The sequence below is a fragment of the Erpetoichthys calabaricus genome, chromosome 8 (assembly GCF_900747795.2).
Source record: "Erpetoichthys calabaricus chromosome 8, fErpCal1.3, whole genome shotgun sequence".
Taxonomy (NCBI): Eukaryota; Metazoa; Chordata; class Cladistia; order Polypteriformes; family Polypteridae; genus Erpetoichthys; species Erpetoichthys calabaricus.
Window position 1 is genome coordinate 28,523,589 of NC_041401.2, and position 72,089 is coordinate 28,595,677.

Here is a 72,089-nt window from a genome sequence, read left to right on the forward strand (position 1 = left end):
GTTTACTTCATATTCATTTATTTTTTTTATATATATATTCTGAAGCCCGAAGGCAGCAATTGACAGGCCGTGTTACAGGGCTATTTTAGTTAAGTAAGAAAATTATTATATAGCTTTACTTTTCACTCATGTGGTGACATATGTGTGTGCCCAAACCCCAAAATTTGGGAGATTCTTTCCTGATTGAAGCATTTAACATCTCAAGCTTGGCAACACGTGATTCTATTGCTGGGGACAGGAGAGATGTTGGTTGGAATTGGCTGGAGTAATTCTGTGGACATATAAAATGGCCCACAGTCACTAGAAGTGGTCCTTTTTCACCTTCTCATTCTAGAGACCTTCTGAAATCTCCATTGGAGGGACGTTAGAGCATGGCCTGTAGTTGAGACCTACAAATAACCCTTGTAAGTTTGGGAGTGGATGGACAGGCATTCTGGCTGGGTTGGTTGCTGGTACCTTTCCCGGTTGAGAGACCACAATGGAAGTACAGAAAGAGGCCCTTTCCCAGGGCCATGTATTCCCCCCTGTACAAAGAGTGGCAGCATCCCTCTGCTGGAACTCCCATTTTTAAGCCCACAGGGAATATAGGTAGGTGTAGTCCCAACAGGCACCCCTGATGAGGTACTTGTGTACTGCCAGGGAGAGCTGCAGGAAAGCACTATCCCTAGTTTGGGGAACGTCTATCTGGCCTGGAAACATGTCCAATGTCAGAAGTACTCCCAGATCCAGCATAAAAGATATCACCTCATCTGTACGAGAGAGTCACACTCAGGAGGAAGTGGACGACACTTGTGGAGGAGTGGTGGAAGGAGATTGAAGGTGACCGATTGTGCGTCATTAGTGAGCTGGACTGATTTAACCCTGTAAGGAAATGTTTGTATTTTAAACAACCTGTGTTTGTTTGAGTTGTGTTGGGTGATTGGGGCTGTGCAGCCCCCCCTGGTGGCCACACCTTATAAAGCGGTGGTAGATCCTGAGGTTGTGTGTTAAGATAACCATTGGATTATTTTCCTTGAATAGCTTTCAGGAAGGAAATAGAGTAAAGAATCAAATTGTCTTGTTTTTTCTCCTTGTACTTTTTGATTTTTTTTTGTATTTATTACATTTTTGCTGTTGTCATTGCACTTGAATATTTTTATTCATAATTAATTGTATTTTTTGCACTAGATGGAATCATTTTTTAAAATATTTTTCTTTGTCTTCTGTGTCCGTGTCTCTCTCTCTCTTTCTCTACCACCTTGGTCATGAATTACAAGATGCTGTAGGGTGTAATTGTGCTGGGGTTCAAGAAGCACAGGGCGGCACACATCACTGGCTTATTTCCCATCCTGAGTCAGACATGGTGTCCCAAGAGGGTCAGCCTTCTATCCATTATAAGTTGCAATTAGGAGGTGGAATTAGAAAAGAGAAAGCTACATTTCATGTATATAATGGAGACAGTTAGCCGTGTTCATCATTTAAACCAAATAATACCTCTGCAGTTACATTATCAATTAACCATCTTATTGATAGAATATAGTGTTTAATACAAAACAGAGGTTCATTCAGTGGATGGTAATTCAGTTCTTGGCAGTCCATTGTAGAGTCAGTTTGGAGTCATCTCATATGAATACACACATTAAAACTCCATGCAGATACAAGAAGAATGTGCAAACTCCGCAGGTTCAGAATTTGAAACCAAGCAGCTGGAGGTGTCAGGTGACAGTGATACGCTAACTCATATAAAACATGTAAACTGAAAGTCTTATATTGCTCAAGGTAATTTGTGTCTGCCAAGTTGATATTGTTGCAAGCTGAAAGAAACAATTGTATTGTGCTTGATGTATGTGCTGAATGCATAACAATTCAATTATTCTGCACATATTCTGAAGGTCTAAGTGGTTGCGCATTATGACCCCACACTGGCAAGAAGCTTGCCATTAATTCAGAAAGTCATATTTAACTGATTACTATAGTGCACATAAACTGAAATGAAAACATGTACTGTATGTGATTCTCTGAACAAGCTTTCCAAATCAGCTCAAATATGTTGGTACTTACTGTGTGTCATTTTCACAGCAAAGGTACGTGTGGTTTTTGCAGGTTCACAACCAAGGGTGGATAAGTGAAACATGTTCCAAATCAAAAACTAGATTAGTGCCCAGACTCCTACATTTTCTTCTTCAGCTAAAGCCAGGGAAGGATTGCAACCAATAATTGTCCAGGAACTTTTGGTGGGATTGGCCCACCACAGTCAGCCAAGAAACTTAACATCCTTGCGTCCCCCTTCAATGCACATTACATTCCTACTGATTTGTAAGTAAGGCAGTACGTGATAGTGACTGACATGTCCTCCTGACCATATCTCTGATACTCCTGCAGCTGCTTTGCCCCCCTGCCTCTCATCAGCTTCTGTATGCTCTATTGCTCAGCAGATGCTGCACAACTCTTAGAAAAAATGAAGAATGTGTGAGGGTATAACACTCAAAGTTACACTTCAGCCCTAAATAAACTTCTATTCACTGCCTACTAGTTTATATTACCTCCACACCATGTGTTTGAAAGTTGGCATCCTTGTAAAATAAAACATGACACGGTTTAGATCCCTGGCCACATTAAACAAGATGAAATGTTGTTAGCTATGACATTGCCTCATTTAACAACAAAAAATAACTTCATTTTCCTGAACTGACTCTTCACCATTGTGATCACTGCTTAAAATACCATTAAAAAACGTCCACTCTTTTCAGTGGTCTGATAAGCTGTCTTGGCTTGCATGGCATTGTCACCAGTCTCAGTAAACAGGTTGCAGAGCTGACCACTTCTATACCCCTTCAGCCCTCAGAAATCACTAGTTTTCCTACATGATGCTGCACCTTGTTGAAGTGGTTGATTTTGTTTCCATCTCTTCCTGTTCCATTTTCTCGGTCTCTTATTTTTGTTCCACCCTTTTTCTATTCTTCGTGCTGCTTAGACAGTTAGGTTATAGCAGTGGGAAATGGCCCTGAGGTTAGTAGGATCTTGAAGTTGGAGAGCTGAACTGAGGATGGATGCTCACATTGCCTGTCACTGTCACTTTGTCTCTTTTTCTTTCTCTTTCTTGCTCATTTGCTTGTTTAATCTGGCTCAGTGTTTCTGGGCAAATAGCACAGCCAAGACAGAGAAGCCCACCAGGAACTGTCCCATTAGTCCTGAAGGGGTCCATTCTTATGGACCTAAAGTGGAATAAGTGAGCTTGAGAATATTATTGTAGTGATGCACATTGCTTGCTACCACTGGCCCAGTGTATCCTTTCCCTTTTAGGATCTCACTATACATAGAGCTCCTGCAGGTCCAGCAAGGATAAGCCTTAAAAATAAACCTAAATGTCCCAATAAAATAACAAAAGCTCCACAAGAGGAGGGATGACTGTAAACTCTCAGCTTGTATAAAAAGGGCAAACGAAGAATCTTTATTAGAAAGACTACTCGCTTTAGCCACACTAGAATGGAGATCATGCAACTGTGGCCATCCTGTGTACTATTTATTATTTATTTGAATAACGGAATGCAAACGTATACCGCTATGACCAATGTCATCTTCTGCTGATGCAGGAGTCAGTGCTGTTACATTATGTTATGTTTTTTAATGCAGTTGTTACTCCAAAACAGCCATGTACCAATTTCTGAAATGCTCCCATCTTGGATAAAGCCCACCAGGCAGGTATCTTAAAACTGTTAAATGAAACACTTGAATATGACTGCAGTTTGTTTCATAATGATCCCAAATACATTTGATGGCTACAATGATAAGGCAATATCCCTCACAGTCTGGAGGAAGATTAGCTGCAGTTTGACACACACACGTCTTTCTCAATGCACATATTGATAACATTTCGATTCATAATGGCCAGGCATAGTTTTAAACATGTACAATGGATTCAGAAAGTATTCAGATCCCCTCTCTTTTGGCGCACTTAATTGTGTTTCAATTTTAATTTTAAATAAATAAATTTGCCATTTTAGCTCTTTAATCTATACTCAGTAACCCTTAATGACAAAAGCTAAAGCTAAGCATGTTCATTCCTGGCCAGTACTTGGATGGGAGACCCTCTAGGAAAAGTTTGGGTTGCTCCTGGAAGATGTGTTAGTGATGCCAGCAAAGGGTGCTTACCCTGTGGTCTGTATGGGGATCTCAGTGTCACAGTGTGGTGATGTGCCCTCCTTCAGATGAGACATAAAAGCAAGGTCCTGACTTTCTTCAGTCATAAAAGATCCCAGGGCATTGTTCGTAAAGAGCAGGGTGCATCCTGATGTCCAGGCTATATTGCCATCCATGGTCTAGTTATTCGGGACCCATAATCGTCCATTGTCTCTAATCGGTTATGTCTCCCACCACTTCACCACCTAACAGCAATTGTGTGGTGAGTGTACTGGAGCGTAAAGACTATTTCCGTGTGGGTTTAATATAGTGTACCAAACACCGAAAAATGGCTGCTGTTGCATCAGATGGAGGCTGCCCATTGGTCATGGTTGAAGTGGGTTGCCCACTCTCTATGTTATTATTATTATTATTAATAATAATAATATTATTCTTATACTGTATTTTCAGAAAGGTTTAATGAGAAGTCAAGCAAAATGACACTTTTTGTTGGTATGCAAGCTTTCAAGGCAACTCAGGCCCATTCTTGAGGCAAGATGTAATCATGATTAAATTCTGCCTGAAGAAGGGGCCTGATCTACTTCAAAAGCTTGCATATTGTAATCTTTTTAGTTAGCCAATAAAATGTGTTATTTTGCTTGACTTCTCACTACATCCACAATGGCTAACACAGTACAACACCCTACTACCACAGAAAGTTTTAAAAAATGTATTAAAAATCAAAAGCTGAAATCTCATATTCATAGAAGTTTTTTAAATGATGGGGCTGATAAAAGGAGATATTTACTTGTGATAAGTGGGCACACTTCTTAAGACACAGAGTAAATAATGAAGAAAGGTGTTAATGGTAACAGGATCTCTCTGAGAAGTGCAGGTACGCAACAAAACATCATGAAAAACTGAGAAAAAACAGACAGTAAACCTACAATTTGCAGAAAAGGCAGGAGAGCAACTTTCAGGGCTAGATTGAGAGGAAAAAATAATCAAGCACTGTAGGATAAAATAGAAAATTCTGCCTTATTGTTTTGGGAGTGTGCTGGAGAGGACAGTAGAGCACAAGATTCTGCAGACCTATCTAAATAAAGTGTATATAAAAAAAACAAAAAAACAATTACTTCTGTAACAAAAGAGTCTAGAACTCACCACATCACAAGCACATTGTATGAGCTGCCAGGGACTGTGTATTCCTAAGGCTTTATAGGATTGAGGGCAAGTCGTCCCACCTCTTGGGGACCACACACAAATCACACAGAACATAACAGATTACACATTGACACATGAAAACTAAACAATCGACAATGTTAGGATAAAAAATGAACAAAAAGGAGAGAAATGAGACATTTGAACCTCAGCTTTCTGGCTGAAACGCAACATTAGGTTCCTTATAATGTGCAGGTTTTATTGCTGTTTTTATAATTTGTAATTAGACTTTTTCACATTTGTATGTGTGTATTTTCTGTTATAATCATTTACTGTCCTTTTAAAGTTACATCCATTTCTTATTCATTGTGGGTGAAGCCCAAGGAAGCAAGGCCACCCTGACATCACCAATCCTGAACCCTTCCCTTTGGCTATTTAAGCCAAAAGAAAAAGAGCTCAGGTAGGTTATTTGGGGTCAATTTGGGAGTGCTGCCTTTTTTTTCCATATTTGTGCCACTGTTTTTGGATTTTTGTCTTCTGGATTAAAGTTTTGTTTTAGTTTGTGCCTTTTTAGGCACCTCACTTTCTGGGGGGTATTTTTCGTACATGGATTACTCGTTTAGCCGGATGTAATTGCTGACGATTTGGCGTGATCCTGGATCTGTCGGTTTTTCGAAACTCTTGATGGAAGTGTTGTCATAGCAACACATCCAAATCCTCAAACCTGCTCAGAGCAGGTTTGTTCTAAGTAAACAAGGATTAGCTCACACACTTAATCAGTGTCCGTGCGTGGAATTCATTTAGTCATGGCTTCACCGTTCATGAATGAGTGACCAATTAATATCGGTACGCAAATTACAAGAAGAGAATTTCATATAGAGAGGGTTTTGCGCGATCAGCAAGATCCTTTATTGCTCCCGGAGGAAATTCTTTTCGAAAGATACCACTTTAGCCGAGAGGGAATATTGTATCTCAAAAATTTATTAGGACCTTATATTCGAAGTCAAACTCGGCGAACTCAGGCTCTCGCAACCACACAGACAGTAGGCATTGCTTTGAGGTTTTTTGCAAGTAGCACTTTTTTTATATTCTGTCCACGATGCGGAAAATCTATCTAAAAGTGCAGTTTGCCAGGCAATTTGTAAAGTCTGTTTGGCTCTGAAAAATTTCCTTCGGGTTTTCATAGTGTTTCCTGGACACCTGCATTTGCAGACAATAAAAGAGGCGTTTCATGCCATTGCAGGTAGGTAATACACAGGCAAAAACACCCACAGTTCCATAAAGAATCTCACAATCAGCCTAACATTCTCATTACCAGGATTTCCAAATGTGATTGGGGCACATGGGACTGATCAGAGTGGAGTTTGATCAAACATTATTTGGAAAATGTACCTCTCTTCCTGATGAATAATCAGACATAGTGTCTTCATCAAATATTTGACCTTCGTCAATATCTCGTTGGTCAGACACAGGTTCTAGGGATATGACATTCCCTGCAACTGACCCAAAAAAAAAAGAGGGCTATATGGAACATACATATGGCACACATTGAGGACAAATATATGCAATGACCATCCTTTACCTGAAATGAATTGACTACTGCATCCTGCCACTTCTTCTGAGGAGGAGCTTCCCCCTGGAATGCCCTCAGAAACAGGGCGATGGGCATTTTGCTGGAGAGCCAACTCTTCTGCAGGGGTTAGGTCTGGACCGCGTGGACCTCCACCTGTTTTTTGCTTGTCTGCCTTCTTATTAGCTTTAAAATTAATGTTCTTTACATTATATATGATTCTTTATGTCAACAATTCTTTAAATAATTATATACAATATTTACCAGTTTGAAGTATATTCTTGTACTTCACTTTAACCTATTCCCGTGTTCTCTTTGTGCTCATGTTTGATCTGGAATTATGACATATTAAATAATAATTAATCTGACACATAGGAAATGAAACGCTGCTTTCAGTAAGTACAATGCACACGCGTTTAATTTGTCGTCCACTTTTTGTCAGCCGTCTTTTCTGGTTTGGGCTGCTTTTGCAGTGTTACCCTTTGTGCATATTAAATCTTGAAATTCTTCATGTCCTTCGAATAAAAGGTCTTGCTCCACTTGTGTGAAAAAAAAATGCGCTTGTTCTTTCGTCATTTTGTTACAGCCTATCAAAGACTTGCTGATCATGTTTTCTAGACTCAATATATATGGGCTTTTCAATCAGCGCGGACGCGCGCATTCATCTCGGATGATTAGATCCAGCTAAACTAATCTACTACACGGCTGCGTTTGAAAAATCGACCTATCCCGGATGAGTTTTACCAGCATTAACTCATCCAAGATGAGGCATCTGATCTCGGATGATTTAAGCGATGTATGGAAAATACCCCCCTGCTCTTTTGAACTTTTGTTGTTATTTCTTTGTTTATAAATAAATATTTGCCTTTTTGATGATAAGCTTGAATTTTACTGAGATTCTCTGTCTTGTGAGGCACTTTGGATTCTTCTTATTATTATTATTATGTTAACTTTAATCCAATTTTCCCAATTTTTGGGGCCTAATCATCCCCAAGCATTGATTGGTAGTAATGGGCCCAACGTGTGACCAGAAAACTTTCCCCATACCATTACACTACCATCCCACCATCTTGGACTATTGACACAAGACAGGTTGGGTGCCTGGATTCACGACCCTACCAACTTTGTGCCTCAGCAGAAACTGAGATTCATCAGACAAGGCCACGTTTTTCCATTCTTCAACTGTCCAGCTGTGGTGAGCCCACTTGCAGACTCTGCTTTCTCTTTTTGTCTGACAGGAGTAGAACCTGACATGGTCTTCTGTTGTTGTGGACCCTCCACCTCAAGGTTTGATGTGTTGTGCTTTATGAGATGCTTTCCTGTTCACCATAGTTGTACAGAGTGGGTATCTGAGTAGCCTTTTTTTTTCAGCTCAAACCATTCTGGCCATTCTCTTCTGAGCTCTCTCATCAATAAGACACTTCCGTCTACAGTACTGCCATTCACTGGATGTTTTTTGTTTAACACAGCTGTAATGAAATAAATTCACTCGGAAAAACATCACAAAGAGTTGGGGAATTATAATGTCCATCAGATGTTGTGAAAATCTGAATGAAAAATGATCAAAAAAAAAAAACAAAGCATTTCACAAAATACAGAGTTGACATGAGGATTTATATAAAAAATGGTGACAGGAAATGAGTTGGCAGGAAATGACAACAATACAGAGAGACTGGAAGTGATGTCATTATGGCAGGACCGGAAGTGAGGTTATCAGTAGGAAGCCAGAAGTGACATCATCACGTTGGGACCAGAAAGTGATGTCATCCTTGGGAGACGGAAGTGGGATTGTTGTTGAGCAACCCTTCATCTTGTGGTATATCACTCACCTTAAGGCTTGTTGGCCGCCTCCTAAGCGCATGTGTGTGACACAGCATTCTGAGTAAATTCTAGAGACTGTTGTTCGTGACATATACAGGAGATCAGCAGTTGCTGAAATACTCAAAGCAGCCCATCTGGTACCAACAATCATGCCACGGTTGAAATCACTGAGATTACATTTTTTTCCCCATTCTGGCGTTTGATGTGAACATGAACTGACGTTCCTGACGTTATCTGCATGATTGTATGCATTGTACTGCTTCCATATGATTGGCTGGTTAGATAACTGCATGGATAAGCAGGTGTTCCTAATAATTTGGCTCAGTGAGTGTATAATGAACCAGTTTAGAGTCATGAGTCAACATAACTGGTTGAGAACGTCACACATGTATCCACCAGGCTAAAGGTCAGCCATGCTAACCACTGTGCTACCTTGTTACATCAATTTTTTTCAAAATGAATCAAAATTAAGGATTCTAGTTTTTACAAATGCTGTAAAATTTAGTTTTCCAGTCAAGTCAAATAAGACAACACAAGGCTTATCAGGCTTGCTTATGGAATTGCTTTTCCTTGTGTATTTGGTAACAAAAGCTGTGTGACAGCAGCAATAAGTACATTTTTCCTTTAAATAATTAATTAGCCAATATATTTTAAAACAAAACCAAAAGGACTATGGTATCTCAGTGACAACAAATGTATGCTCTGCTTATCTGTATTGGCAGTGAAAAAGACTTACAGTAGAAATGCTGGCAAGTGGATTATTTACAGTTAGATCCACACTCCCCGAGGTCCTTCAAGCACAGAACATCCTTGAGCCGTCAGTTATCTTGATCCTGCTTACTTTTAAGACAGCAAGCACCTCTTTCTTTTGCAGGGTTTTTGTGAGGCACAGAAGTGGCTGCTGCAAATAATTTATCATGGAAATGAGAATATTAATACAGCAAAATAGTGAGTAAATATTCTTAGTGTTTAGTTTTCAATCTCAGCCTCAGTTCTCTATGAGCAGCTTAGTAAGAATTGGGAAACTATACAGATCATCAGATTTCACAGTTAAAGGGAGACTTGCAAATGCAAAAAGAAAAACAAGAAGAAGGGGGTTTAAGTTAATGTAATTGTTAGATTCCTGGAAAATAAAAAGCACAGCATTTTTAATAGAGAGCATGACAAATAATAATAATAAGGGCATGCAATGAATTATCAAAGGAAATAAAGCCTGAATGCTGAGTTATCTTCTAAGTCAAATAAATCAACCATATGCATATAAAGAAAGAAATAAAAAATAATAAAAAAAAAAACACACAGGCACTGGAGTTCAGAACAGCCCACGCAAACCAGATAAATGTATGTATTGAATTGGTGGTGCATGCTAAACTTTGCCTCCAACCAGTTTGGCTAAGGAATAATTAGATGGCCGCTGGACAAAGCTTTTGAGACTTGCATTGTTTTGTTGTCAGTTAAACCAAGGGCATAGCAACCAGCACATATGGAAAGAAATTAGCATAAAGACAGTCAGGTTACAGCAAAACCTAAAGCTGCAATTACGAAGGCTTCATAGGATGTTTTAAAATCTGTCCTTCCTTCCTCCCAGAAATGAACTTACAAAGTCTAACCATAATTGGCACGATGCAGAATAAGTTCAAACAATATGCAGATTAAAATATTTATATTGTAGAAAAAAAAAATTGACTTTTTTTTTTGTTTTGTTTTGCAAATAGTTCAGAGTGAGGCTCTCAATTCCCATACCTTGGAAAGAATAACAGGATCACAACATTTCTTTGCAGTTTTCTTTACTATGTATGCAATAAAGAAGATTTAGCCCAATATCTCTTATTCAGGACCATGGGGACAGCAGAAAGGGCATCTAGGTTATATGCATAAATAGGTGTAATATTGCATTGTGATTTATACTGTATTATGTTATATGCTAGAGGCATTGATTTTGGTGACTGTCTTTGTTTTTATTATCAACACAATGCCATTTTGGTTACCCATCATCACATTGCCAAACTTGTTATCTTGGGATTCATATCAGTGATGTCACCAGTACTTATAGTATAAATATGGCAGAATGCAGGGTGTCTTGTATCCCCGGTGGATACTTAATACAACAAATCTCTAATGTTAGTTAGCTTATCTTTCTAAGTAGGCCATAGCGTTTTGACCACCGTTCATAGCCAGTTTTGACCACTGCTTCATTTCTGGCTTAACCTCTCAGTTTTTTGATCTTCTCCTGGTTCTACCTACTTGATCACAATAACTTTTTAGGAACCTTAGAAATGCCCTTGGAAGTGTTTGTTAAGTGTTTTTAACAAAGACTGTGGTAGTTAAACCCCAGTTCAAGAAAAATAATCCTGTCCTTCAGCTTTAGACCTATTTCTAACATTTCCTTTTTAAGTAAAATTCTACAAAACACTGTTTTTCAGAAATTAGATTATTTCTTGAATAAGCATTATATTCTTGATACGTTTCAGGTATTAGACTAAATCATGTTACAGAAACTGTTTTTGTTAAAGTAGGAAATGACTTGTGGACTAGTGCTGAAACACTTCATATATCTGTTCTTGTTCTGTTAGATTTGAGTTCAGCATTTAAAAACATAGATTACAATATTCTTAAAAAATCTCTTGTAGACAATGAATGGATCCTGTGGTGGGTTGGCACTCTTGGTTCCTGCCTTGTGCCCTGTGTTGGCTGGGATTGGCTCCAGCAGACCCCCGTGACCCTGTGTTCGGATTCAGCGGGTTGGAAAATGGATGGATGGACAATGAATGGATCTCGCGGCCAGTGTCTTAAATTGGTTTAAGTCTTATTTAACAGGTAAATAATTTTTTGCTATTTGTGGTAATTGTAGTTCGGAGGTCCATGGTATTGTATCCAGTGTACCACAAGGATCTGTTCTAGGTCTGCTGTTATTTTTAATCTACATGGTCAGATTATGCCAGATTTCTGAAAAGACTAGGTGAAGTACTACAGCTATGCAGATGACACACAGCTTTACTTATCTGTAGCACCTGATGACTCCTCAGGTTGAATCATTGACATTTATTTCTGAATGGATGAGTAGTAATTTTCTCAAGCTAAATAAGAAAAAAAAACACATCTTAACCATTGGTAAAATAGAAATAATGAGGGTATTAGAATGAAACTTGATCCCTTAGCATTAAAAGTCAAGGAAGAAGTAAATAATTGAGGTGTATTAATGGACTCCGATCTAACCTTTAACACTAGAATTCCTGAAGGCTGCGAAAAAACTTGTAATTCCGGGCCATCTTAAATTCCTTCGCACCTTTCCATCAGCATCTTTTGTTTTGTAAATGTGTCGATCAGCACAAGCAGCCTGCTGTCCCATCCCCCTACCGCAGCACCTCAACTTGGGCAAAAAGTTCTCCCAGCTCTGTAAGCCCAGAACCCTTATCCTCAACTGAGTTCACCTCTGTTATAGCACATCTTTACTTGAAAACAGTAGATCGGGGGAGCGTGAATGCGACTGAGAGAATAAAACTGAATAAAAAAAATTTAAAAAACGCTAACCTTTGCAAGTACCATAAATTTACACTGGCTGTTACAGACTCAAACCAAATGCATGTTTTTATACTATAAATAGTAACAATAAGAGTAGCTCACTACTCAAAACGGTAATTCTGGGAAGCAGGAAGACTCAAACTTACGAACTCCTGATTATGAGTGAGCAGCTCTTACTGTTGCACCACCCAAGCAGCCATGTCAGTATCATACCCTAACCCAATTTCTTTTTCTTCGGTTATATTTTTAAATAAAACAGCACTTGTTTTGTTACAAATGTACCTTTTGTGAAAGTGTTTATTTGACATTTGGACGTCAGCCTTCACACAGTATACACTTCATGTCAAAAGTTTGTCATTAGTACTGTAACATGAATAAAGTTTCTTTTAGGTATTTGTTCAACATTTCTTGCATTTCTCACATATCCTGTCATCCTACACTTACACAGATCATTGTAGACACGGAACACACATGAAATGCATGTGTTCCAAATAATGATATATTATTTACCCTATACAACTCCTGGCACCTCACACTGAGATAAACAAGACTTGAGCTGGGAGTTTGCCTGAGTTGAGCTGTGGGGTTGGGGGGATAGCAGGCTGCTTGTGCTGATCGACACATTTACAAAACAAAAGATGCTGATGAAGAAGGGAGGGGATTTAAGGTGGGCTTCAGGGATTCTAGTGTTAAATGTAACCTTTTTAACATTGCAAGATGATAAGAAATGAATTTGTGCATTTGTTTTTAGTCCACTGGATTACTGTAATTCACTCATAACAGGAATACCTAAGAAAGACATCAATTGATTGCAAATAGTGCAGAATGCAGCAGCAATAGTCTTAAGCAGAAAAAGAAAATTTGAGCACATCTCACTAAACTCTAAAACTTTTAGTCTAAAACACTAAACATAAAACTGTAACTAATCTTACTTCTTTCTATAATGTGGAATATCTGTCCCCTACATTCCAAGTTGTAACCTTAGACCCTTTAATAGTAATCTGCTTATTATTCCACGAGCTAAGTAAAAAAGAAGTGGTAAGTTGGCCTTTTGCTAGAATACTCCAAAAAACCTGAAATACTTTACCAATAGAGAGAATGGGAAAGGTGCTATATGAATAAAATGTATTATCATCATCATCATCATCATTATTATTGTTATTATTATTATTATATCCCAGGCTAACACTGTGGAACATTCAAACAAAATGTTTGAATCCACTTTTTATTTTTTTTTTATAGATGCATCTTAGTTATACTTCTAATAAACTACAAACATATAAATATCATATTCTTCAGGCATTCACAACCATTACTAACCTCTGTTTTTGTCAGCTTTCTTCTCCAATTTTTCTGTGGTGACATTTTGATTAAAGTACTGTGCAGCCACTTGTAATGTTGGGACAAACAATATTCCAACTGCAAACAAGAGCCACTGTATTGAATCCTCTAGGATAAAGCCTAAAAAAACAATAAGGAACTACGTAAAAAAATTACGTTAGGTAGAAAGCCCAGTGAGAGCTGGGTGGTCTTTTGGTCTTCGAACCCCTGCAGATTTTGTATTTTATTCTAAAAAATAAATTTTTAGAATTATTTTTTTATCCTCACTTGCCATCTGACCATAGCAACAGACTTATCATTAAGATTTAAAATTGAATATACATTAAGACTCTTCTTTTTCTATTATTTGTATATCTGTGTTATGTAAGTATGTATTTACTTATTCTTATCTATTACTTTTGGTATGCTATTTATTCATTCTTATTTTATCTATTTCTACTTTGCTTTTTTGTATTTCTTTCTTTCTTGTCTTATAACACTCTTTGAGATACATTCTTTGTATAAAAATGTGCTATAGAAATAAATGATATTATTATAGGCTGGAACTGGGTTTCCATTGTTCCTGTTGTTGTGAGTAGGCAAAAAAAACATAGCAAAAAGGGTGAAACACCTTCAGACCTCTAAACCAGACCAAGACCTTCACTGGCCCGCCTAGAGATAGGTCTCACCCCATGCAGCTTGGCTCAAAACTCTACAGACTGGCTACAGCCTGCATTTGCTCAAAATGAGGGAATGGCTTTTAACCTCATTACAATTGCATTCTATTCTAAAAAAACATGAAAAAAACATTGCATATTTTTTGCCATAAAAATACACTTATTAAATCTCAAAAGTATAATAATGATACAAATAACAATAGTACTGCGGTGGGTTGGCACCCTGCCTGAGTCTGGTTCCTGCGTTGTGCCCTGTGTTGGCTGGGATTGGCTCCAGCAGACCCCTGTGAACCTATGTTCGGATTCAGCGGGTTGGAAAATGGATGGATAATAATAGTAATGATGAATAAAAATAATAATATGAAATGAATAATAACCAAAAATAATAATAACAGTACCACCACCTAATCAAAGAACTATGATGTCCCTACACTGATGGATTAAAGACCTGGGGCCTCATGTATAAACGGTGCATACGGACATAAATGTTGTGTAAGAACGTTTCCACGTTCAAATCACGATGTATAAAACCTAAACTTGGCGTAAAGCCACGCACATTTCCAAGGTAGCTCATACCCTGTTGTACACAAGTCCTCTGCTCGGTTTTGCAGACTGACGGCATAAAGCGTCAAAGCAGTGCTACTGTTCCTGTGTGGTTATCCTTTCTTTTTTTAGATGCACATCCCTGACGCGGCTATATAAGTACACTGAAATTAACCGCATATTGTTTATTAGTTTAAGGCATCTGATTGTAATTAACCTATAACAATATAATGGTCCACAGAATGGTCAAACTATTCCAAATACCATCACTGCTTTAGCGTTGTTATTCTCACTGCACCTTCTTCTTCTTCTTTCAGATGCTCCCGTTAGGTGTTGCCACAGCGGATCCATATTTTCCATATTACTCTCACTGCACCACTCGGAATATTTATATCATTATATCTGAGTGTGAATCACAGCTGTACAGCAGCTGATCGGAAAGAGAATTATCGGTATACAGCATCAAGCACACGCTGCCTCAGCCATGCTGTCTATTGAACTGCTCTCATATGACAAACGCTTCAGAGTCTTTCCTGTACTGTTTCATCCCAAGAACTCTAAACGCACTCAATCAGTCCATCAAGTGCTCCTTGTAGAACTGTTTGTACTTATAAGTACAATTACGTCAGTGTAAACTTGCGATACAGTTATAATATTGCACAACCTGAGCCACTTTATGAAGCGTATATTTACATATGATGACAATATCATTTTTAAGATGAAATGCAGCAAAATATGTTTATTATATTATACAGATAAAACTTTAACTACACGGTGCCGCAGCGCTAGCGAGGAGCTAGCGCTCCGTTCATAGATTGTTCTTGCCTCGCGCTGTATTCTTGCTGGTGCTGACGCGACACTGGAAGGATAGACGGATAGAATAATTAAACATGTACTACGAATATATTTTGATGTTCCTTAAAAGTTTTGAAGAATCGGCATTCTAAGTTTACAGATGGCTTAACATCTATTACAGAGCTGATTGTGTGGCGATTGGGAATTTGGAGAAAGAAAAGTAAGGACAGGAATTGGAGGTTAGTACGTTTGAAAGAGTCAGTACTGCTACAATAAAGTATTTCATCGACGGTCGCACATGGTGCAGCAAGCATCTTGTGTAAGACATAAGCAATCATTGCGCCACCATGTTCCCATGTTTAATAACATACTTTAACTCCTGTCATCACGAAAATGATATCACGTATACATCTCAGTATTTTAATTATTCAGAGAGCTGAAATATCACAAATGTAATGGATTCTGTGTCCTGTCGGAGGAAGAGAAAGCCCGGAAGCATGTAGTGATTCACACACATAGAGCACATAGAAGATCAAATACAAAACAAAGCATTTAACATGCTACTTTAGTTACGATGGGATTGAGAAACTAGTAAATTAAACAATTTTAAGATGAAGTTTTTGATGTTCTACTTTAAAGTGGAAATTTCGAGATTAAAATTGACATTTCATGCTTTTTTCCCACTGTATGCCTTTTTTTTTCTCTGTACCCTAATAAGCTTTCATAAGACACTCAGACGGTGGGCTACGACTCGCCTTTTCATGGCGACTTTGATATGTGACAACTTCTTTTTTATTTCGGGCACTGTGCGACTTTGTGAACGTGAGCTTTCGAGTTTGTCCGACACGCTGTCACTCGATCAATTTCCTTTGTTGTTTATACCACTGTTTAAATCAACAAATAGTATGTTTTTCCTTGCCTCCACTTGGTATTCGCTGAAATTCTTCTATTTTTCCCCTCTTGCTTTTGCCATTGCCTTTTCAAAGAAGGCTGAGCTTAAAGGCTATTTATATAGATTTGCATATTCAAAGAGGCGTAATTCTGGGAGGAGTTGGGGCGGGACAGCAGGCATGTGCATGTGTGTTACTTTTCACGCTGACCGGGATTTATGGAGCGGAAGAACGTGGAAATTGGCATTCACACAGATTTATGCATCTGGATTTTTTGTGCGTAAGCGCATTTCCGTTTTTGTGCTTACATCATGTTATAGTGTGAGTTCTACGCATGGCGTTATGCATGAAGCCCCAGACCGTCATCATCAAGTCCTTCCATGTGAACCCTGAATACCATGAGGACTGATTGATATCATTTATGTTAGGTAGAATGCCTAGAGGGGGCTGGGCAGTCTCATGGCCCGGAACACCTACAGATTTTATTTTTTCTCCAGCCATCTGGAGTTTTTTTGTTTTTTCTGCCATCCCTGGCCATCGGACCTTCTTTTATTCTATGTTAATTAGTGTTCTCTTATTTTAATTCTTATTTTGTCTTTTTTTTTCCTTTCTTTTTCATGTAAAGCACTTTGAGCTACATTATTTCTATAAAAATGTGCTATATAAATAAATGTTGTTGTTGCTGTTGTACTAATGATGCCAAAACAATATATAATCTCAAAATGAGTCCTTTCTGTGATAAATGTTAAAACACGGTGAAAGACACAATCCAACGTCCCACAGTTGGGACAATAATAGAGTGATTCTTTTCGGATTTCCTTTCCAGATTTATCATTTTTTGAACAGCATACTGCACAGGTACAAGTTGGATTTTGTATTTTTTCTGTTGGAGGCATTTAGTCAATAAAAATGTCTACCAATAAGATGCTGTGGATTGATCCGCGATGTCATGGGTCGACTGCGTCTCTTTAGCGATAGTGTAGATAGTGGATGTATGGCAATGATTTGTTCTACAAGCTGGCATGTAAAGTTTGCATGAGATACAGTTTTGCCAATTTTTGTTTGCCTAAGATGAGAGCATTCTAAATGCACTGTTCCACCAGAAGATGAAATAAGTTTTTGTAGTATTTCTTTTGTTGTCTGCACATAATGGGATAAAAAGTCAATTTTTAATCTGTACGATATACGCTGTCCATTGTGCTATTGTAGTCGACCACAACACAAGGCTTTGTAACCTGCTTGTTGCCTTTTCCTGTACAGTGACTGTAGCTGCATTATGTACAGTGCTAAGAAGACAAACATCTTCCTTGTCTTTCCATTTCAGTGCAAACACTTTACTCTTTTGCCAAGCTACGAGTGCACCTTGCTGTAATTTAGCTCTGCCAAAGTCTTCAGGCATGCTATGATGGTTGGGACGCACTGTGCTTTCTTTACATCAAAATGTCAAATATCCCTGGCAAAAATTGTCCATGGTCACACAGTAACCTTGATCCAGCACAGTATCTATCAAAGTTGGCACTGATGACATAGCAACGCCCGACTTATTGTATTTTGGATCAGACATTGTCCCTTTCCCCATATACAGAACCAAAGTTCTAAATGTATCCCGTTTTAGATTCACAAAGCTTGTACACATTTATGCCAGATTTTGCTCTTTTTGACACGATGTACTGTATCCATGACAGTCTGTCCTTATAAGCCATGAGACTTTCATTGATGTTGACATCATGGTCCGTAATGTAAACACTCCAACACTAACTACAGTCATATCATCCTTGGTCTTAGAAATATTTGGCTGTAAAAAGGAACAACCACACCACCAAACAGACTCATCAACAATAGGTCCATGGCTGTCCACCTAACCTTGTGAAAGACTCCCAATGACATCTGCATATCTCAGGATATGTCTATGCTTGTGTGGACTCCGGCATTCATTTGTGTACAGACAGCAGCCCTGAGTTGATCCTGTAGATAAGTTAAGACTTTCAGAAAAATGAACATGGTGTCAGCCAAGACAAGTGTGAGCAGCAGACACAAGTGTTCGATGGGTGCTATGATACTGTTGGGTTTCTGTTGTTTCCAGAACACCATTGAAGTTGCAGTTACAGAACTCATTCACCCTCAGCCTCTCTGCTTTCAAGTTAGCCTCTGACATAAGAAAGGTAAGACTTAATGTTTGAAGTCACACAACTTCACACTTTTTTAAATAATGTATCAAAAAATGGGTTTGGTTAGGAATTAAAATAATGAAGGATTTTTTACACCATCATGCAGTGAGGAGTAAAATGGTTCATGCAAAACTGAGTTGGCAGTGAAAATCAGAAAATTTGAATTTGAATAAAAAACTAAAATTAATGCTGTTTCATCTCCAGTGAAATTCATGCCATTGACACAACAAAAAAAGGTCTTTATTAAAAATATGTTTATTTCCAGTCTGGGAGATTTTTATGTATTTATTCTGCATACACCTGCCTGTTATTTAGCATTGTCTTTATAAAGAAAAAAAAATCACCAGATTCTTTTTCTGTTTGTTGGACGATCAGAAATAAGTTGTGCTTATATTGGTAAGAGGATGGTCACTTTGCCAATTATGATTACAATATTTTTGATTACAATCCTAAAGATATATTGGAGACAGATATAAAACTCAAAGCTCCACGGTACAAGGAATGAGTGAACCCACATTTGCAGTAACGAAGAAACAGGTAAGAGCAGTTGCTAGAAAACAGGGTAGACAAGTGACTTTCTATGTCGTAGTGAATTTTCCAGTAGAGAAAACAAAGTAACTGCGGTGGGTTGGCACCCTGCCCAGGATTGGTTTCTGCCTTGTGCCCTGTGTTGGCTGGGATTGGCTCCAGCAGACCCCCGTGACCCTGTGTTCGGATTCAGCGGGTTGGAAAATGGATGGATGGATGGAAAACAAAGTAATGTGCATGATGGTGCATTCTGGGGGATCTTCCTGTGGAAAACAGGCAACAGTCTGCAGTCATATTTGGGCCTGGATTGTAATGCCTCATTTATAATAGTAAGGTGAGTTGTTATATGTACTTTCACAATCCCATTTGCAGTTCATTCTCTGATTACAGATGGAGACACCAGAAAATTTTGTCAACTGTACTTCCCACCCAGAATATGTTAAACTGGATGCTGCAGCTGTATCTGGAGTTCTTTAATATCGGTCATTAACGAAGTCATGAGCAGATAGATGTTTACGGGTCTTTAGATTGCCTTCAGGTTATAGGCTTAACCTATGACAGTGCTACCATTGTTACGTTTTTGAGCCAGCAAAGGCACAGCTGTAGTCTAATGGATTATTTTAATGCTACTGGGAAATGCAGTATGTAAGTATTTATTTATGAAGGACAAGAAGGTCAAAGGAGGAGGAGGAGGTTGGGAGCATGCGCTGATAGTGAGTTGCCGCACCCACCACACAACAAACCACCTGGACTGGGACCTGAGTTCAGCAGGTGACACCTCGGCACCACACTGGAACAGTGTGAGGTTTTTTACAATGACTGGGGTGCTAATCCTGTCACCAACCCCCAAGTTTTCCCTGTAAATTGGAGGACCAGCTTAGAGGGCTGGATGCAGATTAACGTCATACCCAGGATGAAGCAATAACAGGTTATGGGCCTTGCACAAGGGCTCAGCGGAGTAGAGTCACTTCTGGCGTTTACGGAATTTGAACCGACAACCTTTCGATGCTGTAAATGAAGTATGTTAAATGACATAACGTTTTGGTTGTAAAGCCTTCATCAACTGTAAAGTAAAATCAGTTAACATATATAGGAGAAGAAGGAAGGAACAAATCAGGGCAGATGAAAGAAGAAAAGGTGAGAGCAGGTGAGAAAGAGGAGCTGAAGAGAGAAGATGAAGGGAGAGATTAAAAAGTTAGTTGGTTATTAACACCTGGAGAAATATCTGATCCCGGGCCGGGAAAAGGGTCTTTGAAGTCCTGTGAAAGAACACATCCAGAGAGTTCAGTGTGATTATTATCAAGGGACGTGAAGCGATCCAGAGGCATTACTTGATTTTCAACTCACTGTTGCTTTGGAGAAATTAGGTGAATTGGTTTGACAAGTTTTGTTCGGCTGAATGGCCTGTCTAAGTTTCATGGCAATATTTTTGCTTTTGTAAAGTGCCAGGTGAGATTTTATGTAAACACTGTGTGTTTGGCACACTGGGAATTATGCTGTCAGTCGTTTAGCATCAGTAACCTACTGTGACATTCCAGACAGCTTGGTCATTAATAGAACAATTTTGTTTACAACAGGCTGTTCAGCCCAACAAAGTTTTATGTTTTTCTGTTCTCTTGGACAAATGTAGCCAGTTTTCATCAAATAAAATCTGAAAGGTGTTAACGTATAACTCGTTACACATAACATGCTTAGTTAGTCTGACAGCTGCTCTCACGTTGATACCATCTTTCAACCTGCTCTAGGACTCTTGGAAGCAAGCTGTTTGGCTGCAGCACTCAGAGAGATCTTACAGATGGAGCTGACACTCCCTGTCAAGATTTGAGACAATATCCTGCAAAAAATAACAAAATCACTCCTTGCCCACCGTCTTTCATGTGACAGGCTCTGTCTAACTTATTATAGTAGCCTGATTGTTTGAAATACACAGAATTGTTCTCTGGATTACTATTTATCCCTGTAATTTTACTTGGCTTAGCATGTTATATAGAGTATCTAGTTTGTGTATATTAGTTGCCAGTTGAATGACTTCCCAGGTATATAGATGTCTATATGTCTATAAAAGCGCATATTAAACAAATAAATGTAAACCAAAATTTTCAAATGACTACACTATTTTTTGTGAATTTGCACAAGTTAAGGTAAGGCAAGATAAGCCAATTGTTTGCTTATGAAACCAGATCATTTTCATCTAGTTTTCAAAATTCAGAATCATGTTATTCTGCATGTTTTCGTGAGCATCATTTGCCTATTTACATCTTAAAGTAAGACATGGCTCGCCTAACAGTATACAGTAATTTATCATGTGAAGTGGGATATTTTCAAAGGAACAAGACTGGTAAGTCATTTATCAAATATGTCTGTTTGGAGTATAGGTAGAAGCAGCCATGTCTTTTGCTTTGTTTCACTTCTGTCAGAAAGCTCTGATCAGATACCACAATTTTAGAAAAGGTTTAAGATGTCAACAATATAAATCCATTCAGCGTGTGATCAATTGCTTCCTAATTGTTATGAGAATTCCACAAGGATATAGAAAAACAGGATTAGATATGCACATCATTAAGAGCACTATGGTTTGACTGTCTTTATTCTTAATATATTAAACGTCTATCTATGACAGCCATACTGTATATAACACTAGGAAGATCATTTCTGAAGGCATTATGTTGGAAGAACAAAAAAAAAACAATTTCTAATGTTTGCTCTAGTAAATTGCCCTATTTTTTGGAAGTGTGGCATACCAACATAAAAAGTGTACCATTTAGTTTGGGTATTTCCTGATCCACTATTAGTAGTAATGCCAACACAAAAAACAATTTTATCTAAAATTAAGTTTTTGCAATATTTAACCTCGGTGCTGACCAGACACGCAACGAAACTGGCAAGTGGAGCTAAAAAAGATCTCCTGCAGTCCAGGTGGATGAAACGGGATTGGGGGAGTATGAAATCATTGCACAATAATTGTACATCAAAAATTAATATCTCCATTATCAGCTATGCATAGTCAGACAGAAATTAATTTATACCCCTTTTGATTAGCTAATGAGAGACGTCCAGCACCGCGTCCTCGCTTTGTGTATCGCTGTTTGCACCTGTTATCTTTAATTACACCCAACCAAGAAGACATTGAGTAGAACCAAGTAGTGGTTCAGCACTCACTTAGCGCTGCTGGTACAAAAAATACATAGAAACAGAAATATTACTGTTATTTGTAGAGTTATGAGATCTCATATGTCTTCCATCTCTGCACTACTCAGTATTACTACATTATATAGCCTTGCTAATGATACCTTGTAAGATTTAAATATTGGCAATATAAAAGAGATGATAGTTTTCCACTCCATCTGGAATGAGTCCAATGTACATGTTCTTCAGTACTGTTAAGGTCTTGATTAACCCGCTCAATCAACGTCTGACCATGATCTATTGAATACATCTAGTGCTCAAACCCTCAATCACCTCTTGTGACTGACACTATCGGCCAGGAGAAGATGCCGTCAGATGGTATACAACTTTCATTGAATGTTTCAACCCTTAACCACAACATCCTCCAGTTGGCGGGTCGGCAGTGGTAGCCAGTCACTGAATATCTTCTCTTGGCTTCCAGCTCATTTCCTCCCACCCACTACAGAGCCAAAAAGAGGAACTTTCTCCTGTTTTCCCAAACCTGTGAGCTGCTATTTTCTGCTCCCTTACTTCTATCCCCGGGGCTGTGAACATCTTCCACACACATTGTGCTGGGAAACCTCTACAACCTACCTCGACTGGAAATAGCCAGACATGACACCCTTTGTTCCTGCATTGTTGGACCAAATCCTGAAACTTGGTGGCCTTCCTCTCCGAGGTTCTCTTCACATCCATCTCCCCACTGAATAATCAGTTCTATCGGAATGTGATTTATCTGAACTCCCACCTTGGAACAGAAGAACTGCTGAAATTAAAATCTAAATATTTCTCCTTGAAAAATATCCAGCAATTGAGGTAGGAAGCTTCTTTCAGGAAATAAAGTGTGTCTTCTTAGAAAATCAGTCTATCACTATAAGGATGATAGTAAAATCATGTGAAGAAGAAAGATTTATGATAAGAGTAAGTGGTTGCAATAACCCCAAAGGGAAACCATAACTTGCCTCACTGAACTGAGCATGCTACTGGCTACTGTAAAGTCCTTAATGTCTTACCACGTGTTTTCCATGGAAAGTATCTTTTTATAAACTCAGGTGCTTGAGGCAGTGACAATGGGAAGAACATCACCATGCTAAATATGTTCATCTGTTATACAAAATTCATCAGGGACATTATTAGGACTATTCTGAGGAGATACATTGATTTCTGTCATGTTTAAACTGGGCTTTATTCAGTTTCATGGGTTCATTGATCACATCAGACAGAGTGTGTGGATTTATTGTGAGTGTCAAAGGACCAGGGGCCTCATGTATAAACGGTGCATACACACAGAAATGTTGCGTACGAACGTTTCCACGCTCAAATCCCAATGTATAAAACCTAAACTTGGCGTAAAGCCATGCACATTTCCACGGTACCTCATACCCTGTCATACGTAATTTCTCCTCTCGGTTTTGCAGACTGGCGGCACCCAGCGTCAAAGTAGTGCTACTGTTCCTGTGTGGTCACCCTTTCTTTCTTAGATCCACATTCCTGACGCGGCTTTATAAATACACTGAAACTAACTGCATATTGTTTATTAGTGTAATGCATCTGATTGTAATTAACCTGCGGCAATATAATGGTCCAGGGAATAGCCATAGTATTCCAAATACCATAACTGCTTTAGCGTTGTTACTCTCACTGCATCTTCTTCTTCTTTCTGCTGCTCCCGTTAAGGGTTGCCACAGCAGATCATCTTTTTCCACATTACTCTCACTGCACCACTCGGAGTATTTATATCACTGTATCTGAGTGGGAAATCACAGCAGCAGATGATTGGAAAGAGCATTATCGGTATACAGCATAAAGCAGACGCTGCCTCAGCCACGGCAAAACGCTTCAGAGACCTTCCTGTACGGACTTTGCGGTTTAGAAAACGTTTCATCCCAAGAACTATAAATGCACTCAATCAGTCCATCAAGTGCTCCTTGTAGAACTGTTTGTAATTATAAGTACAATTACCTCACTGTAAACTTGCACTACAGTTATAATACAGTGATCCCTCGCTATATTGCGCTTCGCCGTTCGCGGCTTCACTCCATCGCGGATTTTATATGTAAGCATATTTAAATATATATCGCGGATTTTTTGCTAGTTCGCGGGTTTCTGCGGACAATGGGTCTTTTAATTTCTGGTACATGCTTCCTCAGTTGGTTTGCCCAGTTGATTTCATACAAGGGACGCTATTGGCAGATGGCTGAGAAGCTACCCAACTTACTTTCTCTCTCTCTCTCTCTTGCGCTGACGTAGGGGGGTGTGAGCAGGGGGGCTGTTCGCACACCTAGACGATAGGGACGTTACTACCTTCTGTGTGCAGCTGCTTCCTGAAGGACATGCTGCACGGTGCTTCGCATACTTAAAAGCTTGAAGGGCACGTATAGATTTTTGCTTGAAAAACAAACTCTCTCTCTCTCTCTCTCTCTCTCTCTCTCTCTCTCTCTCTCTCTCTTTGTCTGCTCCTGACGGAGGGGGTGTGAGCTGCTTTGTGCCGCGGTGCTTCGCATACTCAAAAGGCAAACAGCCCTATTGATTTGTTTGCTTTTGTCTCTCTCTATCTCTGTGACATGATCTGCTCCTGACAGGCACTCCTTTGAAGAGGAAGATATGTTTGCATTCTTTTAATTGTGAGACGGAACTGTGATCTCTGTCTTGTCATGGAGCACAGTTTAAACTTTTGAAAAAGAGACAAATGTTTGTTTGCAGTGTTTGAATAATGTTCCTGTCTCTCTACAACCTCCTGTGTTTCTGCGCAAATCTGTGACCCAAGCATGACAATCTAAAAATAACCATATAAACATATGGTTTCTACTTCGCGGATTTTCTTATTTCGCGGGTGGCTCTGGAACGCAACCCCCGCGATGGAGGAGGGATTACTGTATTGCACAACCTGCGCCACTTTATAAAGGGCATATTTACATATGATGACGATATCATTTTTAAGATGAAATGTAGCAAAATATGTTGATTATATTATACAGATAAAACTTTAACTTCATTTAAATAATCTGTATTGTTAATAATTAAACATGTGAGGACACGGTGCCGCAGTGCTAGCAAGGAGCTGGCGCTCCGTTCACGGATTGTTCCTGCCTCGCACTGTATTCTTTCTGGTGCTGGCGTGACACTGGAAGGATAGATGGATAATAATTTAACATGTACTACAAAGATATTTCAATATTCCTTAAAAGTTTTGAAGAATCTGCGTTCTAAGCTTACAGATGGCTTAACGTCTATTACAGGACTGCTTGTGTGGCGAGTGGGTACTTGGAGAAAGAAAAGTAAGGACAGGAATTGGGGGTTAGTATGTTTGAAAGAGACAATACTGCTACAATAAAGTATTTCATTGAAGGTCGCACATGGCGCAGCAAGCCTCTTGCGTGAGACATGAAGAAGCACTGCACCACTGTGTTCCTATGTTTAATAACATGCTTTAACTTCTATCATCATGAAAATGATATCACGTATACATCTCAGTATTTTAAGTATTCAGAGAGCTGTAATATTACGAATGTAATGGATTCTGTGTCCTGTTGGAGGAAGAGAAAGGCCACGAGCACGTAGTGATTCACACACATAGAGCACATAGAAGATCAAATACAAAACAAAGCATTTAACGTGCTACTTTAGTTACGATGGGATTTGAGAAACTAGTATATTAAACGATTTTAAAATGAAGTTTATGATGTTCTACTTTAATAACAAAATAAACTACGTGATTAAAGTGGAAATTTCGAGATTAAAGTTGACATTTTGTGCTTTTTTCCCATTGTTTTTTTTTTCTCTGTACCCTAATAAGCTTTCATATGACACTCAGACACTGAGCTACGTCTCGCCTTTTCATGGCGACTTTGATATCTGACAACTTCTTTTTTATTTCGGGCACTGTGCGACTTTGTGAATTTGAGCTTTTGAGTTTCTCCGACACGCTATGTCACTCGATCAACTTTTTCCTTGCCTTCACTTGGTATTCGCTGAAATTCTTCTATTTTCCCTCATGCTTTTGCCATTGTTTTTTCACAGAAGGCTGAGCTTAAGGGCTATTTATATTGGTTTGCATATTCAAAGAGGCGTAATTCTGGGAGGAGTTGGGGTGGGACAGCAGACGCGTGCACATGCGTTATTTTTCATGCTGACCGGGATTTATGTAGCGGAAGAAAGTGGAAGTTGGCATTCGCACAGATTTATGCATCTGGATTTTTTGTGTGTACGAACATTTCCGCTTTTGTGCTTACGCCATGCTATAGTGTGAGTTCTTCGCACTGCGTTATACATGAGGTCCCAGATCTGTGGGGTGTTGCAGTGGTGATTGTTCTTCTGGAAGTTTCTCTCAGGTTCTTTGCAGCTGATCCATCAGGTGACCATCAGGTTCTTCATAATCTCACTTACTACGGCCCTTTCCCAAGATCTGTGTCTCAACACAATCCTGTCTCTAAGCTCTACAGACAATTTCTTCAAAATCATGGCTTGATTTTTCCTCTGACAGGTATCATCACGAGTGAAACCTTCTACAGAAAGGTGTGTGTCTTCCATAATCAGTCCAATCAGCTGGATTGACCACAGGTGGACTCCAAACAAGGTGAAGAAACAACTCAACAGTAATCAATAAAACTGGATGCAGCTGAGCGCATAGGATCTGAATACTTGTGTCGAAGTAATATTTCACTTTTAGTTTTAATAGATTTTATTGCTTTGTCTTTCTACAATATAAATGATGTCAGATGAGGGAAAAATAATGCAAATGATGTTAATACAAGTCTGCAACATAGCAAAGTTTGCACTTTGTAATACTGTATAGTTCATAGATGGCATGATGGTGTGGTGGTGCTGTGTCACAACTCTAGAGACAGCCCAGGTCACAAAGTGTATCGGGTTTACATTTTCCTTCTTTGTCCCACTGAGCTTTCTTTGAATACTCCAGACTCCCATCCTATAGTTATTAGAATCATGAGTGAGTTCAAACTGATCTGCCATGCATGGCTGTGTATCCTTTTGATGATCTGATTTCCTTTCCAGAGTTGAATCCTGTTTTGTGCCAGTGCTGCCAGGATAGGCCTGGCTCCTATATTTTTGCAATAGTTACAGTGTTCTAGAAAATGGACACATAGATGAACAGGGTGACTCCATTTGCTGTTTTCATCTAAATGTTTAAATGTTTCTAAGTGCATTAGACATATTATTATTTAAAATGTTGCAAAATAAAATTAAGCCCCACATCAGTCTTCTAGGGTCCACTTTCTCATTGAAGTATTCTCATCACACTTATCTTGAAGACGAAAGCCAGTTCATCCTTCTCTCCTAGCAGTCCTTGCATCCTCAATGTTACATTTTTGACATTATATGAGTCACCCTGAGACTTGAGGTATGCTGTATACTAAAGTTACTTTTGCCTGTTTAACCCAATAACTAAATTTATTCCTTGGGAATTGACAATAATCCAGCACAAATAACTCATGAATGCAAAATTAACACCAATTAGTGAAAAAGGCCACACATAAGTGCAATACATATCACTAAGTGTACATATTTTGTCTCTTATTTTTGAACATTCCTCTGACAAAATTTGAACTTGAAGCCGATGTATTTCTATTAGAAATTCTAAATAGCTGGGTAGGTGGCATTGTGGGATAAAATAGAAATATTCTTGGGGTTTAAGTGAGGGTGCGGTCATTTTCTTATTGACCACAAATAGGATTCAAACAGGACTGTAGAATGCTCCAGTAGCTCTGCAATTGCCCATCTGGCATTTGTCAGATATGCCAGATGGCTGGTCTCAGCCTGGGAGATGCGTGCAATAAATCCAGCTGAAAGTCTCCGTTAGCATGGATGGCATCACTTTAGTTGACTTTACCCTGTTGCAGAAACATCATTTAAATCCTCTAGGGTGTTAAGGATACAATGTTTTTAACTTGTATGATAATTTTTCATTAATCAAAAAGTACCAAATACAATGACATACCGTTCACTTGTAATAAAACATGACAGTCTGTAAAAATACTAATTGATCAAATTTTTAAATTAAATTTCTTCATATACTGTAAATGAAAGATAAACATTACTGCTGAAATCAGAGATACTTACAATTAAGTGTTTAAATTTGGGAAACCAAACTAACTGTTGCCAGCAACACACTGCCTAATGATACTTTTCTCGCAAAACAGATGCTTTTTTAGACATTCTAAGGGAATGACAACTAAAATGATCAAATAACAAGTAAAGTGTTTGTTAAAAAACTATGAATTTCCTAATGCTGAAATGTTATTCTGTATTTTTGATAGTTCTATTATTCAGATGAAACCAATATTTTTAAAATGGAATTCAATGTGAATGGAAGGCTTCAATAGGACATCTACACATAAATGCTGTTGGATGAGGAGATATTCTTGACAATGAAAAAATAATTCCACCTCTGGTAGACCACTGATTCATAAGAGAAGATTGGAAGGCAGAAGGGGTTGCAGAAAAGTCCATTTTGAATACTTCAGTCTTAATTGATCATGGGTGGACTTTTTCTCAAAGACATCACAGTCCCTTTGTTGGACACCCTTCAGTTTGCTTACAGAGCAAATAGGACAGTGGATGATGCAGTCACTGTGGCTCTGCACTACATCCTGGAATACCTTGATAACCCAGGGACCTACGAAAGGATTCTGGTTATGGACTCCCACTCAGCATTTAAGACAATCTTTCCAGAACTTCTCCAATTTAAACTCTCTTGGATTTCTGTCCCTACCTTCACCTGTCAGTGGGTTACTAATTTCCTGACAAATAGGAAACAGCAGGTAAAAGTGAAGAAATTCTCCTCTAGATCCTGCACAGTCAACCCTGGTGCCCTCAGGATTGGGTGCTCTCCCCATTGCTCCTCTCTCTATACTAATGACTGCACCTCTAAGAGGCATCTCTGTCAAACTCCTCAGATAAGTGGACAACACAATTATCATTGGACTCATCAGGAATGGTGATGAGTCTACTTACAGACACAAGGTTGAGCAGCCTGCCCTTTGTTGTACTCAGAACAATCTGGAGCTAAACACTCTCAAAACTGTGGTGATGGCAGTGGACTTTAGGAGGAGCCCTCCAATATTACTTCTTCTTACCACACTTAATTATAATGTGTCAGTTGTGGAAACCATCACATTTCTGGATTTCAAACTCTCAAGGGACTTAAAATGGAAGATCAATATATTTCATTATAAAAGAAAGGCACAGCAGCAGATGTACTTCCTGCAACAGCTGAGATAGTTCAGTCTATCCAGGGAGCTGCAGATTTAGTTCAACACAGCAATGATCGAGTTCTCGGCTCATGTGTTATTTGGATCAGCAACTAGTCGTGTCTACTGAAAAGATCATTGGTATCAGTCTTCCCACCTTACAGTACCTATATTATTTCAGTGACATTAAACAGTCAGAAACAGTCATCACTGACTCCTCATTTCCAGGCCACAACCTCTCTGAATGTCTCCCAACTGCCAGGCATTATTTATTAAACTATGCCAAATTAAGCAGATATAAGAATTATTGCTTTCCACAGGTTATCGAGCATATAAACAGTTAATTCAGTTTTCCCTACCCAGGCTGGACTTCCCTCTCAAATATATTGTAATTCAATATCCATTCAGTATTTCAACTTCTTATACTGCCTTGCACTATACAGCAACAACATTTATTTCTATAGCACATTTTCATACAAATAATGTAGCTCAAAGTGCTTTACAAGATGAAGAATGAAAAAAGAAAAATATAAAAATAAGATTAGGCAATACTAAGTCACAAAGGAGAAAGTAAGGTCCGATGGTCAGGAGGACAGAAAAAAACAAAACAAAAAAAAAACTCCAGAGGGCTGGAGAAAAAAAAAAAAAAATCTGCAGGAGTTCCAAGGCCACAAGACCACCCAGCCCGCACTGGGCATTCTACCTTACGTTAATAATCGAAATCAGTCCTCAAGGTTTTCAGGCTTCGCGTGGAAGAATTAGACGGGAATAGGTTTGCATTCCTTGCTTTAGTATTTTCTTCAGGTACTGTATGTACTTATCAATTGGGTGTATGTTTCTCATGTAACTATACGTGAAGAGTCCATTGCATGTGACATTCCAGGTTCATATGATGTAAGTAATACTACCCAGGGGCGAGAGGGGGCGCTGTCACTAACAGCCTTGTCTCCATTTCACCTCACAGCCTTGAGAAACCACTCCTTGAGGACAGTGAAACAAAGGATGCCCTCCTCTTCCTGGACGGCGGTGTCACATTTCGGTGCTGACCTTGCTAATGTGCGGATCAAGACCAGAGCTTGCTGCCAAGCGATTCTGAGAGAACAACTGCACCTCTCAAACCGCACATTAAGGTGCATCTTTTTTGTTGATTTTCTTGTTCCAATTAAACAGTGTTTTGCCCGGTTTGCCTCTTCATTTGCCCTGCTACAATGTAAATGTGGCCAATAAATGTGATTCTGACTTTGAACTTTACTTTCAAATAATCCCTAGAAAGTGCTTTATCGGTATTTATGTTTGTATGTGATGTTTACTCTGGGAAGTGGTACTACATAATAATTATCATTATGATATTAACTAATTCTAAGTCGGTGTGAAAAGGTATACAACAGCTCTCTTCAATTAACTTTGACAGAACATGAATCCTGTTTTACTTTTTTCTTACAGGTTGATAGTGCACAGGCTCATAAAATTATGGTATATCTGACAAGGAAAAATATGCATTTAAAATATTGGTAACTCTTTAGTTTAGGTGCTGCAAAAATGCATCTATTACTCATTTACTCTTATGTAACAAAACCTTAACAAAGGCTTCTTTTGGCCTTCATAACACTTTTAAGACATCAGTAGACTGGTTATTCATCTCTGTTCAGTGTGGCATATTGACATGCTGGTAAAACGGCTTGTTAATATGAAGGATTCACAGGTCTTCTACTAAAAAATATGGAATATCAAGAGAACTGTGTCTCAGTAAGTAACACATTATCCAAAGTGACGTTTTCTTAGTAGGTCACATTGCAGAGATGAATAAACACTTTACTTTTTCTCCGTAAGTGTTATGAAGACCCAAAGAAATATTTGTTAAGGTCTTATTAATAGATGTGTTTTGGGAGTGCCTAAACTAAAGTATTACCAAAATGATTAATGAGATGCTGGCATAAAGGATGTCAAGATTTCCCTTATTCATAATTTACAGATTCACTCACTCTACATTTTCTTGATGAGAGCCATAGTGGAAGTGTGTTTAGTTGGAGAGTGCAGACCACCCTATCCCATTCAACAATTATCAGACACTTCCTAGGAATTCCTCGCTTGTCCTTTGCTTTTCTGCCTGCAAAGTTTTGACCACTTTTTGTGGATCACAATGCTGTCTTTTTTCATGCTGTGCCTTTTTGTGTGTCGACTCATCCAGATCTGCATATCAGACAAGGGCCATGTACCAGATGGACTTTACATGATACACACTGTGGGGAGACCAGCACTGAAGGATAACACTTTGTGTGCTCACACCACTACGTCGAGACAGTGTGCGCTTGATAACTACTTTGCGCCATCTTGGATCATGAAAAGCAAAGGGTGATCATCAGCTAAATAAAACAACAACAAAAAAACAACTAAAATAAAATTAAAGTGTATGTAGCACAAAAATGTGGGCTGTAGAACCTAGCAGCATTAGAGGAGCAGTGAAACTGAGGGACCATGACATATTCATCTTTTGAAATGTGAACTTTGTGCAACTCCCAGGAATTGCAGCAGAGTAGAAGAGATCTTTAATTCCCTGTTGCATTTTTATTTTTTCCCAGCTATAGTATTACTTATATTTCAAAATAATCTTTGTAACTTGAGAACAGTGTACAAAAACAAACAAACAAATAAATAAATAGAATAAAGTAACAAAAGCACTCCACAGTTTCTGCTGGCCAAAATATTTCCATTTTTTCAACAGAAACAAAAAGCACTGTGTCGTCGGTGGTTGAACACACTTTGCACCTGTTTATTGCTCCTGGATGTCTGCTTGTTATCATACATTGATCCATTCATTAACCTATTTATCCAGTTCAGGTTCGTGGGCAACAAGTGCTGAACTGCTGGTGCTGAGCACAAAACGCGTGAAGCTCAGACAAACTGCCATGCAAAATGATTCTGCATAGTGAAGTGAGGGACTGCATACTGTTTTTATGCATAAAATGTTTTGAAAAAATATCTTACGTTGTGATTCTGTTAAACAATGAAACCAATAATCACTTACCCATAAGGAACTTCTTGCACATTTGTTTTGGAAGGTGTCTCGTTGATTACTGGTAGCCTGTTCTCATCAAGAAAAAGCAAAATGGAAGAACTGGCTCTGGACAGGACATCAGTCCACAGCATGGTATTCTAAAACCCATAAGCACTTACACCAGGACAGTGGGGTGGGATGGGACAGAATAGGCTTTTTTTTTTTTGGAATTTATTGATTTTAATAACAAATAACATTCCATACAAATAAGTCAAGTTTTACAAGACTTGGCTCAAAACAGCTCAACCCCCACCCACGAGAAAGAGAGCTAGGCCAGCAGAGTAAAACTTTAAGCTAGTAAAAATAAGTAAATAGATAAATTAATAAATAGTTAAAAATAAATAAACTTAAAAAAAGAGGGGATTGTCGATTAAAATGCTTACTGTATTCTAAAATGTTATTGATTAGTTCCTGCCAGGTTTTGAAAATGTTTTGAGTTTTCTCAAAGTTTTGAGAATTTGATATTTTCCAATTTCAAATAGTATAACATCAGTTATCCACTGACTTTAAAATAGGACAGTTAGGATTCTTCCAGTTGAGCAAAATAAGTCTACATGCCAATATAGTGTAGGTAAAGGCAATTACAGTTTGTTTGTCCTTCTCCACTTTAAGCCCATTTGGGAGCCCACCAAACACAGCTGTTAGTGTATCAGGAGGGATTGTGACACCAAGGTTGTCTGATAGGCATTTAAAGATTCTGGTCCTGAATGATGTTAATTTAGTACCCTCCCAGAACATATGGCCTAGTGAGGCTAGAGCTCGATTGCAACATTTGCAGGTTGGATCTTGCTCTCGAAAAATTTTGGACAATTTTAAATGAGACAGATGTATTCGATATATAATTTTAAGTTGAATAATTGTATGCTTTGCGCATATGGAGCCTGAGTGAATTCTGTGCATTGCTACCTTCCACTCCTTTTCTGAGATGTTGAGTGAGAGATCCTTTTCCCACTGTACTCTTGGATCTTTGAAAATGAGGGACTGTAAAATGGTTTTATATAGAGAATACACTTTAAAACTGCTCGAGCAGCAGAAAGGTTGATTATTTGGGACGTTCAAAAGGGTAGTTGTTGAGAAGGCAAACGTTAGAAACATGTAAGCTTTGATGAAAACCAAAACATAATGGAAAAGTCCAGGTCAAAATTCAGATTGAATTGGTAACCTAACTAAACATAATCATTTATTTCATTATTCAGTTTGGATGCTGGTATGTGTGCACTGCTGTCGTTTAAAGTGCTGACATTATACTTTGAGCCACTGGCTGGCAGACAACATGGAAGTGCTCTTGACAAATATTAATAAAAATGTTGAACAACAAAAACAATAAGTGAACAAAACATATCAGAACAAGGAGATTCATATATCATAATGAGAAGCTACAAGATCACTCTCATATTTGTAAATCCCAGTAAATTCCTTGGATGGTTAAACCCTGGCAAATCCTGGGGTCTTCTTGTGAAAGAAACTGCAGTTATTCCAGTGGCTTCTTGTTACACCCCCATCATTTCCTGCCATTGTCTAAACAAGTTTGATTGATAAGTCCAACTTTGCTCATTGTGAGAAAGCAATTGCTGTGTGCCATTTGTTAGACTGGTGTCCCGTCCAAAGTCAATTTATGGTTTCTGTCTGTTCATGTTATAATCAGTATTCATTATTTGCTTTCCTTTCTATGTGAATATAGGTACTACAGGTTGTAGAATTCTATTCAGTGGTTACTTTCATTCATTTTAGAATACTTATAATTAGTTGAGCTATTTTTGGAAGACATTTTGAATTCTCTTCCTCTGCCATTTTGTGGAGTATCATGATAGTGTTAGTGTTCAATAGTTTTTGGGTTTCACATTCAGAGTCAAAGTATTTAGATCTTCCCAGACGCTTCCTTGCTCTCAGAGTTTCTAGAAAAATAACAAATGAATAGCGTGTTTTTATTTAGTTAAAGTTCCTGATTCACGACTTCTGATCTACATATTTTCAAGCTCCATTTTGAGTTTTTGATTACAGCTTTATGATAGTGTTTATTTAACTACCAATTTACAAATCTTTGCTTTGTTTTCTGGCTCATGCCTCTTCTTCTGGTTATTTATTTAAAAATTTTTCTATCACCTTCATGTTACCAGAACCGTTCAATGTTGCGTGGATATGGCATTGAATCCTTACAAGCCTGTGGAGGAGAAGAAGAAACAGCATTTAAACATTAGAACAGCTTTGATGAGAACAGGCCATTCAGTCCAACCAAAGACTGTCAATCCTATCCATCAAATTCCTCCAAAATAACAAGAAGTCAAGTTTTAAAAGTCACTACTACCGTCTACCACATTTGTTGTTTACTCACTCCATGTGCCTGTGGTTCTCAGTGTTAAGAAACACCTTCCAATATTTGTGCATAATGGAAGCTTAATGAATTTTCCCTGTGTCTTTATGTATAGATAAAAATGTATAAAAGGAATAAATGGAGGAGATAGTCAAATTAAAAGCTTACTGTTAAAGACCCAACTTCCATCACACACAATTTGTCAGCTGTCATGTTATCGAGAAACAGCAAATCTATAGGGAAGGCCCATAATGGCAATATACTTTATCTGTGACATTGGGAATATGGACTCCTTTTGTTTTTCTGTTCTTGATTATCAAGTGGCCAAATCTCAACCATAATATTAATGGACATATACTGTTAGGATTACATTTATGTTAATCAATGTGTGTTTAACTTAATCTGTAGTTTAGGTTTGTATGTGTGTAAGATTTGTAATTTGTTTTTTACCTGGAAACATGTTACAGCTGTCTCAGTTTATTGCCAGTAAACAGTAATACACAAAAATAATCTGAATTCAACTGAACTTGCAAAAAGAATTATAAAAGAATACTCCTGATGTGTATAAAGGTGTATTTGCAGACAGTGATGTGCTAACTGGACTGCAAAATCAGTTACTACCACCAACTCATTAGTACAATGGCTGCAAACAGAGGGTTTGAGAGTGAGCTATGAGAAAAGTCCAACAAGTTAGACAATGTATGCGTGGCATAACATTCAGGTCCATTCAGCGACTAAATTAACTGATATGATAGTTGGAACATTTCACATTTTTAATTACTTCATCCAAAAATCAGTTATCACATTTTTATTTATTATGTACTAGCTGTGTAAGCCCGTGCTGTAAAAAGCCTGGGGTCCTAGTAATTATTGAAATCGTCAGAAAAAAAATTGAAATGTAGAGATGTCAGGTAATTAAAAGGAACTACTCTGGACATCTCTCTCCTAGGAGGTTTCATTTTGCCAATGTGCTCGTATCGCTTGTACATTAGCGGCGAGAGGAAAAGTAAAAGGGATACTGTTTTGCCAGTGTTAACGACAAAGCAACTTTGTCTTTCTTGTGAGGTTTCGTTTTGCTGACATGCTGGCCCCGCTTGTGTTATTAGCGGCTAAACAAGTTTTCTGTTTCCTCGGAGGAACAGCCCTTACCCCGACTCCACCTCTCACTTCCGGGCCGCACAGACACACACACTTCCATGCATAGATGTTTATATATAAGATTTTTTTCAACAATGAGTCATTCAAATTCATTAGAAAGAACAGACTGCAAATTAATGTGTTAGCAGACTAGTGCTGCATATGTGCTTTTTAACAGTAGTTTACAAGGGAATGTAGTTAAAAATGTAGCCTAAAGAGGTTTGAAGTGGCTCAGCAGCTTTTATACACAGCAGATTCCAATTCAAATGATGGAAAAATGGTGCTGATTGATGTGTGTTAGTGGTGCAGTGTTTGTGACTAACTGATATTCAGTTAAGCATAACATTTTTGAAATTATACTCAATAGAGCAGTTCAAACTCTTAAATTCAATAAAATTATAGAGATAACTAAGAACTTTGAAAGGAATTGATCTATTCTATAATGTAAATTACAAAGGTGACAAGTCTTAAAGTTTAATTCCAGTCTGAAGATACACAGAAGCAATGAACTTTATATGGTGTCATACATGAGCGCTTGGTAGACAGTTTAGGGGCTCAAATAGATGCAGTTACCTGCCGAACCGGGGGTTGGCACTGCCCTCTAACTCTTCTTTCCTCTCTTCCGGCAGAACTGAAGAAACCACCCAATAATATCACTTCCAGTTCCAACCCTCAAGATCACACCTCTTCCTACACATCACTTCCGGTTTCAAGCCTCAAGCTCACGCCACTTCATAACATCACTTCCTGCAGACCCACCTATATATACTACCCTCATTTTCTTTTGTGCCAGTTCCATTTTTCTGTGTGACAAGTATATGGGGGATCCCCCCAAACCTTTGACAGTGTTTTTGTGCTTGTTCCCCATGGGGCAAATAAATATCTATCTATCTATCTATCTAGAAATAAGATAATCCTAGATCTCAACAAATTCCTGTTTACTTTAGCATGATTTCACACCAGTTGATTAGCCAGTTCCAGAGTACTAGAAGTTCAATTGACTCAAACAATCCTGGATAGGTTGATCCCAGTTAGCTCACATTTAAGGAAATATTTACAAGCCCTTATGACTCTATCGCTGAACAACCAATCAACAATCAACTGCAAGTCTGAGAAACATAACATAAGAAGCAACCTTCTTGCAGGCAGAGCGAGAGGTGCCGGTGGAAGTGCATGAAGATTATTAGCATATCCGACACAAGAGGAGCAGCAGCTAAGGAAAGGTGGATGACGTGGAGGATTATCATTGAAAGAGTGAATGCGTAAAATAGTTCATCAGTGAAATCCATATAATCTTTGTTAGGTAAACTGTTGCATTGTGCAAAATGTACCCTTAGCAATATTATTCTACTTGAAACAGTACATGCACTCAAGTAAGCATTATATTCTGTTTTTTCAACTTTAATATTATTAAAAAATGTTAAGATTTTAACATTAAGTGTTCAGCATCTATAGACTTATTCTAGTCATTACTGTGAGATACGTCAAACATTATCCTTCCTGCATTAAAACCTGTTTTGACTGGTAATTACAAGACAAGAGAAAGCAAAGGTTAATTGCTTTCGTGTACAAATCTTCAACAGAAGACTCACTCTTTGAATGGTAACTTACCTTGTTCAAACCTGAGACCCTAAGATATTTTGCCTCAACCTTAGTACTGTAATAATAAGAGATACCATGCACATAAATTTTAAGAATGGATAAGAGGGCACATTGATATTTTTACTGGGTATTTGAGATACATACTTGTGCGTCTTTCGTAAAAATAATCAACTAAATGAACTACGGTAAAATATAGAAGTAATAATGCTGCCTTTTTCCATTACAGATCCATGAACCGAAACTACAATAATAAAGCATTTTGGATAAAATTATCTGCTGAAGAAAAGAGTCTATAGAGGTGTTTCTTTAAAAGGTGAAAGACTACACATAAAGGGTGAAGGTGGGTAGCTTGGTCCATTAATGAGTTTATGAAATGTCACAGTTGTTTAAAGTCAATTGCCCTACCTGCAACTCTGTGCAATTCCTCTTTGACGGTGGTCATTTATTTCTGTTTCCTAATGATATTTTATTGACTGTTGATTCTGGGCCACCTGTTGTACTTGTGTTTTTAGATTTGACTGCAGCTTTGGACACCATTGATCAGAATATTTTATTATGTCGTCCAGAGAATGTTATTGGCATTCAAGGTAATGCTCTAAATTGGTTTCATTCATATTTTTCTGAAAGGTTTTTTCAGTTAATTTTGGTGAATCACCATCTTCATGCACTTAACTAAAATATTGGATCCCACAAGGTTCTTTACTTGGGCCCATTCTGTTTTTCATTATACATGTTTCCTCTTGGCTCTGTTTTCTGTAAGCACAATGTATCTTTACACTGTTTAGCGGATGACACCCAAATTTATTTAACACTCCCAAGAGTCTCTTTTGGCTTACTTGGATGATGTTAAGAGCTAGATGTCAAATTTTCTGGACTTAAATCAAAGTAAAACTGAATTTGTGCTGTTTAGTCCTGTCACTAACCTAGGCTCTCTAGCGAAACATTGCAAGACATCTACAAAAAGCCAAGTTGTTATCATCGATAATAGTCTTAAACTGGATAAGCAGATAAACTCTGTTGTAAGAACCTGTTTTTTCCAGAATCACTTCAAAACTCAAGTTTTTTCTTTGTTTTACTGATTTTGAAAAAGTTGTTCATGCTCATTTTTCATCCCGCCTTGACGATTGTAATTCATTGTACCGTGGTTTCAGTCAAACTTTTCTCTCTCTTCCCAGCAGTTGGTCCAAAACTCTTAACTGGGCCATCTAAGCGTGAGCACATCACTCCTATTTTGGTTTCACTCAATTGGCTTCCCATCAATTAGAATTGATTTCAAATTTTGATTGTACACTTTTAAATGTTTAAATGGGCTGGCCCCAGCTTATCTGTCTGACCTCCTTATCTCTTATGCTCCTTCTCGATCCCTGAGACTGTCTGACCAGTTGCTATTGGCCTTACCATGATCAAGGTGAAAGAAATGGGGGGATGTTGACTGCTCCTCGGCTCTGGAACTACGGGGGCACTGAAGTGCAATGTGCAAAGAAAAAATCAGAAAGTGCAAAAATAAATCAGAATATACAACGAATTGGAAATGCAAAAACAAATGAGAAAATTCAAAAACAAACTGGAAGGACGGTCGGTCCGTGTACTTTTTGGTATTTGAAATTTCATTTTAGAAGCAAAAACGAAAAAACGAAAATGAAAGGAATTTTCAGATTTTGATTTTTGATTAAAGAATAAAATGATGGAAAATAAGGTATTTTTTAATTCTGTGGTAACAAATAGCAGTCATAAACTTAAAATTACACATATTTTTCTGGATTTATTTGTGATTTAAATAATGAAAGTGTTACAGCTCAAAAATAACAAAACAGACGCATTTTTGTTGTCTGAAACTGGAGGTACTTCTTCTTCTGCGCGATTTTTGACGATACCTACGAACAGTCCTCCTCACAACACATCGACCGACGGCCTTGAAGTTACACTGCATGGTATCAGCAGAGGATGGACCATTACGTTGCTTTTCGGAACAGTGAAAGAGTGACACTCCGGGACGAGGACATGATTGCAGAAAAACTGAGTCGCATCTTTCCGTTAAAAATACAAGCTTTGCAAACTTTGCTTCATTGATGTATCAGTTCTTTTATGAACGTTATTGTTGTTACTTACTACGACACAGCTAACATTTGGCGATTTAATTTACTAACACTAAGTCTGGCAATTTTTATAGTGCTAGCATTTTGAATGGTTGCTCATTGACTTTTATCAGCTACTATAGCTAGTAATCGTTTCGAGTATTAACAGTGCACACAAATGTAACACGTTAGGAGAGCAACGTGATTAAAATTTACCAGACTTAGTGTTAGTAAATGAAATCACCAAATGTTAACTGTTTCGTAGTAAGTAACAACAATAACGTTCAAAAAAGAACTGCTACATCAATGAAGCAAAGTTTGCAAAGCTTGTATTTTTACCTGAAAGATGCGACTCAGTTTTTCTACAGTCACGTCCTCGTCCTGGAGTGAACATTGATTTTTAATGTTCTGAAAAACAACTTCAACTTCAAGGCCGTCGGTCGATGAGTTGTGAGGAGAACTGTTTGCACGTGTCATCAAATATTGCGCAGAAGAAGTACCACCTCTGGTGCCAGACAACGAAAATGCGTCTGTTTTGTTGTTTTTGAGCTATTACACTTTCATTATTTGAATCACAAATGAATCCAGAAAAGTATGTGAAATTTTAAGTTTATGACTGCTATTTGTTACCACAGAATTAAAAAATACCTTATTTTCCATCATTTTATTCTTTAATCAAAAATCAAAATCTGAAAATTCCTTTCATTTTCGTTTTTCCGTTTTTGCTTCTAAAATGAAATTTCAAATACCAAAAAGTACACGGACCGTATTTCTTGCATTTTTCTTTTCTGATGTGTGAAAGAACAAAACGAAAAAAGTAATTGTTTTGCGTTTTTAATTTTTCCCTTTTAAGTTGAAAATCAAATAAGTGTTTCTGAAACAAAATTTGAAATACCAAACATTACACAGACCAAGGACAAAAACAAATTGGAAATACAAAAACAAATGAGAAAATTCAAAAAGAAATCAGAAAATGCAAAAATAAATCAAATACACAAAAAAATGAGAAAATACAAAAACAAATCAGAATATACAACAACAAATTGGAAACGCAAAAACAAATGAGAAAATGCAAAACCAAACGGGAAGGACAAAAACAAATTGGAAATGCAAAATCAAATCAGAAACTGCAAAAACATATTGAATACATAAAAACAAATCAAATCCGCAAAACAAATCAGAAATAACAAATGCAAATAGAGCAGCACACAAACAAAACGATGACTGTGCAAACAAATTAAGAAGCATGACAACAAAAAGAGCAGCGCATTAACCCAAATCAAGGTGGAAAAAACAATGAAAATTAAATGTTCACCATGATCCAATCCCAGCTTTTCAATGAGCGGTGTGGTGAAAACAAGAATGCTGTAAGTAAAACAGATGTCTTATGTATTTTCGGTATTTTTATATATTTTGGTAGAAATTATAAAATTTGCATAACTTATAGCCCTTTCTGCCAGAGCAGTGTTTAGAAACATATTTAAGTATTTTTAATTGGTAGTGAACCTATAACTTAATCCCGACAGCATTGAAAATCGTTTGATATTGGCATTATTTCTATTGCACTGATATACAGGCTACTGACATGTATTATTTAACATGCACAATGCAGTGTTTGTATGAGAAGTTGTATTCCAAGTGTTATTAACTATCTATCTATCTATTAATGTTTCACATTATCACCACTGTACTATTAGGTGTGGATGTGAAATGTATTGTAACGACTTGGGGATGAGAGAGTAGAAGAAATGGAATCAGCTGCTTTAAGCCAGTCTGCTGGGATGTGGCCCTAAAAGTACCGTTAGCTCATACATGGCACACGGCTCTGTCTCACTTCGCTCACCCAGGGTCAGAGGCAACTCATATACCACATTTTCCCCGAGTTCTGTGAGCTGACCAAAGGCCAAGGTCCACATATGATGCTCACCGGATGACAAACATCAGAAATGATGAGCTTTAAATGCTGGGGCATGTGTGGTCAAAAGAACTGTGTCTTCACCCAGTTGTACCTGCTACTCACGGGGCTGCTTTTATAGACGGCTTCTTCAGGTAATTCCGCTCCTTCGGGCAGAGTGCGTCCACTGCTGGAGCGTGTCCCTCTCATATTTGGGCCCAGGGGTGCTATAATAGCGTCTTTACGTTGTATTAATCATGGATGAAACAGAAAACTATTTCACTTTGTGGAGTCTCCCATAGCAGTTTGTTGCAACATCACTTTTGATCATTTCAGTGGCAGATCCAGTGTGATTCAAGTACTGTCATAAGTCGTATTTCACTTTCAGTGCTAGATATTACCATATTTAGAAAATGAGTATGAAAAAGCCAGACATTCCTTTTAATTCATTACAATTTTATGTTAAATTCCAAAGTCTTTTATATCTGTCTTCATATTTTAGTCTGGCAACTCTTTTAAATGCTACCACAAATGCCAGCAAAGCCAGAGGTTAAAAAGACAAGAAAAAGAGAAGCTATTTTTAATGACTGGACATAAAACTTTTACATACCTGCTGGAGATGTGTTTAAAGTATTTCACACACAATTCTGTCAGTCCAATACTGACTGTTAGAAAACCATAACGTGATGCTGAGAGCGAGACAGCAAGAAACTATTTATAGCATACACCAGAGTGTTGCAGGACACACATAGCCAACCAAAAAGCAATCGTCTGTGACAAATGCAACACGTGATTTGTTAATTGGCTGATTTTAGACCAAAATATATCTAATATCAAGGCATCAAATTCGTTCTGCTATGCTTGCAGTAGACATGTCTAATTTCTACTGGATGCAAACCCATTTAATGGTGAAACCCCAGTCGGCTCTGCCACAGCTTTGGCAGAAATTGCTGAAAGTTATGCAAATGTTATCTTTTCTGCCAAATTATATAAATACTCTTTTACCTTTCAGTGTTTTGATTGAATCATGATGTACATTTAGCTTTCACTGTTTTTCTGCTTTACTTTGGGTTATAGCTGCTTTTTGGTTTCAAGCTTTGTTTACACAGTCATCGTTTTGTTCGCATGCTGCTCCGTTTGCATTTATTATTTCTGATTTATTTTTGCGTATTCAATGTGTTTTGCAGTTTCTGATTTGTTTTTGCGTATTCCAGTTTATTCTTGCATTTTCTGATGTTTTTCTGCGTTTCCAGTTTGTTTTTGCATTTTTGATTTTTTTTTTGTTTTCTCATTTGTTTCTGTGTATTCACTTTGTTTTTGTTTTTCTGTTTTTGCAGTTTCTGATTCGCCATTGCGTGTTTAATTTGTATTGCGTTTTCTGCTTTGTGTTTCGTGGTTCCAGTTTGGTTTTGTGTTTTCTGATCTGTTTTTTGCATGATTTAATTTGTTTTTGTGCATTGTATTTCAAGGCCGCCATATGGGAACAACTTACCGCTCCAACACTGTCAATTTTTCAATCTTTGCTGAAAACATATGTTTTCTCTCTGACTTTTAGACGCTCATGATGTGTTTTTATGTGTTACAAATTGTTATTTTCCATAGTGTCAATCGTGAATTGTTTTGTTTTACTTATTGAAACTTATTTTAATTAACTTTTTGTTTAATAATTTTTGACTTTATTTTCCTACTTTCATGTATAGTACTTTGGAAACCACTTCTGTGGCCTTAAATGTGCTCTATAAGTAAATTTTGACGTAACTTTGACTTGACTAATTAATTAGTATAAAGATGGTTGAGCTCCAGGTTAAAAAGCTTTGTTGTTTACGGTGATAATATGCAGATAATAGTTCAGTCGACTCAGTCTTACATATACTTGCATAACTGCATTCCTCTTCCATTATTTCCAGAGATGTGACTTCTTTTTTCGCCTCTCTTATGGTTAACTTACCTAAAGCAGCAGCGGGGTGCCTCTGTATGGGCTGTTTGCGTACGTGTGTCCTCCTCAGAATCTGACTCACTTAAATTGGGTGTCTGAGCAACTGATGAACGAGTAACAGAGGAAAGTATAAAAACTATAAGTTGGTGTTATCGCTGTCAAGGTAAAATTGAAACAGTAAAGTGATTCATAGTTGAAGTTACACAGAATGTTTCTTTGCTTGAGGACAGGAGAGTTCACAGATTTGTTAATGTTTTTCACTGGGAGGTTTTTAAAATATCGAAACTTTGCATAGCACAATTGGTTTAAGATATTCCAACAAAAATTCAGCTATCTTGTCAAATTTCAACAACAGGCTGTCGAAATAAGTGTCATTCACTAGAGCTTCATCTGTCGATATGATGCATGCCTCTGGGCGCCCAGGACTACCCAAAAGGGGTGAGGCTAAGTTCCCTCACTGGGCAGGTGGACAAGTTCTTTCATGTGGACAGTCAGGCAGACAGATAGGCAAACATGGCTGTCGCAGTAGTCACTTCTCACATTATAAGCGAATGCAACAAAAAGGGTCAATGCCAGGAAATCAAAAAGTGAACGTCAAGGCCAAAACAAGAAACAAAATTCAGGGTTAAAAAACAAAAGCAAAGAAATTGTTACCAAAGATTGTTCTTTGTCTGGACAAACTGGTGAGGAAGGCAGGCTCTATTGTAGGCATGGAGCTGGACAGTTTGACATCCGTGGCAGAGCGACGGGCACTCAGCAGGCTCCTGTCAATCATGGAGAATCCACTGCATCCACTAAACAGTATCATCTCCTGACAGAGAAGTAGCTTCAGCGATAGACTGCTGTCACTGTCCTGCTCCACTGACAGACTGAGGAGATCGTTCCTCCCCCAAACTATGCGACTCTTCAATTCCACTCTTTGTAAACGTTAACATTATACAAAGTTATTGTCTGTTATACCAGCATTTTTATCACTCTTTAATGTATTGTTTTTTATCAGTACGCTGCTGCTGCTGGATTATGTGAATTTCCCCTTGGGATTAATAAAGTATCTATCTATCTATTAAAAAGCGTTTGAAAGAGTGCAATTGCCATAATGATTGAAATGGCAGCTAGTGTAAAAAATCAAAATGGCTGACGAAACAATGCTTAACCTTTAAAACGAAGGGGAATTGCCAGAACTGTATGTCAGAATCAGATTTCATGGTTAAAAAAAAAAACAACTCCTAAACAAGTGTACGATTAACAGAATCAATACATTAAAATGTACAAAAAAATATTTTTTATCTAACATTCATTTGCTGTAAGTGTAAAGTACCTTTGCAAGTTGTTCACTATTGAAGGACACTATATAGAGGGTAGTTTATGTATTCACTCAATGACTGCATTCTAGATGTCATCTTTGGGGTATTTACAGTATACTTTAGAATGCAGTTTATCTTTTGCAAACTAGAATTAAAATAGTGTTTGGTTTGTTTAAACAGATTGGTGTAAATAGATTATTTTTTTTAGCCATTTTCCCCTGAATTAATATTTAGAAACTAATTTTGCTTAGTCATATGCTATAAGAATCATGTAAAGATACACTCATTAAAAAAAAATTAAAATGCAAATGGTACTTTGTGTTTTTTGCATTAAAAAGTTTTAAAAATGAAGGCAGTGCTGGTCATTCTTAAAATGCAGTAGTATATAAAATGTGCATGATTACTCAGATGGAACTAACAGTAATTAAGACCCATATGAGGTTAATTTGGTCTGTAATGACTTTAAATAAGTAAATGGGAATAGTTTCTTTTCTAAATAGCAATTCATTAAACTGAAGATATTAAGATAAGATGAAATTACATGAAGCATATACGCATTAACAGTCATTAGTAATAGTTTTATATTTTCTGTCCTACAAAGGTGTTGTAAGAATGTCACAGGATGATATTTATCATTGCACATCATTAATCACCATTTCTATAACCTTTTAACCAAATTTAATAATTTATTTTCAATTGGATACCTTTATATGCAAATTGTCTTTAATTGCAAAATGTTTAGAAAATAATAGTTCTGTAAAGTTCAGAACCCAGACAGCGGAGAAAAGAAGGAATACAGTACTTGCATTTTAAGCACCCTAATTAAAAAGAGCCTACGGCTGTAAATAACAAATCCGAGCAGAAAGAGAAATTGTTTATGGGATACCAGCTTTGTCTTTTTTTTTTTTACTTTCATTTTAAACATATTAACATAAATAACAGTCATACACATTGTCCAAAGTAAGGGCGTTAGAAAAGAACACCAAATCACCGCCATATAGATTTACTGTAGCAGTAACATCATGCTTATCTTTTTTCAAACATTTCTTCTTCTTCTTTCGGCTGCTCAAAAAATGATTAAAAAATTTAAAGTGTCATTGACAACTGAGACAAGTTATTTTGCTAGAATCAGAAATTGATATGTGTTCTTTTCCTGATTATATTGCATTCTATACAAAATGAATGCTGTGCATCCACTTTAATAAAAGGACACTTGTCTGTGAGTGTGTCTGTGTATCTGTGTTGTTATGTTCCTGTTATATGTCACTTGGTATGGGATTCATGAAAGCAGTGCTCATTTTTTTGATGTGCCACCTCTTGGAATGAAAAATGCAATGCATTTTATTAGTACATGCATTAAAAAATACATTGCAATAGGTGGTGGACTGAGGACATTAACAATGAATATGTCCAATAGAGAGTAACTGCTGGAAGACAGAAATCAGCATATCCACCTTAATAAAAGGACAAGCGTCTGTCTGTGTGTGTTTATCTGTGTGTTCATCCGATTGCTAGGGTTAGGAAGAAAAATTTAAAAATTGGTAAAACATGTAGAAGAAGGGTTAAAAAATGAAAAATGATGAAAAAAAAGTACTAAATAAGGGTCTAAAAATAAGAAGATTGGTCTTATTGGCCTGTTCTTTTTTCTGACATTATGCACTGGCAAGAGCAATGTGCTGTAGATTTTCTTGCACCTGCTCAGACCACATGAATGAAGATAAAAAGATGTAACGCTTGTGACTGATAACCGCATGGTGGGCAAAGGTGTAACGGCCGACCCCTTACCCAGCCGGCAGCTACACCTCCAAGACCTGTGGCCTGGATAATTTACTAAATATCAAGCCATACCTCTAACAGATGAAACTTTTCCCCACAATCGACGGTGTAAATATAATGCACAACAGAAAAGCAGATATGTAAAATTAAACTGATTGAATGTATTAAATGAAATAAGAAATATACAAAATAAATAGAAAAAAAATATATAAATATCCCTCCACCTCTGCAATAACGTGACACCACCATATATCAATACAACAAACCCTTCCTTGCCCCTGTAACAAATAATAAACAACGAATAACAACAATGAATGATATACGGAATGTCTGATCGTGAATTAGAGTCCGGTTATAAAACAGTCCTGAAGACGGATGACTGAACTAGAGATAAGTGAGTTGTTTGATTTTCCCGGCAATTGGAGCAACCTCACCATGATTCCTCGGCACGTGGTGGATGACGATCCGACCCCAGGTTCTCTGCAGATGAGGGATGGAAGGCAGTCCGGCGGAATGAAAAACAAACTGATGCGAAGGCGCGATGTGAAAATTAGCAGGTAAGTTGATCCGTGGTTGTGAAATAATGGTCTCCTTCTTTCTCCTCTCCACTCTCCCCTGGCTATTCCCTCCTGATTGCTTAAATAGTCCTGTGACGGATGTAATTGATTGATAGTGAACAGGTGTTTTCCAGGTTTGGGGCTGCGGTCTCCTTCCATCAGGGGGACGGCATTCACTGACACACACACATAAACAGCAAACGGGACGATGGAAACAAGACGCACGTAGTACTAACATTTGACAACACTATAACTATGTAGCCCCGCTACATTGGATGTGTGAAAATAATGATAAATTGATGTGCATGTCAGGAAACCAAAGACCCAACATGATTGGGCTAGAATTACTAAACCAGTCAAATGTGGCAACAGCCACCATTGTATCTTCCCAGTAAATCACTTTGACTATACTAGTAGTCAGTTTGGCAAGTGACACCAAGAGAAAGTGGTAAAGGTGGGTTTCTTCATCCGAAGAAGAAAAGTCTGCCTCAAGCCAAGGGAAAAAGATGAGGTGCGTATTATTACTAAACGAAATGGACAACCCATGTATCAAATAAAAGACGTGAGGTCTACTGTACATCAATTACTTTGATTTCAACCCATCTTATATGGGTAGCAAAGCTAGTAATGTATATTTTCATCTGATCCACTGTATTATCCAGTTCCCTGTGAATGTTTCTAGAGTACTTGTGTTTGCAAGGGTATTACAATGAAGATAGATAGATAGATAGATAGATAGATAGATAGATAGATAGATAGATAGATAGATAGATAGATAGATAGATACTTTATTAATCCCAAGGGGAAATTCACATACTCCAGCAGCACCTTACTGATACAAAAAACAATATTAAATTAAAGATTGATAATAATGCAGGTAAAAACAGACAATAACTTTGTATAATGTTAATGTTTACACCCCCCGGGTGGAATTGAAGAGTTGCATAGTTTGGGGGAGGAACGATCTTCTCAGTCTGTCAGTGGAGCAGGACAGTGACAGCAGTCTATCGCTGAAGCTGCTCCTCTGTCTGGAGATGATACTGTTTAGTGGATGCAGTGGATTCTCCATGATTGACAGGAGCCTGCTCAGTGCCCATCGCTCTGCCACGGATGTCAAACTGTCCAGCTCCGTGCCTACAATACAGCCTTCCTTCCTCACCAGTTTGAAGCTGACATGCCCAAAGAAATAATATTCCTTCGATTTCCAATGTGTCTTTTAAAGATGTGGATGCCAACGAGATACGGTACACTTACAGTATAACAAGGAACCACATGGTGGGAGACACAGTGGAACTACAGTTTGCACTGACGCTTCATAACTCTAGCATTATTTGGATATTCTGTCAAAGTCTGTGTAGTCTTCCTCTACGTATTCTGATCTTCATCCTGCATCCCTATAGATGTACATGTTTTATCGATTGTCACTCCCAAATTGGTTATAAGTGTTTATGAGGGTATGTACTGTACATGAATGGGTCCTGTGTAGCAAAGTGCACCCAGTTTTCTGCCAATAGACCCTGTCCCACCCAATGCTCAATTTGGCAATTTTAAATTATGAAAAACTGTTTTTAGGCTTTATTTAAAGAGTTAAATTAAAGGTTCTAACTTAGATGACAATCACTTTTGCTTGACTCTTTCATGTTCTCTTTCTCTTCATCATGGTTTTAGGTCTCATTATAGATTTGGTATCATTATCACTTCTGATCTTGTAAATGGATATTGACATAAATGTGTTGTCATCTATGGTGTACCTGAGTGTGAGATCTTTATTTATTATTACTCTTCCAGATGTGTTTTGATGTGTTTCTGTGCTCTTACATTACAAGACCTCAAGGTGAAGAACATGTCAGACTTAATGATCTCGTTGCCTTGAGGATGTCTGATTCAATGACCAGCTCTCACAAGGTGACTGTCATGAATCACGTATATTTTTAATTTTTCCTGCAAAAGATACATTTTTTCTTTCTTGATTTAACCCTGTAATGTCATTTTTGGCAGGAATTTCTTGGGTATGAATTTCAATTGTACTTGGTGTATTTTGAAACTTAGTAATTATTTTACATGCTTTTTAACTGTCAATGAAGACAAACACTCCCCGCTGTTCTGCCTAACAGTGGCGGCACCCGCAAAAAAAACCAAAACAAAATGGTGTTGCAGGAGAATGTGATTTACTTTCAACAATATTAAAAACACATCAGATTGGGAAAACAAATGTAACTACTACATTCCTTGGTCTCTAAAACTATTTTAGAGACCATGTATAAGTTTAAAAAATAACACAGCAAACACCAGATTATGTATATCATTTCATGGTGGTGTGAAAAACACCAGACATCAGACAGACAAATCCCTTTTCTGTTTGCAAGATCTATAACATCCATTTTCTTTTTTCCTTGTGAGCACATTATATACACTGAGCAGGCATTGGTTGTCAATACTCTCAAAACATAGAAGCCCAGCCCTACAACCTAACCCAGTGGGGAAGGGTGCAGGAATAACAGGTCATAGCACAAAAGGAAAAGTTTGATATTATAGTCAAAACAACGATCATGCCTTTAGGTGATAAAATAAATAGACTCTTGGGTACAACTACAAAACAACAGGCTGTCAAAATAAGTGTCATTCACTGGAGCTTTATCTGTCGATATGATGCCTCCCTCCGGGTGCCCAGGACTACCCAAAAGGGGCGGGGCTAAGTGCCCTCACCGGGCAGTTTCTTGGTGCTGCATGGAGAGAAGGAGAAGAGGATGTTAGCAACAGTGCCCCCCTAACCCCAGTGGGTTATCACAAATCTCGGTCACACCTGTGAGGAAATCCCTCCAACTTGCATTTATGGTGAGTCTCTGGGGATATCACACTATATGGTTGGTGGCCATGTGTATAAAGGGGTGTTTGAAAGCAGTGGTGCTTGGTGACTGAAGCCCTATTTGGACAGGATTAGTGGGGTAAAGTAGTTATTACTGGAGGACCTCAGTAATTTTTAAGCCCAATTCAAGCAGGTCTTATTTTACAGCAGTGGGCTGGTATGCACCGGTACTCCATATTGGCATTTCCCTGTTCTTGCCAGTAGTTAATGCAAGTGTACCGTTGCATATCAGCAGTTCTGACCACATTAGCAGCCTTTATTTATAAAAGTATATCTGTTCATCCCTCCATGTGTGACATTCCCCATATTTTGATATACAGTAAATCATACATATTCTGACTTCTGAGTGGATATGCCATCCCCCTATTACTACAGCAGTTTGTTTTTTTTTTTTTTGCTTCAGGCAGAGGACGTCTCTGTAATTTTAGTCCTGTCTGAATACAAACATGAGCAATTTGGAGAGGACAAAAATTTCAGAGGTCTTCCGGTAATAATTACTTTACCGCAGCTCCTGGTGTAAAACCAATCCTGTCCAAATACGGCTTAATACTTTGAATCATTATAGCAATTCAGTCACGACCACTGATTCATGATTTTCTTATTGCACAAGTGATAACATGGCCTCTCTCTTTAATGCACCGTCCATCTCTGTCACTTTGTTATTTGAACAGTCTAACACTAGTGGCCCCTCAGCTGTCTTTATGAAGGCCAAATGAAAGAGATCACCTAAACTGGTGGTGTATAAGATTGGCCAAGTGACATGTTTGTGTGCTTCTCCTTGTAGCTCCAGAGCAATTTTAAAAGCTGAAACCCCCCCAACTTACTGTATATACTCGGAGATAAGTTTTCCCGCGGATAAGTCGAGACTTGATTTTATCGTATAATTCCTGGTATTTAATAATGTCAGTCGTATAAGTCGAATGCAGAAAACTCACGCTATTGGTCCAAGAGATATGCTAACACCCAGAGTAACCACGGAGACCACAGCCTTTTTTTTCTATGTGGGTGCGGCAATGCGCTGTATCAGCATGTGCTCTAACCTCTCTCTCTCTCTATTGTGCCTACGTGACCACACGGTAACACCCGAACTATTCCAAAGCAACGTTTGCACTGATTTGTGTTTTTTGTATCTCACACCCTCATACACCTTTATCGTAAGAGCATCCCTAATCTACGATGGAGCGTTCAATCAGAAGAAAATATGAAGCTGGTTTTAAATTAAACGTCGTTGAAGTAGCAAAAGAAATTGGTAAGTGCGCTGATACAACAAAATCCAATGTGTCTGTGAAACTGATGGGAGATTGGAGGAGGCAAGAAGAAGTAAAAAAAAAAAAAAAAAATTAAGTGTTGCATTTTTGAACAGGCGTATAAGTCGGGGTCTGATTTTATTATTGATTTTTCGGGTCTTGTACGTGAGTATATACTGTACCTGGAAGGACTGCTAGAGCAATACACAGTAGTCAACAAACCAGCATTGCCTGAGAAGCCTTAGGAGGAGATAGCAAGTGCCAGCAGTCTGTTGATGTGCCTCACTCATGATGTGCAAATCTCTCTAATGAATGGGGAGCCCTTTTGTGTCTCCCAGTCTTTCCTCTCATCCTTGGCAGATTCATTTCACTGCTGGATGTTGCAGCCCACCACCATCATCCAAAGGTGATGCCGGCATATACATCCAGGTTTCTCTGTGATGGACGTATGAATCACATTTTTTGGGAGATTTCATGTAATGTTTCCTACTAGAATTTTTTGAATATTAGATCATTCTTTTAATGCCTCTGATCACACAGAAACAGAAAACTGAAAAAAATAAATAAATAAGAGAGCCTACATTTGTCATTCAGAAAGAAACACTGCTGATTTAAATTTCAAATAGGAAATCTACATTTAGAAAATAAGAGAAAATGACAATAATGGCTTCAGTGCTGTTTAAGAATTGCACTATAATTTCCGAAAACAATATCTGATATTAAGCTGGAATCTGCTATTTACAATAAATGCTGTCAGCCTCAAGTTGTATAATGTGACTACTAGCGTTTCTTTTACAGATGCAATATTGTCAATTGTATAAGAGAGAATATTGAACTAATGTACACGATTAAATCTGACATGATGTCTCGGTTTCTAATTGGATTTTCAGAATATCATTAGACTCCTGTCACTTAATTTAGCATTTCTAAGAGATATGTTAGGAATCAAAATAGTCTCATCAGAAAAACAGATTATCTAATTAAAACGTGGCATATTTTGAAGTTGAGCATATACAAGCTTAAGCAAAAAGCAATATGAATATGTATACTTAACCTTAAAAATGTGCAAATTAAAGAGGAAAGCTCTGAAATCACAAATAAGCTCTCTCTTTATATATATATATATGTGTGTGTGTGTATAATTATATATGTATAATTATATATATTTCTATTTTTATGCACGTCCTTTAATATACCAATTATTTAAAAAGAATGACCTATTTTAAATTATTTTAATGCTGGTACCTTATAACATACATAAATGTGCTTCACACCACAAGAGATGTGGGTTCAATTTGCAGTCTGCTCATTCTCTATTTGTCCTGTATTTCATCCCGTTATTTTGTATTGTACTTTACTTTTTTGTGGTGGTGTTCTGTGTGAAGAGGAATAAAATAAATACAGATTGACCATATGGCGTTTGCATCTCTGTGTTAATATAAGTTTTTCTGCCTATTTCTCTTATGAATTTATTTTGATTTTCATAAAACATTTAATAAGGTCCCACATGAGACCTTCTTTCATAGATCACCAGAAGGAAAGCCCTAATAGAACTTCTGCTGTCAAACCATGCCCTCTTCAGACCAGTTGATTGACTATATATATATTCCAGTCCAGTGTGTTGTGCACAGAATGTAGTCACTTATCATATGATACTTAAATTTATTGTTGTTTGAAAATGTTGTGAGCACAATGCAAAGAAGAATAAATAAATATAAATCAGGACCAGAGCATTGCAGCATTTATTAGGTTACTGTGGGATACAGAAAACTACATAGAAGACGGACCAAATAGATTCTGAAGTATTACCCACAAGTTTTAGACCCCTCTGCCCTACAAATAAGGCAGACAAGCCATACAGTATGTAAGTTTCACGCACAAATGTTTTGTTCAGAACACAAGCTTCAATGGAAAATGAGGTTGTGGGTAATACCTTCAGTGATCTTGACTACAGAACAGGAAAAGGGAAGGATAGGGTCAGAAAGTCAGCCCAATGAAAGTTATTATTTTCCAGCTGGAAAGATTCTGTCTATGTCTTAATGCAATAAGGAGCGTGTGTGTCTGTTTTGTGATGAAAGCAGTCATTTTAGATTCTACTGCCCAAGGCTTTTGGACAAAGCTGACATTAATTAATGAAGTTCATTTCAGGCCTCAGAATGACAAAAAACATTTGTAAATACAGATGTAATTAAAAAGTGATAAAGGAGAGGTTTATCACAGGGCTTTTATTGATTCATGAGCTGCAGGAAATTTTGCAAGTTCAAATCTAGAGGAATGTTTAATTTAATTGTAAATTGACAAAAAAATCTAATATCAGAAGCTTCACTGACTGAATATAATTAATACTTTTTTTACTACAATGTCTCAGTTTTTTTAAGTGGCCTCTATTAGACTATTTTAAAAAGAATGGACTTAAGGATTATAAGAATTACATTTCAAATTCACAGATTCCTTGTAAAAATTGAGAGAAAATGCAGTACTGCAACTTTAGTCTTATCTAAAATGAGCTTGAGGTTTTATGTTAGAGTTAAGCTGTCAATGTTGTTGAAGGTTGTGTTATTACATGTCTTGCGTCATTCTTATCAAATTAATTTCAGTTCATACACAAGTTTGATGACCACATTCCTTCATTTGGGACTAATTCTTTTTATCTTTATTTTGCCGTTAAGACATATTAAGTAATATTAATTTTATTCTAATATTGACATATTAAGTAATATTAATTTTCATTCTGATATTGACATTTAGCAGTATTTTTCAGTACAACTAAATGATGCTTTTATGTTCATGTTAGAATTTGCTTCCCCAGTTTGACTTATTTTTATGAGCTGAACTGTAAGGAATACACGTTTTTAAGATCATCGTAGCCTGGGGTGATAGTTGCACCCGAGCCATGGCTACTTCTTTCTAACTATTATTAATGAAGAGCCAGCTATTGGAGCAATATAGAATTCACTGTGAAACATAGAGGTTTGCTTTACCAAAAAAGTTGCACCAAGATGAAAGTCAAAAAAAGAATGTAGCCCTTAGGCTGCTTATTTGAGTACAACTGAAACAGAACAAAAAAAATGGTAATAAAATGAAACAGGAACTATTTATCAACACCTCCGTTACTGGCCAAGTGGGACACATAATTTATTATCTTGTGCTGTGGCTCCACTACTGTAATACTTTCCAAACTGAAACCGTTCCGGAGTCAAGCTCTGGAACACACTGCATTTGCTACACTACAGCAGCTCTGTCCATCGTAGTTGTCCCAGTGTTACGGCCATGGAACACGCCACATGGATCACTTTGTACTTGTGCCGTACACCAAGCAGTTCAACAGCTTCCCAGTCACGCGTCAACCTTGTGTGAGCTCATTTAACCAAAAGTGACCCCCTATTGCACTTTTTTCACCAAGCGAGCAGTTAGCAATTTTGGCTGGTGGGTCATCAATAAATTTAAAAATGCAAAACTGGGGTGTGCGGGACCATAAAGGTGGAGAAATACTGGTGTAAGGAAGGTGGTGCAGGTCGAAAGCATAAGAATTAGGAGTGTTGATAAAAAACAAACCTTAAAGGGCCCTCCAAGAGTCAGAAAACATTTGAGACTCTCAAAATAATAATAATAATAATGATGATGATGGGCGGCACGGTGGCGCAGTAGTAGCGCTGCTGCCTCGCAGTTAGGAGACCCGGGTTCGCTTCCCGGGTCCACCCTGCGTGGAGTTTGCATGTTCTCCCCGTGTCTGCGTGGGTTTCCTCTGGGCGCTCTGGTTTCCTCCCACAGTCCAAATACATGCAGGTTAGGTGGATTGGCGATTCTAAATTGGCCCTAGTGTGTGCTTGGTGTGTGGGTGTGTTTGTGTGTGTCCTGCGGTGGGTTGGCACCCTGCCCGGGATTGGTTCCCTGCCTTGTGCCCTGTGTTGGCTGGGATTGGCTCCAGCAGACCCCCGTGACCCTGTGTTCGGATTCAGCGGGTTGGAAAATGGATGGATGGATGATGATGATGATGAAAAAAAATAAGACTATGGCTGGTTTTGGCAATTTCTAGAACTCTATTACCCTATTATTTCCCTCTGGCCAAATCACCTCAAATCGGTGCCTTCCTCAGATTTGTCTTTAAGCATTGCTCTTGACAATGTCACCCTTTGTCCATAAGTCAGAGTCAGTGACCCAGTCAGGTCATTTCTTTCTTCATATTACTCAGATAAATCAACTTTTCCTCATTAATGATGCCATAAAACTTCTTGTTCAGGCACTGGTTCTCTCTTGGCTGAACTATTACAACTCTTTCTTGACATGGGTTCCTTCAACAGACTGTTGTCTGACCATTCCATCTCCTCCAGAAAGCAGCTGCTCGACTAGTGTTCTTTGTTCCTTGTTTCCCTCCTACTACTCCTCTGGTTTAGTCTCTTTACTGGCTTTCTGTTGCTTTAATCATCTGGTTGAAAACTTTTGTCTTGATCTATGGTTCTATAAATGGTTCTGCTCCTCAACATCTTCATCTGTTGGTCTCTCCATGTGTTCCTTCAAGATGTCTCTGTTCTGCCACTGCCTCTCTGCCTACAGGATAGCTGCTGTTGTCCTGACAGAGTCTATGATATTGATGTTTGTCATAATCTAGTTACAGGTGTAATTACTGTATGTAGTGGTAGTCCCTCTTCCTCTGTTTTTATGTTGTTCTCTGTTGCTTTTGATGCTTGCACTTTCAAATAATTTTTGTATGCATTATAGCTTGCTTTCCAAATTGCTTAGGATAAAGGCGTCTACTAAATACACAGTAATAATAATAATAATAATAATGGTAAATTTGTGTTCTGTTGGCTTTCAGGAGTCAAGAAACTCTCTGGGGACCTTGACTCTTTTAGTTTTACCAGGATACAGGGGTGCAGAGATGCTTGTAAACATTCAATTAAGCTTTAGTTTGGTACGCCTAGTGCAGACAGGGAACCATCCATGACCCCTGAAGCAACTCCAGGCCTAATATCAAAGTGATGATCAGGGGTATCTGTGGTAATGTGCCTTACTGGCATTACCAGCAATTAAATAAAATTAGTTAAGTGTCCTCTGCAGTGTTAAGAGAGAGGCTTTGGTTTGGGATAAAAGGAAAAAAGGTATAAAGAAAGGAAACTTGCCTTTTTCTTTTATATAGTGTAGAGAGACGTCTTCACTGATGATATGAGCGCCTTTTGGGGAGTGTCGCGGTGGGTCTCGTGTAGACCGGAGAGACGGCCCTGCCATTGACCGGCCAGGATGGCACTGTCGGTCCTTCACTCCTGCGCGTGTCTCCCACGACCTCATAACACTAAAGGAGTAAAAGAAAGTGTGAAGCACCTTAATATTAGTTTACCGCGGTTTAGAAAAGGGATCCCATGTTTGTAGTTGTCTGAGCTGTAGCTCAGTGAAGGAGGAAAAAAAATTTTAAAGTGCTCACTTTCACTTAAGGCAGAAGCGCAGTCAGCGTCTCAAAGGCTGGCAGCGCCATGCGCGCCGGCTGCTCGACTTTTTATAGTAATTATGCGGGACAGGAGACGCCGCTTTTCGCAAACGAGTTCATGTCATCGCGTACCCTGGGAGGGATGACATACAGCAGTTTAATTGGTCAGCGCAGGGGCGCCGAATACAAAAGGGAATCATGGCCTCTAGAGGGGGTTCTTTCTGATTAGATCTTCTTAGAGAAAGGTACTTGGTAGAACAGCATTTTGAATTTACCAAGCATTACGGCTTGGGCCTTGCTTATTTTAAATATTTTTTTCTTGTATATATATATTTGGATAAATATCTCTGGATTAACTTTGGTGGAGGTATTTATTGGGTTGTGGTTATTGGTGCACTGTTTATTTTTGTATATACACTTTTTCTGTATTTTTGAATATTGTTGTTTTTGGTGAATCCTGTATTATGCACTGTTTGAAGGAGCAGCTTCCTGAATTGGAGCACTGTGGAGGAAGACAGCTTCATATTGGTTTGTATATATATGGGTTTCACTAGTTTGTATGCAGTATGCTTTTTCATTTGGGACTTTCAGTCAACACTATAAATACTGTATATAGTCACTATTTTTGGGCTCCATTTAATTACTGTTTTTGTGTGTCCTTTGCAGTATTGGACTGTGCATTAATATATAAATTCCACAGGACATTATTTTGTTTTATGTTTTCTTTAAGTGCACCTGTAAATAAAACCTCAGTTTATTTTTCAAAAAACCCAATCCTTTTTGTCTCCGTGTCTCCCTGTCTTACACCATCATCCTGGTCACGCTCGGTCCCACATACTAGACACCTAGAGTGTAGGCTGGTGACCCCAGTTCCCACTACACGGGGTGTCACAGTATCACACACGTGCACATGGGAGGCAGCTGAAGGGCTCAAAAAGGAATAATTCCATGACACACCAGAGGGTGGCAGAGTGCACCAATCCTTCCTCTTTTTCAGCGGCAGACCAACCACGGGAAATTTCACCTGGACTCAAGGACGTCACTTCCAGTCCTGGGCCCGATGACGAAACTTCTGGTTCCAGGCTTGATGACGTCACTTCCGGTTCTGGTCCCAATGATGTCACTTCGGGTTCTTGCCCCAATGACATCACTTCCCCTGCCTGGTTTTAAAACCACCATGTTTGCCTATTGTTGTTGTTCTATTGTTGAACTGAAGTCTGTTGAGACATGTCATTTGAAACCAATCTTTCATTTTGGCAGCCTAATTCAAGTATATGGGTGGCTGCCCCCAAACCTCTTTCTGTAACTGTTCAGTCATTTCACAGGGGGTTTAAACTCAGTTCTTAGCTATGGGTTGGAAGGAGAGATATGAATGAGTCACCAGGTGGAAGAAAGGGGCCATATTTTTGTCCAGGACCCAACGGGAAGGTCTGGAAGGTACTGTTATTTTGTACTTTGGTTGCTTTCATCAATTTGCCTCTTTTTGTACATTTTTCATAATAACCTTTGGCTTTATTCTGAGTTAGGCTCACTTTAGTAGAACCTTCTAGTGTTTACATTGGTATACCAAAGAGATGAGGAAAGGATGATGACAGGTTCCCAAGGAAATACCAATATGTACATTTACAATTAAAAGCTTATGTGCTCACTTGAACTTCCTAAATAAATGGATTAACTTCAAGTTTACAGTAGAGTAAAATCCTTTGTTGTAAATTTGACCAACATACAGTTCTGCTTCCATGGTCACAGACTATGTCCACACTGCTATATTTTCATATAGAAATGTAAACATTTCATCCACACTACCCCGGCATTTCTAACCCCTGAAAATGCAAACTTTTGAAAATACTCTCCAGAGCACCGCTGGCTATGTGTTGCAGGGTGAATGGGCTTTTGAAAATGAAGATTCTAATCATCGTCTGATTGGTTCATGCTGATTACTTAGCCCTTCCCTGATTGGATCCAACTCATTGCAACATCTCATACCCTGATTGGTCACCCTTCATGAAAGAAAACTATATTCCAACATAGCGGACATATAGTAAAGTTGAGTTGCTTTCCACTGTGCTTGTTGTGGTGGTTACCTGTATGCATCTAAATTACATTTTGTACAGTTTGAATCCTGCAATAAAAAATTTACCAATTTCTACAGTTTTGCGATAAATCCTGCTATTGGCAGCATTACCATCCCTTCCAGGATTTTTCCAACGATGTGTTCATACACAGTGTGGGCGAATGTCTATGTCATATGCATTTTCAGTCATTTTAGTACGGACAGGGATACTCTCACAAATGATATGAAAATACTGTTAACTGAAATGGTTTTCTTTTAAAAATGCCAAGTTGGAGTACCTAAAGAAAGGAAACCGACACAAGGAGAACATGCAAAATCTACCCATGTAGTGAGTGGGCCGTGATTCTAATCCTGCCTCTTGGAGCTATGAGGTTTTCATTGTGTGCATTTTTTACACACCTTTATGATTTGTTGCAGTAGGGTTTATTATATCAGAAATAAAAACGGTTTAGGAGAAGGTTGTGTAAATGATACATTAGTGTTTATTATTGATATGGGGATAATAGTACTGAATGGCAACATTTCTGATATAATTTATTGTATGAACAATTATGGTAGCATAAGAATGTCAAAGAAGAGAAATTAAAAAGTTACACTTTAGGTTCTAAATGTACCTTTTATTCTTACAGAACAGCTAATGCAAGTTGTAACTTATTTTATTAGTCATTGTTAGCACAACATTTCAGTTCTTTTCATAATGGAGGAATGCTGTTCAACTTTTCTCTTTGTAGTAGCTTTCAGTGCACACCTCATTTCTTGAATTCCCTTGAATAAATGGATTGTGTTGAACAGTCATCTGCCATGTGCTCTGAGGTTGTGTTCACACAGAGCTACCCTGAAGCTGCTGAGTGTGTATCCAATTAAAGTTCTCCCCAGTGTCCTTTTGCTGTATGCCGGCACTATCAAGATACCTGAGGCATGCAGGGCTTGAGGATGTGCTTGACCATAGACATTACTACTGGCTCACTTTGGGAATATTATTTTCAGGAATTTCCCTTCCAGACATGAAGGGCCACATTTAAAACAGTTTTAAAGACAGACAAAAACAAAAGTTGCCTGCATACTCATTATATGTTGAAAATAACAAAATTAATAGAACCTCTCTGTCATTAGGTTCAACTAGAAGGAAAAATATGTCTATCAAAACTTATCAGAGACAGTTTAATGAATCTATCTATCTATCTATCTATCTATCTATCTATCTATCTATCTATCTATCTATCTATCTATCTATCTATCTATCTATCTATCTATCTATCTATCTATCTATCTATCTATCTATCTATCTATCTATCTATCTTTCTTTCTTTCTTATACTGCCTATAAGAAATATTCAACCCTTGTAAGTTTTTACATTTCATTGTTATACAACATTGAGTCACAGTGGATTTAATTTTGCTTTTTAAAAATGACCAATGATTTCAAACTGACTTGTGCTTTTCAATCGCCTTTTCACAGAGCTGCTCTGAATGTCCTTTTGTCTTCATTGCATAGGTTAGACCACAATGCTGGCTCCCCACAAGTTGGACCTTCCAGATAAGGTGCATTTATACAACAGTGAACTAAAACCCCAGACTGGTGATCTTCTTTGAACTAATTATGTGACTTTTAAAACCAACTGATGATTTTGGAGTGTCATATTAAAGGGGGTGAATTCATTTGTGATCAATTACTTTATCTCGTATATTTGCAATTAATTGGATTCACTTTTCTGATCTGTTTTCACTTTGACATTAACACTAGAATTACCAGAGCCTATGAAAAACCTTCTAAATCCGGCCCACCTTAAATCCCTTTGCACCTCTCCGTCAGCGTCTTTTGTCTTCTAAATGTGTCGATAAGCCCAAGCAGCAAGCAGCCTGCTATATCATCCCCACCACAGCCTCAGAATTGGTAAGAGGTTCTCCCAGTTCCTGCCTTTCTGGGAGTGAGCTACCCAGAACTGTAAGGAGAAATAATTTGATGTGTGTTTTGTGTCTACAACAATCTATGTAAACACATCGTTAAAACAGAGACTTTTTCAGGTTTTAGTAATAAATAACAAAATGTAGACATGAACTGTATAATGTGTGAAGGATTTACAAGTTTTTTCGTTGGCTCTGGTAATTCTAGTATTAAAAAGACTTTTTCTGTTGACCAAAGCTGAGTTAAATCCACCATCTACTGAGACATGTAGTTGAAACAGAAAGTTTGACAACCTTTAAGAAGAATCTGAATTAGATATTAGAACATCTATCTATCTATCTATCTATCTATCTATCTATCTATCTATCTATCTATCTATCTATCTATCTATCTATCTATCTATCTATCTATCTATCTATCTATCTATCTATCTATCTATCTATCTATCTATCTTTTTCAAAGACCGTAGGCTCAAGAAGTGCTATAGACCAACACTAAAATATCATTTTCTTACTTACTCTTTGTCTTTGGATTACATCTCCATTTCTTCATAGTTTTCTTTGTTGCAGGCTATACTCAACACACATTTCATATTTTTCAAGTACTTTTATTACTTTTACCATGCAAATCATACACATTTGTTTAAAATGCCAGGCAGTCTGTAAGATATAGGAGTTAATTTTATATAGAATATACAGCATATGACTTTATTAGAATTGTAACTGCACTGCTAACAGATAGCTTCATTCTCGAAGCCTCAGCCATTTTGCCTTCAGAGACAAAATATACATTTTTAAGAAAACTTTAGAACATAAGAAATTTGGAAACAAGAAGAGACCATTCAGTCCATTTGTCTTTTTGTTTAGCTAATAGCTAAGACATCCCAATATTACATCCAGATTCTTCTTGAAGATTGTCAGCACTTCTCCTTCAGCTTCATGGCTCAGTAGTTTATTCCAGATTCCCACAACTCTTCCTTGCTTCATTCCTAGATGCACTTTGACAGTAATTTCCACTGGTGTCCTCGAGTATGTGATTAATTGTTTTATTGAATGAATTCTGCTGGATCTGCTTTATCAATGACTTTGAGAATTTGGAAGACGTGGATTAGAGCCACTTGCAGTGTCCTCTGCTTGAGACTAAACAGTCTGTCACAGTAGGCCTTGTCCTTAAGTACCATGATGCACCTGATTGCTCTCCTCTGCACAGCTTCAAGTGCTGCTATGTCTTTTATCAAGTGTGGTGACCAGAACTGCATTTTATAGTCTGACACTCCTTGATTTATATTTAATGATTTTATACAATATAAGTAAACATTTTTTTTTACATTATTAATTGCTTCTACACATTGCTTAAACGATGAGAATGCTGTGTTACTGTAATCACCATAATCCTTTTCAGAGGATGTTTCCTGTAGTACAGGGTCCCATCTTGTATTTATAATTATGTTCCTTTTGCCCACTTTTCTACATCAAACTGCAATTTCCAAGTATTTGCCCACTTCTGAAGCTTGCCCAGGTCCATTTGAATTATTTTTGCTGCCTAGTCATTATCTTCCATTTCACTTGTGAATTTCACATGTTTACTAACTATACTAGAATATACGTTATTTATATAAATCAGAAAAATTAATGCTCCAAGGACAGACCCCTGATGGACTTCACTGATGGATTCATTCCACATGGAGCATTTTTCTCTTATTTGTATTCTTTATCTTCTGCCACTTTACCAACTTGATATCCAGTTTTGTGGGTTACATCTGATGCCAACAGCTTCCAGAATGTATCTTCAGAGTGGAATTAAGTCAAAGGCTTTTTGAGAGTCTTCCTAAATTTTACCATATGCTTTGCTTTTATGATCTTCTGCAGTAGTCTGGTCAAAAAATCTGAAAATATTGGAATATTGGTTTGACAAGATCTTCTTTTCATGCTAATTATAAGGGTACTGTATAGGATTAGGTGACAATAGCAGTTTGGGAAGAAATAGATGGTTTTGAAAAGTGGCAAATTTGTTGGGAACATGATTTTACTTATTGACACGCACATAAGAACACAGCACACGGTCAGGGTCGGATTACCCATTAAGCAAAATAAGCACATGCTTGGGGCTTCAAGGGAATGGGACTTCACTGAAATTTTCCATTGCCGGATTTACCATGGACCATAAGCTCCATAATCATTATTTTCCACCTTACTGTACACATTTTATTTTACAGTTTATTATTATTTATATTTTGAATTGGATATATATGAGGGCACCAAAATCATGCTTAGGGCCCCTAAAGGTCTTAATCCGGCTTTGCACACAGTGGGATATACTGTAGAGCAGGGGTCCCCAACTCTGGTCCTGGAGGGCTGCAGTGGCTGCAGCTTTTCATTCTAACTCTTGTCTTAATTAGTGACCTGTTTTTGCTGCTTATTAACGTCTTTTGAATTCATTTTAATGGACTTGGTTTTTTAAGATTTGTTCCCTGAATTTCTTCATTGCTTCATCTCTTTCTTTAAATGGCACCCAAACAGAAATGAAATGTGAAGTGAGTGAGCCAACAGAAGACCAACGGAGTCAGGGCCTCAAACTCCAAACCAATTTCACTCCAACCAGTTGCTTCATTGGGCGCTGATTCTTGTTGTTAATTAAACCCATTCTTTAATTCCATGGCTTGTTACTGCTCTCATTGTGCAATAGAAGACATTTCCGAAATGATTGATTTTCTCTTTTCTAAGAGCTCAGTTAAAATGTTTTGTGGACCTGAGTAGATCAATATTCCTGAGACCTTCACCTTTCTTTGTTTTCAGATATTATATGATGGACACAGTTTGCTGGCCATGTTTTGGCTCATTTTGTATCTAATTATTGTTTGGCAGCTAATTAAGGAAAAAGAAACAACTGCAGGGTCTGAGTCTTCAAGAACAAGTCAATTAAAATTAATTCAAAAGAAGTGAATTAGCAGCAAAAACTGGACACCAATGAAGAAGATGTTTAGAACGAAAACCTGTAGCTACTGGGGCCCTCAAGGACTGGAGTTGGGGAACCTCTGCTGTAAAGCACTAGTGTCGAACTCTAGTCCTGGAGGGCCACAGTGGCTGCAGGTTTTCATTCTAAACATCTTCTTCATTGGTGTCCCGTTTTTGCTGCTAATTAACTTTTTTTGCTTTAGTTTTAATTAACGTGATTCAGGCCCCTTATTTGTTTCTTTTTCCTTAATTAGTAGCCAAACAATAATGAGACACAAAATAAGCTGCCACATAACCTGTGTCCGTCACACAATATCTGAAAATAAGGAAAGGTGATGGTCTCAGTAATGTTGATCTCTCAGGTCACCAAAACATCTTGACAGTGTTCTTAGACAAAAACAGAAAGATCAACAGTTCAGGAAATGTCTGCTGTGACAGAATGAGAGCAGCAACAAGCCATGGAATTAAATAACGGTTTTAATTAACACAGAGAATTGGCTTCTCATTAATAAACTTGTTGGAGTGAAATTGGTTGGAGTTTGAAACCCCAGTTTAGCTGGTCATCTGTTGGCTCTTTTCACATCTCATTTCTGTTTGGCTGCCATTTAATGAAGAAAGGAATAAATTCAGAGGACTGAATCCTTAAAAAACGAGCCATTAAAATGAAGGAAAAAGAAGTTAATTAGCAGTGGAAACTAGTCATTGATTAGGAAAAGGGTTATAATGAAAACCTGCAGCCACTGCGGCCCTCCAGGCCTGGAGTTCGACACCTCTGCTGTAGAGAGTGAGCCTCAAATATTATTAGGAGCACAGTAGCAGAAGGGAAAGGAACAGATATTGCTCTTTATAGAGATATGCTTGGCATCTTTAAAGAGGACAGTGAGAGCCAAAGGATGGCAACACCAGTATGAAGACCTCAAGTCTTTTAAAGGTGGTTTCTGACTTAAATCACGATTGGCAAATAGTAGATTTTCTGTAATTCCCACTGAAGTCTGTTTTAGATGACTGCTGAGTCTTGCAATATTAAAGGTTCAGGTAAATGATAAAGCACTAAGTTCACCACATTAAAACGAATCCGAAAAAGAGTAGCAGTCAGGACCTCTACAATGATGATCAAAAAAAAAACTTTTAAGCCAGATGTTTGAAACAGCAGTAAAACCAAGGAAGTTTTAATTTTCAAAGTAATTCCTGTGAATATTATTGCACTTGTTATAACATTTACAAATAAAAAAAATCCATGCTTGTGCGGCCACTCTTCTGTGGTTGAATTGAATTCTTCATCAATGACATACCACCCCACCCTTGGACACTGTCCATCAGATTGATGAGAAAGTAATGGTCACATGGAGCCACGACTAAAGAATAGGGCTGATGTAATATGTTCATTTTTGTTTAATGTTTCGGGTTGTGGTCAAGGGAGGAAACATGTGTCCACTCATGTAGCTGTGTGTGTCAATCAAGGATGTCGAAATAGTTCAAAATAGTTCAGATACAGCTACCAGGAAGGCATTCCAGCATTAGTGTGACTCGCCATACATAACAAATCTCCACAGTTCAAGCATTTTCTTTTTAAAGATTTTAGTGAAAATCTAATCAAACAGTTCACACATAAATAAGGAGAAAGGTTGATAGTACATGCAATAAAGGGAAAAAGGGAAACGTCTTGTGAGTGGTAAGTATCTATGTTACATTTCTTAAGGTTTGTATTTGTTATCACATACACGTTTGATCCACATACATAACACATATATCGGTTAGAAAAATACCTGCCCTTAATGCTTATCTGTCTAACAGTTCACATTTTTTTGTAGCTGTCTAACTTCAACCTAAGAGCTATTCTATTGTCACACAGAGCTAACATTATGAACATAATGGGCTTAAACTGAATCTCAAAGTGTTTTGTATAGGGAGGAGGGAGCCACTTCAGCCACCACTAATGTACGTAATCCACCTGGAGAGCACTGAAAACAACTGTCTACTGATGGCCTCCATCCAACCTGGCAGAGGATCTGCAGAGAAGAATGGCAGAAAATCCTCAAATCCAGGGGTGTGAAGCTTTTCCTGTGAGACCCAAGAGGTCTCGAGGCTGGACATGCTGCTAAAGTTGCTTCAACGAAGTACTGAGAAAATGAACTGAATACTCATGTCAATATAATATTTCATTTTTTTTTTTAATTCAGTTGCAAAAATTTCTAAAATCCTGTTTTGCTTTATCATTCTGTACTGTTGAGTGTTGCTCAATGAGGAAAAAAAAGAAATTTAAATGATTTTAGCATAAAGTTAAAACAAAATATTTAAATAGTGATGGAGTCTAAATACTTTCTGAAGGCACTGTATGTATATATTATTTTTAATAGAGAAAAATAATATATTTGGAGGATCTTCTATATTTAAATATAAATAAGTAAACAGAACCTAAATGTTCCATTCATTTGAAGAAAAACACAGGATGCCCGTGCCTATGAACTAGATTAGTTTCTGAAAGTTCTTTATATAATTTATATTAGAGCACATAAATGGTATTTAATAAATTACAGTGTGCAAATCATGACTTCCATGATTTAATCCATCTGTCATGGCTTGTCATGTTATGTTCCATCTGTGACATAGAAAAGCACCAAATGGGGACCACAAGTTATGTCTGAACTCCAGGATCCTACTAGCAGTATACTGCTGATTACTGGCTAATTCTTATTGACTTAAAAAGGTGAATATTGCAAAAGCTGAAATCAGATTTAAGGTATAAACGCTTAGCTACCAATTGCCGTGTAGGAAAGGCCAATGAAGTATTAGACTACCCTTCTCATGATTAATAGGGCTTAGAAAATGGTGTGGTGGTTAGAAAACAGTGAATACTTCATTACTGAAGTTGGTGAGATGAATGAATGAATGTATACTGGATGATACCAAGAGTCACAGTGATAATTAATTAAAATGTACACTCAATTCATTTTGACTGAAATATTCAAAATATAATGGAAAGAGAGGTGGGCATAATGGACCAGAGAGGAGTATCATCATTTAACAACAGCTGAGGTGTGCCTGTTTTCCCATTTTTGCATAGGATTACTCCTCACACATATATATTGTCACACACGTCAGCCTGGGGAGTGTCTCATGGCGAATAGTCCGGGAACCTCATGTGGGAAAAGAAAATAGAAGAAACACCATTATTAACATGATTTGTGTTTCCCCTAAAATGGGCTTGAAGCTTCCGGAAGATGAGTGCAATGGTCCCCATCCCTTCTGGCCTCACAGTATTTAAAGAGGAGAAGTCACCATTTATTACTGGACCTGATTTAGAAGAGGACAAAACTCTGGCTGTAAAACATTAATGTACAACACTTTCTGAAGCAACAAGTATGTTTTGTTATTGCTTATTAATTTTTTTCTTAATCCAAAACATTAACTTCCTTAGTGTTATGTTTACATGATGAAAGATGAACCAAAAAAATTGCATTTTTTTCAAAAATGTATTTATAACAGAAACCTGAAAGGACCAAAGCATCAATACAAATCCAGTAAGAAAGGTGTGGTCTAGTGTAACATTGCTGTACTGATGCAGAATTAGTATGTTATCCGTGTGACATATTGTTAAAAAGTCACCAACGTACAGCCTGACGTTGCAATTGGGACAGTAGAAGCATGTTTCTTTTCATACTTTCTTATAAAATTTTTCTGTTCCTTGCACATGAAATGGTAGAAAGTCATTTCTTGATCTGCACGATCAACGCCACCTTGTGTTATTGTAAGCTGCAACAGCACAAGGCTTAGTGACGTCCATATTGATGAGTGGAAAAACGCATAGAAATATTCACGATTTATTTGCAACAGGATGTTATTCTATCCACTGATGGCAGCAGAATAATGTCCCAAGAGTTATTCAATCTTAATGCTGTATATTGCATCATTACAGTTTATCTTGAGAGACATTCGAGATTCACCGGTTTTACACTCTGGACTCCATCATCCAATCCCATGGTTTCTGTAATCAGTACTATGCAGACGATACACAGCTGTACCTGTTGCTCCCTTTGGAGTCCCTGCATGTCTTACTGATATCTCATAAGGATGAAGGACCACCATCTACAGCTCAACCTAGCAAAAACCAAGCTTCTTGTGATCTCAGCCAGCCATTCTGCTCAACTCCCCATCTCTGTGCAGCTTAACTCACTGTTGCTAACACCTGCCAAATCAGTAACATCCTTGGGGTAGTGATTGATGAGCAGCTATCTCTATCTGACCACATTTCTATGATTTCTCATTTATGCAGGTTCACGCTGTACCACATCCTTCAAAACCTCTGGTCCAGGTTTTGGTCTTGTTGCATTTGCACTACTGTAACTCGCTTCTGGCTAGAGTACCCACATGAGCTATCCAGTCTTGTATTTTACCAGCTGAGACAGGCACAAGTCATACTCCCTTCTTCTGGTAGCTAAATTGCCTTCCTGTAGCAGTTTGCATTAAGTTCAAAGCCCTGATCCTTGCCTACACAGTAGTCAATGGATCAGCACCTGAGTATACGGAGACACTGCTATAGTGCTATACTCCTTCTCCTCTGCTCATGTCTGCCAGTGAATAGTGTGTGATGATGCCAACTCTGTGTGATATCAAGTCTCAATTCCTGTGTAGTTCCTAGTTGGTGGAATGAACTGCCCAACTCCATCCGTACTGCTGACTCCCTCATTGAATTCAAGACAACCCTTCTGTTCTGTGAATATCTGTCTAATTGATTAGCAAAAAACTTTGCTCTATACTATTTTATATTGTTGGTTAATTTGTTGTTAGATTATGTTGAATCGCTTTATCGATTGTAACCTATGATTGTAAACTTATTAGCTATTACATCTTCCCACTTGTGGCAATCTACTTTTATTCGCTGTCCTACTATACTTGCTGAACAAACAGGCCCTAGCCTAATGTTATTTGATTATGTTTACCTCTTTTGTAAGATGCTTTGGATAAAAGTGTCTACCAAACAAATAAATATAAATGTAAATGTACATAAATTCCATGCTCGAGAAAGGCCCAACTTTAATGGCAAGGATGTTAAACAAAGCATCTAGATGGAGCTCCAACTCTTCTTCTTTTCTCTTGTCCCTTTTTGTGACATATACTATACCAAGAATCAAGTACACCATGTTGGATTAGAGTTGCCACTCACCCTAATCTACATGTCTTCTAAATGTTGCAGAATAGATAGATAGATAGATAGATAGATAGATAGATAGATAGATAGATAGATAGATAGATAGATAGATAGATAGATAGATAGATAGATAGATAGATAGATAGATAGATAGATAGATAGATAGATAGATAGATAGATAGATAGATAGATAGATAGATAGGAAAGGCACTATATAAGGTCAGGACTATGTGCCAGCCATTAGAGTTCTTCCATGTCTTTGTGGACCTTGAATTCTTCTCAGAAGCACAGTCATGCTGTAACAGAAAGAGCCTTCAGCAAACAATTGTTACAAAGCTGGAAGTGCACAATTGTCTAAAATTTCTTTGTATGCTGTAGCATTAACAATACCCTTCACTGGAACCCAGGTGGCCTAGCCCAATCCCTGATAAATAGCCCCAGACCATTATAACTCCTCCATTAAACTTTACAGTATGCACATTCCAGTCTGGAAGGTAGCATTTTCCTGGCTTCTACCAAACTCAGAATTGTCCATTGGACCGTCAGATAGTGAAGCATGATTAATGCCTGGCATTGTGCACAGTGATCTCGTGTGCAACTGCGCTTGTGTGCATTTAGGAAGATCTGAATGCAGAATGGAAGATCTAAAACCTGAGTGAAATTCTGATGAAAAAGTGGACTAATTTCAATCACCATTCTTATAGTGCACAGAATTCATGAAGGCTAACGGAAAAGTAAGGTTATATATTGTGATATGTAGGGAACAAATCAAGGGAATTTATCCTTGAGTTATATAACGCATTAATGTGGCCTAACCTGGAGTACTATGTACAGTTTGGGTCTCCATATTGCTAAAAAGACAAATCAGCATAAGAAAAATTCCAGAGGAATTTAGAACTTTAGATCTCTGTAGAGTTACTAACATGAACACTATGACGTTCAATTTCAGTTTTCCTTTTTTGACCCATGGATTTATCACTTGGTAACTCCAAGATAGCCCCAGGTGAGAAACCTCAACTGTGTTGCCTCATCCAGAATTGGTCACTGCTTTGTGCCTGATACTGGCCCCTGCGTAGCCCTGAACTGGATCTTCTTACGAGATAATTAATGAGGATATGTATGTAAATATTATGTTGGTAAGTACATTTTTGTTGATATTTTACATTTGTGTAACCCTGTCTTCAGTAAAGAAATATAATTAATTGACTCAATAGCAGACAGAACAGGGTTAAGCTCCTTTTAAGGGCACACAGACGTATATAAACTATTAAGGATATCTCTCTGTTTGACAAAGAGGTGAGCACCTAATCCTCAAGATGCCTGGAAGCCACTGAGAAGGGCGGGAACATGCGGTGGTGTCAAATGCCCAGTGTGCTCCATGGTACATGTAGATGGAGAATGGAGGGTTACGGATGCACATTCAGAATATCGTCACATGGTTTCCCATTTCCTCAGTCCTGCATAGGCTGGTCTGACATGATGGTTTCTTATTCCCCTGCTTTCTCTTACCCCTTTATGAGATTATTTATTTCTCTGAATGTGCTTTCCTCTCAGGATGCATCAAAAGGAATGGCATAGAAATATCAATGTCATTGTTCTCTGACAGGATTATGTCCCATGAATGAAGCTCTAAAAGAAACATCATGTAATTATGTGATGTTAAGTCCAAAGGTTATGAGCAGGGATATAAGTGAAGAAACAGAAAACACAATCCCACCAGCCCTTATTAGCAGTTGTACTCACGTTTAAATGATGACAGAAGCATAAACAGCCATTTAAATACAATTTAGTATAAATCCACATTTCTAATGTAACTACAGCATCATTAAGTATAAGCCTTTACATTAAAATATAATTAACATTGAGACACTGACTTTGCTAGCAAGATTGGTCTTGGCGGGAATGGTCCAGTGATGGTCTATTTTTTAAAATGGTCCCCTTAGGAAAAGCAAAGCATTGAAGAGATGAGCCTCTTCCCAAACCATATTTCCTCTGTAGGCCCATTCAGAATCAATTTAAATAGTACAAAGTCATTCATTTGTGAATTCATCCATCATTCCATTTTCTAACTGGCCTATTCATTTCAGAGTCTTGCCTATTTTTCATTCATTTTTAAAATCCCCTTTTCACAACAGAGAAACCTAACCTGATTGGATCATGATAAAGGTCAGTACCACTTCATTTAATGTTATTTGTTTGCCAAAGCCCTTTATTATATAAATACCAGGTCACAGGAAGTCAGCCAGGTTCAAACCAGAGATCCACTCTTGATGTTATGCCAGTCCATAGTAGGACACATTCGCTCATCCCTGGCCAATTTAGAGTGACCAATCACTCTATGAAAACCCCAGCAAATGTTTGAGTTTAGGTGTTTCATGGTTAACTTGTGAATAAAATCAAGTGCATAGCCATGCAATCTCCATTGACAGACCCTAGCAGTAAACGGGACATACTGAAGAGCTCAGTGACTTTAAGCGTAGCACTGTCATATGATTCAGTTGTGTTAGTGAATTAAAGGAGTAGATGGATAAGAACTACTTATCTATAAACACTGATAAAACAGAGATGTTAATTGTTGGAGGGAATGACGCTGATCACAGCAATATTTTGTCATCATTTAACTCAGTTGGAATCACCATTAATTTTACTGAATCAGCTTGCAATCTAGGAGTTATCTTTGACTCTAGCATGTCATTTAAAGTGCATATTACAAAGTTGTCCAAATCATGTTTCTCGCATTTGAAAATGTTGGGAAATTGAAGGGCTTTCTAAATAAACAGGATTCTGAGAAATTAATTCATGCATTTATTTCTAGTAGGATTGACTACTGCAATGCGATGTTCACTGGATGTTCAAATTGTTCTTTATACAGCCTCCAGTTAATCCATAATGCTGCTGCAAGAATTATTATAAGAACAAGAAAATACAAACACATAACTCTAGTTCTTAAATCCTTACACTGGCTTCCAGTTAAATTTAGGGCAGATTTCAAACATATAAAGCATTAAATGGCTGTGGTTAAGCTTACTTGTCTAAACTTATCATGACTTACAAACCAGAGCGCACATTAAGATCTCAAGATGCCAGTCTGCTTATGATTCTAAGAATTAATAAAATAACAGTGGGAGGGCGAGCTTTTAGTTACAGGGCCCCTAAACTGTGGAATGGTCTGCCTGTTACTCAAGAGATGCCCCTTCGGTCTCAGCTTTTAAATCCTGGGTGAAGTCTCACTACTTCAGTTTAGCATATCCTGACTAGAGCTGCTGATTAACTGTACAGACTGCATCTCTGTTGTTAGTCATTAGCACTAAAACATAAGTAACATGATAGTTACAGTTTGTTACTAACACCTCACCTTT